The 72,089-nt window shown below is 41.6% G+C and overlaps 1 protein-coding gene, 1 long non-coding RNA gene, 2 other non-coding genes and 1 pseudogene across 4 annotated transcripts; 3 read left to right on the forward strand and 2 right to left on the reverse strand.

The window, feature by feature from the left end:
• Positions 1–1,463: 1,463 nt before the first annotated feature.
• On the reverse strand, positions 1,464–1,627 carry LOC126944208 (U1 spliceosomal RNA). Its single transcript, XR_007721976.1, has one exon. It is a non-coding gene; the product is annotated as a U1 spliceosomal RNA (small nuclear RNA).
• Positions 1,628–7,552: 5,925 nt separating this feature from the next.
• Positions 7,553–8,800, forward strand: LOC126932862 (uncharacterized). The gene is made up of 2 exons (XR_007718351.1): positions 7,553–7,776; positions 8,556–8,800. It is a non-coding gene; the product is annotated as an uncharacterized LOC126932862 (long non-coding RNA).
• TRNAN-GUU (transfer RNA asparagine (anticodon GUU)) lies at positions 7,573–7,646 on the reverse strand. Its single transcript has one exon. It is a non-coding gene; the product is annotated as a tRNA-Asn (tRNA).
• Positions 8,801–20,632: 11,832 nt separating the features above from the next.
• On the forward strand, positions 20,633–38,717 carry LOC126932394 (neuroblastoma breakpoint family member 6-like protein). Its single transcript, XM_050751167.1, has 9 exons — positions 20,633–20,780; positions 20,996–21,205; positions 23,455–23,557; positions 26,225–26,460; positions 30,435–30,486; positions 31,385–31,548; positions 33,705–33,812; positions 34,916–35,037; positions 38,277–38,717. The coding sequence occupies exons 2-8, from the start codon at positions 21,028–21,030 to the stop codon at positions 35,020–35,022; spliced, it is 948 nt and encodes a 315-aa protein (XP_050607124.1). The 5' UTR covers positions 20,633–20,780; positions 20,996–21,027; the 3' UTR covers positions 35,023–35,037; positions 38,277–38,717.
• A 27,770-nt stretch (positions 38,718–66,487) lies between these two features.
• On the forward strand, positions 66,488–67,446 carry LOC126932385 (olfactory receptor 6P1-like; annotated as a pseudogene).
• Positions 67,447–72,089: the final 4,643 nt, after the last annotated feature.

Raw genomic sequence — 72,089 nt, forward strand, 5'->3', positions numbered from 1 at the left:
ATGGCGCGATCTCGGCTCACTGCAACCTCCGCCTCCCTGGTTCAAGCGATTCTCCTGCCTCAGCTTCCCGAGTAGTTGGGATTACAGACACACACCGCCACGCTCGGCTCTTCTCTTTTCTTTCTCTTTCTCTCTCTCTCTCTTTCTTTCTTCTTTCTTTCTTTCTCTCCTTCTCTTTCTTTCCTTCCTTCCTTCCTTTTCTTTCTTTCTTTCGTTCTTTTTTTTTTTTTTTTGTATTTTGTATTTTTAGACAGGGTTTCGCCATGTTGGTCAGGCTGGTCTCGAACTCCTGACCTCAGTTGATCAGAAGTAGGTGAGGTCAGAAAACACATCCTGGGAGAGGCTGGCAAAATGTCCAGAACCGCCATTGCTAGGCCTGGGGTTTTCTTCTGTAGTGGATACTAGTATTCATGTAGTGCAGAGACAAAACCAATTAGATACTTCTGGGAGTTAAAAAGAGATGAACTTACAGTGCCATTTGAGAAGGGGTATTAAGGAATTTGCCAGGGTACTGACGCGTGTCAGGTGTAAACCGCAGGTTGAGAGAGAGCTAATATTTTCTGTCCATGAAGGTGATAAGCGAGGGCCTGAAGAAAGAGCGAAGGGGGAGGACGCTGGCGTCAGAAATAGGAAAGGGCTGCTTGGAGGCAGAAGGATGGGTGGGAGTGCTATCTAGAAAGTTGCCTGGCAATGGATGTAGGATGTGGAATCGAGACATCAAACAAGAAGCTGTCGCTTAAATAAAGTCTGAAGAAAGACTAGATATGTAAACGGCAGGAGACAGCAGGGAAACTGGACCGGCTCCTCATAAAATTTCCCGCCTTATATTTCAGGGCGGATCGCAGCGCATTTCCGCCAAGACAGTTGAGACTGCGGTTCTGACCTGGGGGCCTAGATGAATTGCGTTAGGGCACCTGGGCGCCGGCAGAGCCGTTCCCCTAAACAAAGTAAGCCTGTTATGTCTACAGCCAAAGGGGACACTAAGAGCCCCAAAGGCTCTGCTTTCACCCCAAAGAACAGCGCCCGTCTGCCTAGTTTATACCTGGCTCTATGAGGTGAGAACACATTCCCCGCTAGCACAGAAATCCCACAAACTCCTGTGGGGGCTGCGGTTAGAAGCAGAGTCTGTGTAAAAGGTGACTGGGGGATAGGGAAAAACACGAAGATTTTTACACAGCGTGAGGACCCAAGAGACTGGAAACCATGGACCAATCTCTTCAAGAAGCAGTCCCTCTTAGAAAGGGAAGAGCTGTACGGCCTTCGCGCGAGTTAGCTTGTATTAAAAAGGCTCACAAGGGATGTCGCTTCATATTTCTCTTGCGGGGGAAAGAATGGTGACTTGTTACTTACTACTCCCCAGCCTTCCGAGTACAAGAATTGCACTTAAGACGCCACCCAAGACCCAAACCAGTAGAAGAAAGTAACCTTTAGCGTATAACCTATTCTTTAATCTACAACAAACTCAGGGGAAAGCGCGAACGCAGTCCCCCACTACCACAAATTATGCAGTCGAGTTTCCCACATTTGGGGAAATCGCAGAGGTCAGCACATCCGGAGTGCAATGGATAAGCCTCGCCCTGGGAAAACCACCTTCGTGATCATGGTATCTCCCCTGCCAGGTAAGTATGAGCTCCCGCACCTCTGCCCAGCCACAGCCTCATACGCCTCACCCTTTACACACACGGTCACTTGCCCCGCGCACTCCCGAGCCCTTCTAGCCCTGACACACAGCTGGGACTCTCAGTTCCGACCAGCAGTCCTGAACTCGCTCTCATGGCAGGGGAACTCCTTCATGGCGAAGCAGCAGGTGGCGAAGCAGCAGCCCCTGCGCTGCCTCATCTACATAGAAGTCGCCCTATCCGTGATGTCACCGACAGTGCCTTTCCCAGTCCCCGTCTGCTTTTCTGTCACTTAGCCGACCAACCCGCTGCCGGAGCCGGCAAGAGGAAGTGACGTCTTCCTCTCCCTTTTTGCCTCCGCCACCGCATCTGTTCTCTCCCAAAGAAGCGGGTCCTTAGCCTGTGTTGTGAAGCAACCTTTGGGCGGCCAGCTGGACCCTGGGCACCCTTCTTCAAATAATGGCTTTTAATTCTCGGACTAGAACGTTTAAGATTACAAAAGAAACCGGTTCTCTTCACACCCTTAGCCATGTAATGTAGCATTACGCTTGAAATTGGAAGCCATTCAATATCAGCAAGAAACCATATTTATGAAAGTAAAGAGGCCGCTCAGATGACTGTAAACCAGCCTTCCTTACTGATTTTATCACTGGTAATGTTATAAAGACAGTTGTCCAGTTTCATGAATCTCGTAGTTTTTTTTTTCTTTCCAAATTCAGTATTGTAGAAAATTATGCTGCCCCAGAAGAGATGATTGAACACTCTCAAGCGTGGTGTTGGACTTTGTCATCTCTTGCACAGCCATCTCCAGACCTTAGTGCTTACCTCATGTTAGTATTTTATATTCTGCGAAGACAAAAACCAAAATAATCCAAATTTGACACAAATACCTGGGATCCATCTTATTTGAGATGTTTAACACATGTCTGGATCATCTTTTCTTATATTGGATTATAACACAGGAAACACTGTGAAGTAAGCAAAGTTGGAATGCCCAAGTCAAAAACCATTTGAATATTTACAAGCAGATTTGAGACAGGAATAATACAGGGTGGTCACAGAATAACAAATTTTAGGCAGCAGATTTACATGACTTGAGGCTACGGGCTGAGAAGATGCTGAAAAACCAGGGTGTGGACCAAGCTGGCTAAGACTGACTAAACCCAATGTGGTGCTGGATTTGACACAGGTTTTACCTAGGCCCTCATTATATGCTCATTAACATACTAAATCACACACCCACCAGTGCCATGACAGTTCTGAGACCAATATTTGATGTAAAAATGAATGGCACCACAGTTCTGAGACATCTCCACCTTTACCCAGGAATTTTCATGAATATTCCACTCTTTGGTTAAAGAAACCCATCAAGATGAAACCCCGGAACCCATTGTTCTCTCTCGGATATGCCCGAACTCACCTTTCTTGAGTGTGTACTTTTTGCTTTGCAATAAATCTCTTCTTTCACTATTTGCTGACTCATCCTTGACTTCATTCTCAAGATGGTGTCAAGAGCCTGGACACCACAGCTATGATCAAGGTCAAACCAGGTCGAGGAACCTCCCCCAGCCCACCAGTATCAGATTCTATTCCATTGCTCAAATCACAAAACATCGAGTGGAGAGTTCTCCTTGGAGACCATAAAGTAAAGATTCTGTGGCATGGCAGCCAGTTAGGCCACTGGAAGGCATGGCAAAATATTGAAAATGAGGGATTAGGTGACAGTGTAGCAACTGCTGAATACTAAATACTTGATCCAGGCCCCATTCCCTGGATACTGACAGGGAGACACATTGTCCAGGTAGTAGTGGAGAAATACTTTCTGGGTGTCTGACCAGCCTTTGTGGAAAGAACTGGCACCATCCTGCAGATGTAACCGCCTGATGGGTTCTTCCTGCCCACTGTACACACAAAATCAATTCGTGGAGACCATGGCATTGCAGTAAAGAGTTTCATTGACACAGGCCAGCCACAACCTGTGGGAGACAGAGTTACTACTCAAATCAATCTCACTGAAGGCTTGGAGGTAAGGGATTTTTCAAAGATAGTTTGGTGGGGAGAGCGCTAAGGTTTGGGCAGTGCGGATCGTTAGGGATGAAATCACAGGGAAGTGGAAATGGCCCTCCTGCATTGAGTCAGCTTCTGGGTGGGGTCAAAGGGACTGGTTGATTTTCGGGCCAAATGGTGCCATCCAGTAGTCAGAAATGCAAAAGCCTGAAAAGACATCTCAAGAGGCCAATCTTAGGTTCTACAATAGTGATGTTCTTCACAGCAGTAATTGGGGAAGCTGCAAATCTTGTGACCTCTGGAATAATGACTGGTAATTATTTAATGAGGCATACATCTTAGTAGAATTCATGCCCCTTTCATCCTCCTAACTTGGTGGCCTTTCATTAGTTTTACAGGGGTAACTTAGTTTTGGGGAAGGTTATCATTTAAACAAATCTTTTTGGCTGTTCCCAACCTTTTTGGCACCAGGGACTGGTTTCATGGAAGACAATTTTTCCATGGAAGGGGGTGGTGGATGGTTTCTGGATGAAACTGTTCCTGCTCAGGTCATCAGGCATTAGTTAGAGTCTCATAAGGAGTGTGCAGTCTGGATCCCTCACATGCTCAGTTCCCAATAGAGTCTGAGCTCCCATGAGAATCTAATGCCGATGCTGATCTGACAAGAGGCGGAGCTCAGGGGGTAATGCTTGAAAGCCTGCAGCTCACCTCCTGCTGTTCAGCTGGGTTCCTAACAGGCCATGAACCAGTACCTGTCTTGTGACCCTGGGGGTTGGGGACCTCTTATTTAAACTATAAACTCAATTTTTCCCAAAGAGAGCTTGGGAGAAATTGCACAGGAATGAGCAAAGACAGCCAGCCTGTGAGGCTAGAACCAAGATGGAGTCAGCCATGTCAGCTTTCTCTTATTGTCAGAATTTTGCAAAAGTAGTTTCAGAGGGACTACCCTGGACACTTGTTAAAAACCTGAGATGGATTTTATGTACTACAGTAGGCAAGACAGACCAGCAGAGAACTGAGCTCAACCTCAAATACAACAGGAAGAGTTGAAGATTATAGCCAATTGCAAGATAAGAAAGTCAGTGGATGGAAAATTACTAAGAGGAACTTGATTAGCTATCAAAGGTGGTTGGGAGGACTTTTGCTAAGCTAGACTCAACAGTATTATTTTCTGAAACTGGACTTTCAGAAACCAATAGAGAAAAGGGCTCAAAGGAAAGCACTGAAGTTTGGTAAAAGATGGAGTCCTTGTCAACTCTACATTGAAGCTTCTGCAAATAAACGAAGACCAACCAAATGAAAAAAAGCAAAAGCTATTTATTCTGAGTTTGCTATAGCAGGGAGTCAGCCACTGTTACTTGTGTTTTGGTAGAGACTTGAAGGCAGTCAGAAGGGTGGGAAAGCTTTTTAAAAAGAAAGGCTTCAGGTATGCTTGGACTGGACGCTGTCAGCATGGTGAAGCTGTAGATAATGAAAAAATCAAAATATTTTACTCCAGAATATATTTCTTTGGCATATTTTAAGACGACTGTCAGAGAGCCAGCAAACAGAAGTAACTCTGCAAAACTATCTTTTGTAGGGGAAATTTACACCTGGAGAGAATCTGCATTAATCCAGCCTTCCCTTGTCAGGATTGAGAAATAAAAATAAGCCCTAGGCCCTACAACGAACTGAATGGACTCCCTCTTGGCTGACAGGACCTCAGAGAAGCCTTGAAAGCTGTTTCTGGCTGTGACAGGATAGGATGTCGGACATGCCCCCTTAAAACCCCTCCCTCACTAACTGCCATTATAGGCAGAACAGCAGAGGGAATTGGAAGTTGGATAAAAGGCAGAATTAGTAAAAGCAGAAACAGAAGCAAGGTGATGGGGTGGGAGAGCAAGAAGGAAAATAAAAGGCAGAAGTTGAGTAGCCAAAACAAAAAGTAAGATTAAAAAAAGCAAGCAAGCCTGGGTGCGGTGGCTCACGCCTGTAATCCCAGCATTTCGGGAGGCCAAGGCGGGCAGATCGCCTGAGGTCAGAAGTTTGAGACCAGCCTGACCGACATGGAGATACCTGGTCTCTACCAAAAATACAGAAAGTTAGCTGGGCGTGGTGGTGCACTCCTGTACTCCCAGCTACTCAGGAGGCTGAGACAGGAGCATTGCTTGAACCTGGGAGGCGGAGGTTGCAGCGAGCCGAGATTGCACTACTGCACTCCAGACTCTGTCTCAAAAAAAAAAACCAAAAAAACAAACAAACAAAAAAAACAAAAAAACCCAGCAAGGATCCCCATTGCTGGCAAGATCCAAAGCAGTAAAGGGGCAGCTCCTCAGAGATAGACATGTGCATTCAAGAAAAAAAGTATCCTTAACCTGACTCCATATGATAATGAGCTCATTAAAACTCATGTATTTGGACTACATATCATGCATGTACTTAAAATTATGGGATGGAGGCAATGTGCAAGCACACAAGGGCCAAAGTAACTAAGCAACCCACCTATCAATCTAAAGGCAAACACTGGCTAAAGAGTAGGCATCCTTGTGAAGAGAAGAATAAAAACCACACATGAAAAGACCCAAAGTACACCAAACTAATACTGATCTCATCTCCCAGAGGTCAGCCCACTCTCCCCACTCTGAGAGTGTTACTGTACTTAATAAACTTTTGCTTTGCTTTGCTGCTTTGTGTGTGTCATGCACAGTTCTTTGTTTGGGACACCAAGAGCCTGGAACTGCATGGCACCATCTGGTAAGAATTAGGATTTTTTTCCCTAAGGGTTAACAAACCAACCCTTTTGAAAGACTTGCTTCACTACTGTTATCAACCAGCAGCCTGACACTTTCCCTTCCTTTTGTGGTTTTGACAAAGCAAGCAAGCAGCATTCCCTCCTGATAAGAGACCACCGACCTAGGAATGATTCTGGCCAGACTACAGAGGATGTGCAGTGAGGGTTTTCATGTCCTCTGCTTCAGCTTTTGACGTCAGAGGGCTGCAAACTCCACTCTCAGATAGCTAATGCCACCATTTTATGAACATGGGCCCCATGGAGAGGCACGAAGCTCAGTTGCACATCTGCACATTTTTCCTCTTGTAAATATTCATATTGGAATATTATTAGGTATTGCTCCCGTGAAAGATACATTTGCAGAATGTACTCAAATTAGAAGCGTTATATAAACACTATAATGTAGCAATGGCGCATCCAGTTCTCTACACTATAGAAATATCTGCGGTGTAGACATTTCCACAATGACCAAAGATATGTGTACAAGAATGGTGGCTGCAGCATTCTTTGTAATCCTAAAACCATGAAACCAACCTCATCTCAAAAACATTTTTTTTTGTTTTGTTTTGAGATGGAGTCACACTCTGTTGCTCAGGCTGGTGTGTAGCGATCTCAGCTCACTGCAGCCTCCACCTTCCAAGTTCAAACAATTCTCCTGCCTCAGCCTCCCGAGTAGCTGAGATTACAGGTGCATGCCACCATGCCTGGCTAACAAAAACATTTTGAAAAGGGTTAAATAAATCATGCACAAACTGAGGAAAAATACTGTTTTCAAAAATGGAGAGGATCACTATGATGATGACTGATTCCACTGGTCACATTATTGATAGAACAATCAGTAAATCCAGTCACATCCTGGGGATACTACTGGACTCCTATTACTAAAATATGAAAAAATGGAGGCACGTAAATTACTTGTTTAAGCGTATAACGGACTGAATTAGAATTTTATCACACCACAAGTGGGTTCCTAGGTCTCTGTTTCAGGATTCTTGAGTTACGCAGGTGTAAACCTGCCATTTCAGGAGATACCCTGTTAAGAATCTGGTCCGGGAGGTGGGCTGGTCCTTGACATGGATCAGTCATAAATTAGTGGTTTGTTACTCCGGGAAGATAAAATCGTCCCCGTTTGCCTAGTGATTGACAATGAGCGCATGCTTTAAAAGTTGCAGTAAGCGTCCCTGGGTGGGCTCGAACCACCAACCTTTCGGTTAACAGCCGAACGCGCTAACCGATTGCGCCACAGAGACAAGTGCTTTCGAACCTACTAGGCGATACAGGAAGAGCGCACTCACTAAACTTCCTCCTTTCCTTCTATTCTCAGGGCCCGCCCGGCAGGACAACTGAGCAAGGCCTTGGAAAACCAGAGAGATTAGAGCGGTGAGTCGCGCTGGTCACGTTGGACACCTGCGCGTTAGGAGATTTTGGAGCCAGAGGGAGAGCCGAATGGCCTTCGCCCGCCTTGCCCCTCTCCTTCTTCAGAAGCCCCCAGAAACTCCCCGGTCGGCGACCCAGCCCGAGCCGCCTGGGGTCCCAAGGGAAGCTGAACGCACGGTGGGCTCCCAGGATGGCTCTTCCCGTTCTCTGCGCCGCCTTCACCCAGTGAGGGAGCCTGTGCCCACCCTGCCCAGTTGCTTTCGGGGCCGCTGCGGAGCTGCCGCTGCCATCTTCGGATCCTGTGTCCCGCACGGGGGCTCCACCAGGGCAGGGATGGTGGCGAGGGTCGTTCGTGGGTCCCCTTGCGGGGAGCAGGGTCTGGCACTCACCAGGGCGCCCGACTAGGACTTGCCGAATGAATCCATCGTCGCCTTTAGCTTTTAGTACTTTGAAGAACCCTGAGAGTGGAAATCAAGAGATATTTTCCGTGAGGAAGTTCTGTTTACAAATCGTTGATTTCTCGGCACCCCCGCGGGGCGGGCAACTGGCAGGGCCTCCAGTGCACCTTCTGCGCGGTGGAGCCGCGGGAACTCAGCTGGGCCGTGGTCTGGTCCTGGGGCCGTAGAGCGGGAGCGGGGGAGGGGAAAAGCAAAAGCTGGGAAAGTCGCCGGGGAGCGGCGGACCAGACCTCCAGACCTCCAGACCTCCTGAAAGGCTCATGCAGAGGCACAGGCGGGATCTTCTGGAAGTGAGAATTGTTTTTGTTTGTTTATTTATTGTAGCAGAATGGGGAAATGGAGAGAGAACCTGAAAGAGCCCCAAACTCGAGGACCTGTTGCTCCCCAAGAATAACATCTTCCAGAACTAAACAGAAAACTAGGCGTCTGGGAACCCTGAAATCCTTGGAGGAGTAGCATCATCATGACCCTCTGTGTTCCTTTTGGCAAAGGACTTGCTTCCATTGTTTGTTTGTTCAATTGTCTGTTTGCTAAATAAATAAAACTCTTTTCATGTATCTTTAAAATTATGTTGGTTCCATTATTTTATGATTACAAATAGTGCTGCAGGCATCATTCTTGTACACTTCTCATTGCCCACTGGTATATTTCTATAGGGTGGAGGCCTGGAGAGCAGTTGTTCCGGGATAGTGTTTACATAGCTTTTACTTCATTCCGTTTTCTTTCTTTTGTTGCTTTATTAGCTATAACCCTTTTCTTATTTCAGTGGCTGCTTTAGTGTTTCTGGGATACATCTTTAATTTATCACAGTCTGCTTTCAAGTGTCATTATACCTCCTTTTCTGGCCTTTATCCCAGTGTTATATATTTTTACTTTATGCATTATAAGCTTTGGGATTCATTATTATTACTTTTATTTATTATGTCAAATATTTTTAAAACATTTAAATTATAAGAAAATGTGTAGTACATGCTTTCTAAATGCCATTTCCAATATTGGTTTCTTTGTATGGGCCCACATTTTATTTGGTATCCTTTTGCTTCTGCCTGGAGGACTCTTAAGATTTCTTGTAGTGTGGGTTGGTGAATTCTTTTAGCTTTTGTATGTTTTTCACTGTCCTTATTTCACAGTTTTGAAATTTTATTTTTGCATAGAATTCTAGGTTAACTTTTTTTCTCAAGGTACTTTAAAAATGTTGCCATTAATGAAGCATTGTCATTATAGTATCTTTCTTTCCTGTGTTTGTAAAAATGGCATAAAGCCGGTTTCTTGTGCTGGTTATATAATTTTCAGATTGTGTATTTAAATTAAAATATTAAATTTTACTAAAAAAACTAAAAATAATAATCATGAATGTCGTTAATTCATCTTAAGTTCCACCAACAGTGCACTTAAAATGTGCCCAACCTGAGAGTCAAACCTACCTGCTGACGTGTAATTTGTGTTTGTGAGACATTCTCAACAGCATTTGCTTTCCCCAGCCGAGTGATTTTCCTCACATCTGAATGTCTTCAGTGCAAAAGGAAACATTTTTCTTTGCAAAAATACTTGAAATTATTCTTACTTCAAGTAAGTGCATTAAATACAAACTTCTCAGTTGCATCCCTGGAATCCATCAAAAGCCCGAGAGAGACAATCAAGTCCTTCAGGATCAAGAGCGAAACAGGGGAGGACAAAATGTGGCTTCTTCACTAGGAGTCAAGCCAAAGTCAACTGATTTGGTCTCCAACGGAGACTGGAACTCGGTTCACCAGCGACGTGAGGACCCGGCCCAGAGGAGGCGGCCTTTCTCTTCGTGGTGCCTTCAGATAGGAAATCTCCAGGATTTCTTTCTTTCCCTTTGATCTACTCCCAACTCTCCCGTTCTATTTCTTCAAGACCTTTTTCAGATCCCTACTGCAAAGGACCTAAGGGGCTGGTGCCATTCCCTACTGGTCCTTCCCTGGCTGGGTATCTTCACCCACGCTCACCCGGAACGTTACTGCCCACCAGAGACAGCGAGAGGACCAAGGAGGGCGGCGGGTGCGGTGGGAACCACAGAGTCACCTCGCACCTGTGCCTCCTGGGTTCCTAGCAAATTGAATAAATGTCCCCTGGAGCTTCTCTGCAGGTCACAGGGAAGGGGAGGGTGGCTGCCAACCTGGCAGGAGAAGCTTCAAGAAGCATCAGGAGGACCTGGCCCTGCCCCTGCGCCTTGAAGACAGGCCTGGCCAGGTTGATTTTGACGGGTAGGCCCAAAGGAAAGGTTCAAGGGCAGCCCAAACCCTACCCAGAGATTAAGGCTCTTAAATGTCTGACGGTTTTGAGACTCCTCATTAGAATCGATCCCGCCTGTATCAGGAGACTCCTTTGCCAAAATTCAGAGACCAAGAAAGAGAAAGATTAGGCAGATCAAAGTCTGTAATTAACCAACCAGGAAACAATTTTTCTGACAAATTGTATGTGTGCAGTGAGAAACAGACTAGCCTCAAGGAGAATCTGTTTTTTTGGCTTGAGTGTAGGGAAGAATGGAGTTGCCACCAACAGTGGTGTGTTGAAATGGCAGGTGCATCAGGATGTAGACGTCAAGGAATTAAAAATATTTTACCCCAAAATACATTTCTTTGACATATTTTGAGATGTCTGTTCAGAGAGCCAGCTGCAGAAGTAGCCCTGCAATGTTGTCTTTTGTTGGGGAGATTTGCATCTGTAGAGAGTCTGCATTGATGCAGCCAAGTCTTTCTTTGCCCAGATCTAGGAGAGATGAACTGAAATCCTGATACCTGTAAAGGTCTGAAAGAAACTTTTAGGGTTTATTCTCTCTGAGAGCTGCTACCTGTAAGGTTTCATTTACATATTAAGACCAACTTTGCTAGCCAAGCCTCCTCTTCTCTCCCTCCCATAACCTGTCTTTCCCACAATAAATGGATATACCTCTGACTCTGATGGTACCTGGTTTTGGCCATGCTTTGAGCTCTCATTCATTCTGTTACCTTGAGATGGTATATAAGCTTCTGCATCCCATTGTGGGTAGGGTAGGGTAATCACTCTGTGACTCTCCCCATGTACATGTTAGTACATTTTATGCCTTTTCTCCAATTAATCTGCCTTTTGTGACTTGATTTTGGAGTGAAACTTCAGAGGGTTAAGAGGGGATTTCCGTTGACCTCTACAGTTTTGGAGCTGTAAGCAGGATAGCAAAGCTTTGCTCTTCTGGAAGCTGCAGTGAAGAACCCAGGATCTGATCAGCTGTCATAAGGGTAAGAATTTTTTTTACCAGCCAGGCTCCCGGCCTCCTTCTCTGTGTGGAATCTGTTCAAGTGGATAGTAAAAATCACTGTTTCTTTCTTTTCCCTCTCCAAAATCTTGATTAATAGGAGAAAAGGATTTGTGTGACTAGTCTTGGGTGTAGTGACTCTGGTGTGCTTTTTGGTACTTTGTGGTACCAATTCATATTGTTTAATCCCTTTCTTCCCAGAAATTGTCTGTTCCTTTGTCTTTGTCTCTATGTGTTATACAGTCATAAAAGGGGGTACTGGTTGAGGTTCCTTCTCATCTTATTTGATGTCCTTGAGAGCTTGACTTGTGACCAAGTGGGAGCACTTTCTCTTGGTTTTCGGTATCTGGAAAGAGGTGGTAATTTTCAGGTCATAGTAGGTGGCCTGTCTGAAAATGGCTGGGAATGTGAGCACACTGTTTGCTCTGACTATGTCAAGCTCTTGGGATTTGTCTTAAGAAATCCCATCCCTTCAAGGCTTTTGTCGTCTCAACTTTTGTTGCCTGGTTAGTCCTAGGAAAGCTCAATCCCAAGAGGACCTACCTGGTATAACAGATTCACAGGTCTGTGACTGGAAGCCCCCACAAATGTGTGGGTTACTGGAGGCAAACATCATCCTTAACCATCTGTGGCCTACTCCTTGCATTGAACTTTTTTCTTGGAGGGCAATCATTGGGATTGCCTCTTGTATGACCTTCCCAGGAAGTTAACCTGGAAAATGACATCCTGGGCTTTCCACAAAGAGGCTATTTGGTTGAATTGCTTTTGGAATAATTACACCATTCTAAATTCTAGTTGACAGTGGACTGAAGATGGATCCCTTAGACACCTGAATTAAAAAAAAAAAAAGATTTTAGAGATCTCTTATTTTAAACAGTTGATAGGAAGATCAAATTTAAAGAAAGGCACATACAAGTGCCATGGCTACCCTTAAAAATTCTCTTGACAATATTATCTGTGTTGTGTAGGGAAAAAAATTCCCTTGACTAAATGAAAGAACAAAATTTGACCCAAAACAAAGTTAAAATTCTTCATAAGCTTAAACTGCCTGCTCTGGATCCCTTCCAGGATTCACAGTAAAGTCTGCTCTACCTTGCAATTCAGTACTTAAAGTTCTGTGCTTTTGCTGCCATAGCCTGGGTTCAATTTGCAGTCAGGGAACCAGTTTATTTTGGCTTGATATTTGTGTGACTTTTGACTTTTTGGAATACCCATTTATTGATCCTTTTCCTTTTCATGGGCAGCTTTTGTTTGTTTGTTTGTTTATTATGATGGAGTCTCACTCTATCACCCAGGCTGGAGTGCACTGGTGCAATCTTGGCTCACTGCAACCTCTGCCTCCCAGGTTCAAGTGATTCTCCTACCTCAGTCTCTCAAGTAGCTGGGCCATGCCTGGCTAATTTTTGGATTTTTAGTAGCGACAGGGTTTTGCCATGTTGGCCAGGCTGGTCTTGAGCTCCTGACCTCAAGTGATCCACCCGCCTCAGCCTCCCAAAGTGTTGGGATTATAGATGTGAGCCACCGCTCCTGGCTGTTGGCAGCTTTTGATTTCCTGTCCTTCCAGCTTCCAAAGTTTCTGATGAGAAACCTGTTGATAATCTTATTAAATATTTATGGCATATGACCAGTTGCTTTTCTCTTATCGATTTAAAGATTCTCTTTTTTTGACTTTTGAAAGTTTGATTATACTGTGTTTTGGTGTAGGTCTCTTTATCTTACTTGGGGTTTGTTAGGCTATTGTGTTTGTATTCATCTCTTTCATCAAATTTGGAAACTTTTCAGCCATTATTTCTTCAACTATTCTCTCTTGACCTTCTCTCCCTCTTCTTTAGAAATTCCACAATGCAAGGCTGAGTGCGGTGGCTCATGCCTGTAATCCCAGTATTTTGGGAGGTCGAGGCGGGAGGATCACCTGAGGTCAGGAGTTTGAGACCAGCCTGACCAACATGGAGAAACTCCGCCTCTACTAAAAATACAAAATTAGCCAGGCATGGTGGTGCACGCCTACAATCCCAGCTTCTCGAGAGGCTGAGGTGGGAGAACCGCTTGAACCCAGGAGGCAGAGGTTGTGGTGAGCTGAGATCGTGCCATTGCATTCCAGTCTGGGCAGCAAGAGCGAAACTCCATCTCCTCACCACCCCCCAAAAAACAACAACAACAAAAAAGAAATTCCACAATGCATATGTTGTCCACTTGATGGTCACTTAGGCTCTACTCACTTTTCTTCAATCTTTTTTAATTTCTGTTCCTCAAACTGGATGATTTCCATTGCCTTATCATCGGGTTCACTGATTGTTTCTTCTGCCTGCTCAGCTTTCTTCAAATTTGACTTTGAATCTCTCTAGTAAATTTTTTGTTTCACTTATTTTACTTTTCACATCCAGCACTTCTTTTTTCTTTCTTTTTTGGTTTTCTATCCTTATTTATATTTTCATTTTGTTCATGCGTCATTTTCTTGTCTTCTGCTACATCTTCCTTTAGTTAGTTCTTTGGGCACCTTTAAGACAGCTGTTTTAAAGTCTGTCTAGTAGAACTTCCAGATTTTTTTTTTTAATTTTTATTTTTTCTCTTTAATTATTTATTATTTTTCTTTTCATTTATTCCCCCATGACCTAATCTTAACTTGACTATCAGGTATTTTTCAGTAAGAGTTTCTGTTGGTTCATTTTTTATTTTTATTGTTGTTGTTGTTAAAAACTGGACATTTGAATCTACTAATATGGTTGACTCTGGAAATTAGATTCTCCTCCTTCCTCAGGGTTTGCTGTTTCTTTGTTTTTTTTTGTTTTGTTTTTTGATTATTGTAGGTTGTCTCTATGCCAAGGATCAGCCTGAAGTATAAAGTTGTGGTCTTCACATATGTTTTCTGAGCCTGAACCTTTCCCTGGTGTGTGGTCACTCCCTCATTTTACCTGTATATGCAGCTATTCTTGATTATTTTATCCTTTAACGTCTGGCTCCCAAAAGGGGAAAAAGAGGAAAATTGAGGGAGGGTGAAAAAAGGGAACCATCCCTTTAAACTTCCTGGAAGTTGCTTCAGCTTAGGGTGAAGAGCTTGCTACAATGGGGGGAGGTACAACAGTAGCTTCCAGCCTCTTTGTCTCTGTGCTGCAGTCAGCCATTAGAGAACAGAGCCCCAATGTGTGTGTGTGTGTGTGTGTGTGTGTGTGTTTTGAGATGGAGTCTTGCTCTGTCGCCCAGGCTGGAGTGCAGTGGTGTGATCTCAACTCACTGCAGCCTCTGCCTCTTGCGTCAAGTGATTCTTGTACCCCAACCTCCTAAGTAGCTGGGATTACAGGTGCCTGCAACCACACCTTACTAATTTTAGTAGAAACAGAGTTTTACCATGTTGGCCAGGCTGGTCTTCAACTCCTGACCTCAGGTAATCCACCCACCTCGTTCTCCCAAAGTGCTAGGATTACAGTCATGAGCCACTGCACTCGGCCCAGACCCCCAATATTTGGAGACAGCATCCTTTTTTGCCAATTCTGGATCCTGAAAGATGTGTGCAGCTTACCGTAGGAACACAAGTTGCCTACCTTGGAGGTAGTGTTGGGTAACTGCTATTGTGCTAAGGGCTGAAATTGGCTGAAATTACCTACAGTTTACCATCTGGGCCTTCCTCTGGAAGTTGCAAGCCTTCAGTAGGCTCCAGAGTTCTGAAATATTTACATCAGACAGATCCTGCTAGTGCAGTTATTGTCTAGATTCCAGGTGCTTCTCATTCCACCATCTTCCCAGGATACCCTCTGACCTTCTGGATTTTGAATTCGGTCAAGCTGTTCTGTAACAGCTGGGGTGAAAGCCAACAAAGTTCCTGCTAAGAAAGCTCCCTGGAAAAAAATGTTCAAAAGTAACACAAATATCAAACTGGAAAAAATTGATTTAGGAACCGAACCCAGATTGTCATAGTGAAAAAAGGGGCAGACCCTTAGCTACTGAACTGCAGCCTGGGTGTGAGGTGACAACCATTGCTCTTTTAGTTTGGTTTGGCCAGCAAAGGTGGCCTTGTTGTATAAATAAAGCCCCTCAGGTAGTCAAAACCTTTCTTTTTTCTTCTTCTTTTTGAGAAGGAGTCTCGCTCTGTCACCCAGGCTGGAGTGCAGTGTCGCGATCCTGGCTCACTGCAAGCTCCACCTCCCAGGTTCACGCCATCCTCCTGCCTAAGCCTCCCCGGTAGCTGGGACTACAGGCGCCCACCACCACGCCTGGTTAATTTTTGTGTATTTTTAGTAGACATGGGGTTTCACCATGTTAGCCAGGATGGTCTCGATTTCCTGATGTGATCCGCCCTTTTTGCTTCCCAAAGTCCTGGGATTACAGGCATGAGCCATTGCGCCTGGCCAAAACCTTTATTTTCTTGATGGCTGGATTTGTTTTTGTTTTTTTTTTCCCTTTCGCTCTCCCTCTTTTTACATTTTATTTATTTATTTATTTTTCTGCAGGGATTTATCCAATTCAGAGGCCTTGTCCCCATAATTTGGAACTTTCCTTTGGATTTGATCAAGTCAGATAGAATGGGTCAAACCCAATGGGGAAAAGAAGGAAACAACAACAAAAACTGAAACAAACAAACAAAACAGTTAAGAAAAGTAATGATCACACAATTTATATGATTGCTGAGCACTGTAATGGTAAGAAGAAATTATGACCAGTTGGTTGTTAATCTTAACTTTAGTCATTTAGGAGAATTTCCAAGACAAAACACAGATTCAGTTACTTATAGGAATGGGGCCCAGGCTGAAGACTGCTCTGTACCATCCTAGAAGCAGGAAAAAATCAAACTCTCCTTCCCTGTCAGAAGTGAACTGAAACTCCAGAAAGGAATTGCCTGCTGTCCATCATCATGGAAGCAGGAAAACTTGCCTTCATTGTTGGAAGCAAGTAAAACTCCAGAAAATGAGTTGTACAGCAAAATAAACCTTAGATCTCAACCAAATTTTGGGAAATCAGGGATTCTCTGGAGGGGGTGGATCTCTGAGGCCTCAGCAAATTGTCCTATTGGTTTGAGCAATAAAGATAGCTCAAGCTGGTTCCAAGCACCTATAAGAATTTTGCCAAAGGTCAGGGCATCACCACTCAGAATTCCTTCATGGTTATCAATTGTAAACTAAAAAGTATGTGAGACAGGTCTGAATTGATTTAGAAAGCTTATTTTGGACTCTTACTCATAGGTATTTCTAGTCTTCATAGAGGCATAGCAGCCAGGTGCAAATTGTGGGGACCTGGCAATAATTTTGGTATAACAGAGATTAAATAATTTGTCTAAGCAATAGCTTGGCAATTTTTGGAGCCAAGTTGTAATCCTGGAAAGATTAATGCTTGGCCTGAGATGTAACAGCCACTCTTCCAACTTGTCTTTTAACGTGGGAAGTAAGTTCTAGTGTGTTTCTGTAGTGTGGAACTTTTAGAAATGATATTCTTGTCACATTTGACAATACCTATGGCTGATCTAGACAAAATATCATCCAGTCACTGTTTAGCCCTGATTTGCATATGAGGCTTTGGGCTGGTCATCTGGTAAGTTTTCACTTGGCAGTGGGGATGAAGTAACTGAAACTCCAGAAAGAAGACTTACTAGATACCTCAAACATGATGAAGATATTAGAAGTCCTGGCCTTAGGGGTCCAAGGAAGAGCAAGGTTTGTGGGTAATAATCTGTATAAATCTGATAGGAAGCTTTAAGGAAGACTCTTAGGACTTTGAGGTGAGTGAAGGTTAGAGCCTGGATTAATCAAGGGCCTATGGCTTCTAACACCATCAGTTGCCTGTACTCAGCCACCTTCAGCAGTGCTATTTGGCTCTAGAGAGCCATAGCATTCCAGGAGAGGAGAGAAGGCTGCACAAAGACCTGGTGTTTGTGTCCCCCCATCTAGACAGACAGACATAGCATGCAGGGACAAAGCGAAAGAGAAGGGTAGTCAGAGACAATGTGAATCTGTTCACCACATATTGTAAATGCATTTAAAAGTATTGTTAACTCATATTTGCAGGTAGCACTAATTATGAAGTTGTTGGACTGAGGACTTTATTTATTTGTGACTCTCACCATCTTCAAAGTCAGCAATGAAGAGTTTCTTCCTCATTGAATCACTAGCATGTTTTGGATCTCTCTGACTTGCTAGATTGCTGACCTCTGACCTCTAGACCCAGACTTTAAAGGCCCATGTGATTATATTAGTCAACCTGGATTATCTCCCCATTTTAAGGTTAATGTAATTATATCTGCAAAATCCCTTTACCATACAATGTAACATAATTATGTAATTAGCAACCATAAGAAAGCTGAAGTGACTTTTAACCCAACCCAATGGTCCCATGGAACTGATGTTTACGGTTTCTTTTGAATAAACATAGAAATTGACCCTCTCAGTCTTGAAATCTGAGAAAGTTACATTTGTATTAACTGAGTTCCTTTCTCAGGAAACCAACCATGGGCCTTCCAGATAGTAGCAAAGAACTGAAATTTACCAGAGTACCACATCTGCACAGCAAGATGTCAGACCCCTCACCCCATCATAAATGCCTAAGTGGTCACCTGCTTCCTGTTGACCAATTCCTCTTTCTTACCTCTCCCTAATTCCTGTTTTTCTGCATGTAGTTACATTTCTTCCCTGCTATCTAAACCCCGACTTTTCATTGGTCAGGAAGATGGATTTGAGACTGATCTCCCATCTCCTAAGTTGCAGTACCTGACGAAAGCCTTCTTCCCTGGCAATACTAGTTGGATTCAGTGATTGGCTTTCTGTGCAGTGAGCAGCAAGACTTAAATCAAACCTCTGGCGTTTCAGTAACAACTATCCTAATACCAGAAAAAATAAACAAGAGACTTTAAGACAAAAAAGTTATCAAAGACAATGAGGATATTTTGTAATGATACAAGGGTTAATCAATCAGGAAGAGAGTGCAATAAATACATATACATCTAATAGAGCCTCAAAACACAGGAAGCAAAAACTGAGATAATTGAATGGAGAAATAGACAATTTAACAATAGTAGATGGAGACTTTAATACCACAACTTTCAATAATGGATAGAGTAACTACGAAGAAGACCAATAAAGAAATAAAAGATTTAAACAACATAACCTACCAGACATCTGTAGAATACTCCACTCAACAAAAACAGAATACACTTCCTCTCAAGTATACATGGGACGTTCTATAGAATAGAGCATATGCTAGCCCTTAAAATAAATCTTAATAAATTTAAAAGGACCAAAATCATATAGTTTCTGATATATCTCACAAACTAATACTGTTATGCACTATAGTTTCAGGTTAGCATGTAGGGTATGCAGTTTGTTGGTCCTGCTTCCTTCTGTTTGTCATGAATGTGGAGGTGATCATGGTTACACATGTGTAGGCCAGGAGCCCAGGAAAGTCAGGCAGCTGAAGGGAAAGGACAGATATTCCATAAGAGTCTCCCTATCTCAGTCTCACAAAGCCAAGGAGGAATTGATACATAGGAAATGAAGAGGTACATCAGGGGATCACTTCTCTTCTGTCTATATATGCCTGTCTTTAAAACCTCAGTTTCTATCCCACTAAACCCCATTGCACAGGAATGCTGTTGATCACCACCAACCACCACAGACTCATGACCTTGATTTTTACCATGATCTGTCTGAGAATATATCCTCAGGCCAATGGCTTTGGCTCAATGCAGATCTTTAGTGTTCCATAAAAAATGCTTCAAACATATACTAACAGTTTATAAGTCATTCCAAATTAGGTGGCCACTACATGTATTTAAAGAGATATACATAAATTATTTCAGTGATTACGACAAATTGGAAAGAAAACCTGTAGAGTTAGAATGAAAATCATAAGTGACAAGCACAAAATATGTATATAGAGATCATAACACAAAGCAACCCACACATACGGGAGTGGGGTTAGGAGTTACGAATATAAAACTTGTCCTCAAGTTAAGTGAAAATCCAACATGGACCAGGTGTGGTGGCTTACACCTGTAATTCCAATACTTTGGGAGGCCAAGGTGTGAGAATAACTTGGGCCCAGGAGTTTGAGACCAGCCTGGGCAACATAGTGAGACCCCATACACACACATACACACACACACACACACACACACACACACACACACACAAAATAGCTGAGGGTGGTGACATGTGCCTGTAGTCCCGGCTATTCAGGAGGCTGAGGCAGGAGGATCCCTTGAGCCTGGGAGTTTGAGGCTGCAGTGAGCTGTGATCACACCATCGCACTCCAGGTTGAGCAGCAGAGCTAGACCCTGTCTATAAACAAACAAACAAACAAACAAACAAACAAAAAACTAACATGCTTCCCCAGTGGGAGAAAAGATGCCAGTATAACATTGGTTTGCAGCAAGAAGTATATTAAGACATTGACCAAAATCCTTTTATTATTTATTTTGTTTTTATTCTTTGAGACAGGGTCTCACTTTGTCATCCAGCATGGAGTACAGTAGCGTGATCTTGGTTCACTGCAGCAGCAAACTCCTGGACCCAAGTGATCCTCCCACCTCAGTCTCCTGAATAGCTGGTACTATAGGCATGTGCCACTATGCCTGGTTAATTTTTAATGATTTTTTGTAGAGGCAGGGTTTCACCATGCTGCCCAGGTTGGTCTCAAACTCCTGAGCTCAAGTGATCCAACCACCTTGGTCTTCCAAAGTGCTGGGATTACAGGTGTGAGCCACTGCACCTGGCCTCTAAATCCATATACATCAATTATTCACACACTGAGAAGAATATTCAGAAATTTTTTCTTATAATATTAAAATGATGTGGAAAATGGGAGCACCAAAGAAGAACGTCAAGACTATCTAGAAGTTTTAAAGTTTTCATTAGGAAGAAAATGACTTCATGTCAGTCCTCAGGAGAATGATAGAACTTAGGGAACTATGTATTTCTTGATGTTTTCTATGCATTAGCAATAATAAACAATGAAAATATGGTTAAATTTTAGAATGAGGCCTGTGGTATTGTCACAAAGGTATACAAATGCTGAGAATGACTGCTGAGGGAGAGTTGTCTCCATTGGTGGTGTCCTTCAGAAGAGACCTTGTGTTTCCATATGGCCTAGACCTGGAAGGCAGATATCCTAACATTCCATGACACCCCCACCTTCTAATTCTGTTATTGTGACTCTAGACTGTTACCTGGCACTAGGTCTTACCTTTGGCATTCCTATCAGAGCCTGAACCACAGACAGTACCTTAGACTCTAAGCTCGGGCACCTTGTGCCTTGTTTTTGTGGCTGAGGATTCTTAGAGTTGTGGGATGCTGATAAAGTTTATCCCAAAAGTAAGTAATGAATCAGATCTGCTTTCTTTTGACTCATTTAAATCTTTGTTTAATGTAAAGAAACTTTATTGAGGTGTAATTTACATACTATGAAATTTACTCATCATAATTGTACAGTTCAATAAGTTTTAGTAATTTACCCAAGTAGTGCAACCATTACCATAATCCATGCATTTGTTTTTAATGTATTATTTGTTTGGGTTTATTCTCCCTAGGCTCCGATTCCACTTCCTCCACAAGCTTCAGCATGGCCGTATCTCCCACCACTTGTTCTGGTCCAAGGGCAGAAACAAGCATCCTAGAAACCAATCAGTACTTGCGCTCTGAACTGGAAAAATGCAAACAGAACTTCCGAGACCTCACAGAGAAATTCCTGACATCCAAAGCTACTGCCTACTCCCTGGCCAATCACCTGCAGAAATACAGTAGGTCCCACAGGGGCAAGGTCACCAAAGTGATAAATGATTGTCCATTTTCCTCTGTGAAATGAAACACTGCAGACTTTATTCTCTATCACAATTAATTTTATCCTAACTACCCTCCCAAAAAGGTAGAAGTGGGCATTTTACTCTCAATTTGCCAAGGACAGAACAACTGAGGCACAAAGGTGTAAAGTTTACAGAGCAAGTGTAGTGAGGAATAGAGACTAAAACCTTGGTTTAGGCATGAAACTGTCTTTCCCTTCTCAGCAATGAGTATCAGCTTCTACAAACATGTAATATCACTGTTGGTTAAAACAGCTCAGGATTCAATTTAAACTTTTTAAAGAACACCCATTTGCAAAGCACTGTGCCAGGGGTGAAAGAGGTAATAGTATATACCCTATCTTCCTTGAAGGAACTTAAAACTACTTACTCTCAACTGAGTCATAGATATGTGGAGATGCGAACTTCAGTAGCAGACATGGAGAAAAGTCTTTATGATACCTGGATCAAGATTCTCTTCCCACAGAAGTTCAAATAAGCCATTCCTCATGCTCTGGTTAGATTGAGGGTATTTCCAGAAAATCAGAGACTTTGTAACACCCTTTCTGTCTCTCTCTGAGTATCAGCTTTACAGACAGCAAACAACTGCAGGTGGACGTCCAGGATCAGAGCTATGAGACATATGGCCAAAATGAGAACAAGGCCAAGTGGAGCAGACCGCCGTTCTCAGTAGAAGGCCAGGCCAGGTTAGGGGCTGACCCTTTCCTCTCCACAGTCAGCTCTCACATTTGTAAATCCGCTGTAAAATCCCAAACCTGTTACTAATATTCGGGGAAGAGAGAAGCTGTAATGACAAGGAAACATGGGAACGAGGGCATGAGAGGAACAGGGATATTAGAAGAGGATTCTGGTTAACATTGAAATTGAGTTTGCTTTCCAATTTCCACAATTATTTTAAAATAAATCATTGCGTGGGGGTGGGGGGTGGCTAAAAGTTGCTGTCTAACTTACTGTCATAGAAAAGTAAAGCCAAAAGCCCACTTACTAAAGAAGGGAAAAGATGAGCTTTGGTGTGTGGAAAAACTAGTTTAAAAAAAAAAACAAAACAACAACTTCATGTCCTATAATTGTAGGACAAAATTTTCTCAAGCTAGAGAAGAAGAAAGACATTACCTAAGACATTAGTATAAAGGTATTATTGCGCAGTGATTAAAGAGCATATTCCCTAGGGCCAAATTTCCTGGGTTCAAATCTAACTTATCATCACTGTGCCTCAGTTTCCTCATCTGTAATGGTAATAGGGTACTAACTCCTCTTTGGATAGTGGTGATGATCACATGATGATAATTCTTAAAAACCTACTGCAACAGTACCATGACAAACACTATGTGTTGGTTCTCCCTTTAAAACACCACCTACCACCTATTAGCATTTGGGCATATATCATTTGGATCGTTCTCCTCCATATGCAGTTTTACACAGTTGTATACAGATAAATGTTTAAATCTTTGAAATATTTTGGGATTATTGAAACTCTTGAAACAGGAGAATCATCAGTCCTATAGTTCTTAGTATCCTCCCAAACACACAGGAAGTCATTATTTCATGCCCTCATGTTCATGTTTTACTTAAGAGGCTGTAAGGCTTGGTAAATTGGCCTTAAGATTTGAAGTCATGGCCGGGCGCATTGGCACACTTACTGTAATCCCAGCAATTTGGGAAGCCAAGGTGGGTGGATCATTTGAGGTCAGGAGTTTGAGACCAGCCTGGGCAGCATGGTGAAGCTCTGCCTCTACTGAAAATACAAAAACTAGCTGGGTGTGGTGGTGCACACTTGTAATCACAGGTACTTGGGAGGCTCACTTACTTGCAGTGAGCCGAGATTGTGCCATTACACTCCAGCCTGGACAACAAAGTGAGATTCCATCTAAAAGAGAAAAATAAAATAAAATAAAATAAAATAAAAAGAGAGATTTGGAGTCAAACCTCAGGGAATGTTAATTCTAACTGTCTCTTTTCAGTTGAATCATCTTGTCATGTTACTTTATCGGCCTGTGGGCTTTTCTTCCTCATCTCTAAAATGGGGAGTAGTTGAGAGACTGAGGAATAAAGATATGGAAATCCCAGTATAAAGCCTGGTACTGGGGATACTTTTATCCTTGAGATAGACCCTGCCTCCTGCCCTGCAGGCAGTGACCACAGCAGCACGTCCAGCCTTCCATGATGCAGGCATGTCTGTCTTTTCTCAGACTGTGAAGAATGCAAAGACCTTATAAAATCTGTGCTGGAGGAGGAGCTGCAGTTTCAGGAGAGGGAGCTGGCCGAATTGCCGAGGCCAGCTGCAAGGCTCCGGTAAGGAGGTACCTCTGTGGGAAGTGTACAAATACTGTTTGAAGTGGGGCAGCCCAGGCTGGTAGAACAAAGAGAAAATTTGTGCATGGAGAAGGGCAGAAATGTATGAGGCAGGCACAGAACTAGACTAAGACACAGTGAGGCTATGGTCCAGTTAGGTGTCTAGGGTTTTCTGTTAAATAGCATATTAGTAAAATGGAGACAGCTGCCTGTGTTGGCATAATAGCAATGTGGCTTCTATCTGTGTGTCCTTGGTCAAATTTACTTCACTTTTCTGCATGTCATCAACCTAGGCTACCTCATTTATAAAATGGAAATACTGACAGTATCTACCTTAGAGGGTTATGAAGATTAAATGCACAATTGCAAGTAGTTAGAACCATCTCTAACACATATAAAACTCTGAACAACTATTTTCTGTAATTATTATATTTGTTCCCATTTATAGATGTGGTGATTGTCATTAACATTTTCTGTAAGAGATATTTTCAAACTTTCCAAAGTGCCTTTCATGATAAGAATGTTTCTCCTCCAAACTTTTTTTAAAAGTGTTATACTAGGTGGAGTATTAACTGCTAGGGCTATTGGATAGATAGATGATTGAGCAGCTGTTATGCGGAAAATGAATTATTTGCTCAGGACCAGCATTGACTATCCTTAGAGGGTTTCAGACATAAGGTAGATTGTAGCATTCGACACTTCTTTTAATGCTTTGTTGAAATGAAATCATAGAAGCTCAAATGTGTAAAACTCACCAAAGCAGAGAGATTTGATTGAAGGGGGGACAGGTCTGGAGCCCCTGCTTCACCCCAGTATGCGTCTTTACTTCCCCTGACACTTTCTAGTAATTCTAAGGAATAGAGTTTGAAAGAGGACCTGCGGATAACTACTTAGAAGAATAACAGGGAGAAAACTCGAGCATTAGATGGGGTAGATGACTGTAAATGTTCAGTCCAGCTCTGGGACTACATGGTTCTAAACATTAACTGAATAACTACTCGTATGTGTACATACTACCGGGTGCCGTAAGTTGGGTCATAGGTGGCACTGTCCTTAGACTCAAAGAGCTCACACTCCACATTTGAACCCACGTGTATTAGTCCATTCTCACACTGCTATAAACATGTATCTGAGACTGGGTGATTTATAAAGGAAAGAGGTTTAATCGGCTCAGGGTTCTGTGGACTGTACAGGCTTCTGCTTCTGGGCAGGCCTCAGAAAACTTACAATCATTGTGGAAGTCAAAGGAGAAGCAGGCCTGCTTCACATGGCCAGAACGGGAGAGAGAGAGAGAGAGAGAGAGAAGAGCGAGGTGCTGCACTTTCAAACCACCAGACCTCATGAGAACTCATTCACTATCACGAGAACAGCAAGGGGGAAATCCGCCCTCATGATCCAGTTACCTTCCAGCAGGTCTCTCCCCCATCACAGGGGATTACAATCCAACATAAGACTTGGGTGGGGACACAGAGCCAAACCATATCACCATGAGAAATATTTAAACAATAATTAGAAAACAATGAAATCCAACATAGAATAATGAAATTACTACTCAGAACTTTACTTTTTTTCTTTTTTTTAGATGGAGTCTTACCTTGTTGCCCAGGCTAGAGTGCAGTGGTATGATCTTAGCTCCCTGCAACCTCCACCTCCCAGGTTCAAGCGATCCTCCTACGTCAGCCTCCCAAGGAGCTGAGAGTACAGGCGCACACCACCAGGCCGGCTAATTTTTGTATTTTTAGTAGAGATGGGGTTTCACCATGTTGACCAGGCTGGTCTCAAAACTCCTGACCTCAGGTGAACTGCCGCCTTGGTCTCCCAGTGTGCTGGTATTACAGGCATGAGGCACTGCACCTGGCCAGAACTTTAGTTTTAACAGCCTTCTTACTGATTATGGCCTATCTTCATGTCATTCAAAAGAATACTGCCCTTCTTGACTTTTTCACTGATTTTTCTTTTTAATTTTCAATTCATACCAGAGATACCTGCCCAACACTTTTGATCCTGGCTTGCTTTTTTTCTGGTTCTTTTTTTTTTTTTTTTTTTTTTTTTTTTTGCCAGCTACTGCATAATGCTTGATGTATGTCATATGAAAATGTACTTGGACTGAAGTGGGGAACCCATGGGGCATCTTTTTAATGCAAAGTTAGTAAAATAACAGACAAACCCAGAACCCAAGGCTGTTTCTTCATTCCTTCTGCCACAGGCAAGTCACACAACTTGTATAAGAATTGATCTTGGGCCGGGTGCGGTGGCTCATGCCTGTAGTCCCAGCACTTTGGGAGGCCAAGGTGCATGGATCACTTGAGGTCAGGAGTTCGAGATGAGCTTGGCCAACATGACAAAACCCCATCACTACAAAAAATATATAAATTTTCCTGACGTAGCGATGGACACCTGTAGTCCCAGCTTCTTGGAAGGCTGAGCCAAGAGAATTGCTCTAACTTGGGAGGTGGAGGCAGAGGCAGAGGTTGCAGTGAGTCAAGATTGCGTCACAGCACTCCAGCCTGGGCGACAGAGTGAGATTGTCTCAAAAAATAAAAATAAAAAAAAGAATTCAACTTGGGAGTTCCTTACAGGGATTCTAAGAGATCTCTCCTCTGAAACTTCTATAACCTATTATTCACTACATTCCCTCTTACATTTTACTCCTCTCTCCCACCTTAGGATACATGATCCCTTAATTCAGGCTCAGGCTAAAGAACTGACCCACTTACAACAGAAGATACAGGAAGGGAGAGGTGTCTGCTACCTTTTCACCCAGCATGTGAAGAACACAGTCAAGTCTTTTGAGGGCCTTCTCAGGAACACTGGCATTGCCTACTACCAGAGACAGAGATTCTGTGAGCAAATGGTACAAGGAAGCCAGCTGACAGAGATCCTTGTCAGAAAACTGGCCACAGGTAAGTTGGCTACAGGCTCTGAAGACCCTTAGCTCCTCCCAAGTGCCCCAAAGTGAGGAGAAAAAATGCAAAGTTATTTCCATTGTATATTTTATTCTAGTTTTGACTATGGTCCTTAATCTGCATTCTATTGTTTTCTCTTTAGAGCACTCAGGTAATCACTTTTAATGTTCTTTCAAGAGTTCTTAGTTTTGTTTTTTATTTTGAGACAGAGTCTTGCTCTCTTACTCAAGCTGGAGTTCAGTGACACGATCTTGGCTGACTGTGATCTGTGCCTCCTGGGCTCAAGCAGTCCTCCCACCTCAGCCTCACAAGTAGCTGGGACTACAAGTGTGTACCACCACGCCTGGCTAATTTTTGTATATTTTGTAGAGGCAGTGTTTCTCCATGTTGCCCAGGCTGGTCTTGAACTACTGAGCTCAAGTGATCCACCTGCTTTGGCCTTCTAAAGTGCTGGGATTACAGGTGTGAGCCACTGTGCCTGACCTGAGAGTTCTTAGTTTCAATCAGTAAGAGAGAGAGAGTATAGTGGATTATTTCATCTTAATGAGCATAAGAACTCACCTTCATTTCTGGAAGATATTTTCACTGGGCGTAGGATTCTAGTTGACAGTTTTTGTTTTTAAAAAGTGTTTGAAAAGTGATATTCCACTGTCTTCTGGCTTACATTGTTCCCAACAAGAAGTCTACCATAATTCTTATTTTTGCTCCTCTGTACATAATATGTCATTTTTCACTGGCTACTCTTGAGATTTTCTATTTATCACTGGTGTTAAGCAGTTTGATTATGATAAGACCTTGTATAGTTTTATCTTTTATGTATTGTTTTACTTTATTTAGTTTTTTGCATCTGCATGTTTATAGTTCTGATCAAATTTGAATAATAATGACGTATATGTCTTATATATGGCATATACAATATATATAGCATATATATATCAAATATATATAATATATATTCTTTCTCTCTATTCTCTCCTTCAAAGACTCCAGTTATATTTGTATTAGCTGCTTTGAAATTTTACCACAGTTGACTAATAGTCTGTTCATTTTTTGTTGTATCTTTTTTTTCTCTATTTCTTCTATTTCCATGTCTTGGAATTGATTAATCTTTCCTCAGCAGCATCTAATCTGCCATTAATCCTGTCCAGTGTATTTTCATCTCAGACTTTATTTTTCATCTAAATTTTATTTATGTCTTTTTTAAACTCTTCTATGTAACTCCTCATCATTTCATATTTTCCTCTGTCTTCTTTATTTTATTTTATTCTATTTTTTGAGACAGAGTCTCGCTCTGTTGCCCAGGCTGAAGTGCAGTGGTGAGATTTTGGCTCAAGTGATTCCTATGCCTCAGCCTCCTGAGTAGCTGGGATTATAGGCACTTGCCTTCATGGCCAGCTAATTTTTGTAATTTTTATAGACATGTGGTTTTACCACATTGGCCAGGCTGGTCTCAAACTCCTGACCTCAGGTGGCACACCCACCTTGACCTCACAAAGTGCTGGTATTACAAGCATGAGTCACCACACCTGGCCTAGCTTCTTTAATACAAGGAATATAGTTATATTTGTTTCAATGTCCTTGTCTACAGATTCTGTCATCTGTGTCCTTTCTATTGTTTCTTAATTCTCACCTGATGTGTCCTTTCTAAGTCAATTTAAGTAGACTGATTTTTTTTCCCTTCTCATCATGGATTATGGTTTTCTGTCTCTCTGCATTCCTAACACTATTTGATTTGGTGTTAGACATTGCAAATTGTAACCTATTGAATGCTGGATTTTTTGCATTTTGTGTTAAAATTCTTTTGACTTTGTTTTAGTATACAATAAAGTTACTTAAAAACAATTTGCGTCTTTTCAAGCCGGCTGTTTAAATTTTTTAGGCAGGATAAGCACAGCTATTAGTCAACGGCTACTTTTTTCCCACTATGGAGGCAATATGCCTTTAAAAAAAATAGACCTTATTTTTTAGAGTAGTTTCAGATTCACAGCAAAATTGAGCGGGAAGTACAAAAAGTTCCCATATACCCCCTGCCTCCACACATGCATGGCTTCTTAGGCTATCAACATCTCTCCCCAGAATGGTACATTTGTTACAGTTGATGAACTTACATTAATGTGTCATTATCACACAAAGTCCACAGTTTACATTGGGGGCAACACTCTTTTGAAGGTTCTAAGCCAGTGATTTCCCACAGATTTGGCACCAGGGACTGGTTGCATGAAAGACAATTTTTCCACAGACAAGGTGGGGGTGGGATGGTAGGGGTTGGGAGTTGGGTGGTTTCAGTAGGAAACTGTTCCACCTCAGATCATCAGGCACTAGTTAGAGTCTCATAAGGAGCGTGCAACCTAGATCCCTGGCATGTACAGTTCACAATAGGGCTTGTGCTCCAATGCTAATCTAATGCCAGCGCTGATCTGACAGGAGGTAGAACTCAGGCTGTAATGCTTTCTGGCTGGCTGCTCACCTTCTGCTGTGTGGTCCCATTCCTAACAGGCCATGAACCAGTGCTGGGGGTTGGGGACACCTATTCTAACCAATGCCCCCTCTATTAAAAGGGATTTTCACTGTAGTTGATGGAAACACCAAGTGTTGCAAGCTCTGTGTGAGCTACAGAGATTATTCCTTTTGAGAAGTTCTTTTCCCTGCTTTGCATAATTTCCTCAAATACATGTACTAATCAGTACTTAGCTGAAGATTGAAGACAGATATCCAAGGCATTCTGTCCGTGCAGCAATCTATTCTCTAGTCTGTCCTGTGATGTCTACCCACCCTGACTTCTTCAAACTTACTACCAGGCTCTGCCTGGGTCCTCCCTCCCTGCTCTGCAGTTGACAATCTCAGGCAGGAAACTGGAGCAGTCATAGGGCTCACCTCTTTTATTTTCTCTCTCTCAGGGATCACTGTCCTGTACTGCACTATATCCAGTGTTGAAGCTAGAGTTTAAAATACCTTTTCCAGTTTCTTAGTTGTTTAAGGTGGAGGACAAATCTGGTCCCTATTACTCCAACTTGGCCAGAAGCTGAAGTCTCCGTTCAATCTTTGTGGTCAGAAAGAACAGTATGACAGAAGGCAGCCTGTTAGAATGGGAAGACCCCTGAGCTAAGAATCAGAATTACCTAGGCTCTAGCCTCAGCGCTGTATTTACTAACTTTGTGCAAGTGATTGATCCTTCTTGAATTTCTGTTTCCTCATTTGTAAAGTGGGTCAAATCATAATTCCACGGCTGCTGTACAGATCGGTTGAAGTAGTGTCTTAATGTTCATGAGTGTATTTCTCTTTCAGGGTTATTTATTTATTCATTTATTTTCAGGTCCCAATAAATTGGCCAAATCTTTTGGGGTTAGTTTAGGCACTGGATATAGTAGAAGCTGATGTTAGAAAACTTGATTTATACTGGAATATTTTTCATAGAATCACCCCCAATTCTCACTAACAAACTGAGAAGAAAAAAAAAAACAAACAAGAATTACCCCCAAGAACATCTGAGGAAGCACAACAGGGACAGACTTCAAGGCACCTGGGCAGTCCTCTGGTTTTGGAGTAGAAGTAGGAGAGGGCTATTTGTCCTCTCCGAGACTGGAGCAGGTTCTGTGTGTGAGTAGCAATGGGACAGTCATGGTCTGGCAACCAGCCTGTGGCAGGAAGGAAGGTTACAACTGGAGAAGTCCAAAGGGCAGCCAGGCAAGTATTCTTTGAGCTGGGAAACAAAAGACTTTTGCTCTGCTTCAGGCAGCTGATGTCATGGTGATGATTCACCACATCAGGAACACCCTGTCCAGTGGGCCCAGGCAAGCCCGCCAGGCCACTTCTCTAAAGACACAACCTGAGACCTCCTGCAAAAATTCTCGCAGAGCATTCTGAACACACATGTCAAGTGTTACGTCCCTGATCATACAGGCCCCATGTGTGCAATGTGTGAATTGAGACCTGCTTAATTTCTCACCAGCTCTTTTAATTTTGGTTTGCAGAAAATCACAATGGTAAGAAAAATGAAGACAGGCAAAAGCTACTGGCTCCCAGGTAACTCCGAATGATGAAGGGGCTGATAATAGACTGACCAAATCTAGAGAGGATTCCAGAAGCAAGGACTCAAATCAAGAGAGGATTCCAGAAGCAAGGACTCAAATCTAGAGAGGGTTCCAGAAGCAAGGGCTCAAGAGGTTAAAGGTCCCAGATCTGGAAAAAGCAGACACTGCTGAGTGTTCCTTTTTTTGTTGACTGATTATACAATGTGTCCTTTTAAAAACGGTTCTCTGCTCTCTTTGCAGTTCTTGTATTGGTTCCTATTTCCTAGTAATTTCTCACACTTAGTTAACTAGTCAGTCTTACCAAAAAGTAAACTAACCAGGGATCCCTGGTTTCTGTATCTTTAAATCCTATATGGTTGCAAACCAAAGGGAGATGCCTATCTGGTTTCTGCACAGTTGTCCTGAATTATGTTGGCAGATATTTTATAGCCAGAAAATTACCTTGAAAAATAAATTGAAACCATAGCAAGTATTTAGAGCTAGGGGTCTAAAATATGCAAAAGCCCTGGGATGTTACGTTGTCTCAAGAGCCAGTATTCAATGGATCACTCCACATCATATTAAATAAAATCTGAACACAGCATTTTGAAGCCAATAGTATGGCTCTCTGTGTCCTGTGTGCCCTGAGTGTATTTTAGAGTAGTTGTTGAGTCTGCTGCCTTATCTGTGTGTTATGAGGTCAATGCACTGATCACTTGCTGTTTTCACTTCTATACTAACTCTCGACTCACTATACTCCCAGTCAAAAGTGGATTGTATACTTCCTCTTTGATATGATGGACCAAGAGGTCCTCTTGGTGCCTCTTCCATGAGCTTCAGATCAGAACTAGCTATGAAGCTGTGGTTCCAGGCTGCCTTGGTTTAATCCCTTGTCTTGCCTACTCCACCAGGCTCAGGAGGGAGGCCCAGGAGGAAGAAATGGATGAAGTCCTGGAGGACTCACTAGATGAACAGTATTTGACTCATTCCAGCCGCCATGACTCCCACCAGCTTCCCAGCAGCAATGCCTTCCTCTCTGATGCACAGGAAAACCCCTCTTCTCTGGATATAGCCAGTGAGTGCTCCTTTGATAAGAAAAATAAAGCTCTGTTAATCTCTCAGTAGCTCCTACATTCTACATGCTCAACAGCTCTGTCTAAACTGAGAGATGTTCTTCTCTGCAGGCAGGCCCTGAAGATTCACTTTAAAAAAGTGATTAGGCTGAACACAGCTCTGGTTTCAAGTCTCAAGTACAGGTCCCTAGTGTGGGCCAGGTAATTTGTTCTGTTCCTGTCCTCACCTCAGTCCCTCTGGCCCGGACTGGCATCTGCAAGCTGGTATACTCAAAGCAGGCCAGAATGGAGAGAGTGAAGAGATTATGGCAGACTCTCTGCCACTACTGCAGCACATGTACAAATCCGTTTAACAGATCTCCTTCTTTAAAACGGGACATCTTATCTTTCCTGAAATATATAAATTTTTTGAGACAGGGTCCCTTGTTCTGTCACCCAGGCTAGAGTGCAGTGGCATGATCTCAGCTCACCACAACCTACAGCCCAGGGTCAAATGACCCTCCCACCTCAGCCTCCTGAGTAGCTGAGACCACAGATGATGCCACTACTCCCGGCTATATTTTTGCCTATTTGGTAGAGACAGGGTCTTGCCTTGTGGCCCAGGCTGGCCTCAAACTCCTGAGCTCAAGCAATTCAGCCACCCCTGCCTCCCAAAGTGCTGGGATTATAGACGTGAGCCACCGTGCCCAGGCTTCCTGAAATATTCTTGATGATTATAGTTCCTGAACAGTTTTCCCAAGCTGTTCTAGCCATCCCAAGAATGTTGGCAGGCTCGCCCATATGTTTGGAGGTACAATTATAATTTCAAGCTCCAGTCTCCATCTCCCCTCAGGTGCTTGCTTTCCCCTAAGGTTCCATCTGACTAGTAAAATATCAGGGTATTTCCATAAAGACAAGACTTTGATCTTGGCAACCCTTTGGTAAACAGCCCGGATTCTCAATCTTTGTGCAGCACCAAGGTATTTTTACGATCTCTGTTAGTTTAGTCTCAATGTTGTAATTCAATCTAAATAAACAACGAGGCTATCTGCTGGAGAAAAGGCTGAATCTAACAGCAATGCCACCAGCATGCCCTCTTCCCAGAATGACTCCACGCTAGCCATTGGAACTTCTCTAGGTATATAAGAGCCCTTTGGGTTGGTGCCTCACTGGTGTGTGTATAGATTAAAACCTTGACCTATGTCTCCTCTCCCTTACTTGAATGTTTGACTTTACTTTGGGGGCAAAAGTTTGGATTGTTAGGGGACTATAATATACTCTTCTACACAATAGAAAGAGACCATATTAATTCACTCACTGAGCTTTCATAGTAATATAAACCATATTAGGCTTGTCATTTTGTCAGGGATGGGTATAAGTATGTGGCTTTTATTACTCATACCATCCTCTGACAAAGGTATCCTTATTTCTCTTTACAATTTCACAATAAGGTGCAGAGGAGGGTCATTACCATCTGTTAAAGATATTCAGGGCCGGGCACGGTGGCTCACACCTATAATCCCAGCACTTTGGGAGGCCTAGGTGGGTGGATCACTTGAGGTCAGGAGTTCGAGACCAGCCTGGCCAACATGGTGAAACCCTGTCTCTACTAAAAATGCAAAACTTAGCCAAGCATAGTGGTGCATGCCTGTAGTCTCAGCCACTCGGGAGGCTGAGGCATGAGGATCCTTTGAACCTGGGAGACAGAGGTTGCAGTGAGCCAAGATGGTGACTCTGCACTCCAGCCTGGGTGACAGAATGAGACTCTGTCAAAAAACAACAACAAAATAAAGATGTTCAGGAGAGATATTTTGTAGAGAGGAAGATGTTCCCTAGTACCTATAAGTCATCTCAAGGAGGTGGTCACACCTTTCCTAGTGCTAGAAAAGCCCTGCTCAGAGACCTTCAGTGTTTTCCCACCTCCTGTCAACCTGCCTTATACTTCCCATATCTCCCTGTGGGAGGCATCCCTGTGGAGTCTGCTTAGCACTTGGCCATGCTTTGTTTGAAACCTTAAAAGCTCTTAAAGAAAGTTGCCTTATGTTCCCTGATGAGAAGATGAAGTTGGCAAAAGCATGGTGAAGGCCAGGGATCTTGATGAGAGGCCCCTGACTACCCCTTCAGTGATCGGCATTCTTCATTTCCCATCTCATTCCATGTCCCGGTGGAACGGCTGCAGAAGATGAGATCCAGAGCCAGCGGCAGCACCTGAAGGAAACCCTTTTCATCAACAACTGCCTGCGAGAGAAGCTGGAACGTTATCTCAGCAGCTTTGATGAAGAAAATGGTAGGAGAGGCCCAAGTGATCTGCTTCTGGCAATATGTATTGTTCTTTTTTTTTTTTTTTTTTTTTTTGAGACGGAGTCTCGCTCTGTGGCCCAGGCTGGAGTGCAGTGGCCGGATCTCAGCTCACTGCAAGCTCCGCCTCCCGGGTTTACGCCATTCTCCTGCCTCAGCCTCCCGAGTAGCTGGGACTACAGGCGCCTGCCACCTCGCCCGGCTAGTTTTTTGTATTTTTAGTAGAGACGGGGTTTCACCATGTTAGCCAGGATGGTCTCGATCTCCTGACCTTGTGATCCGCCCGTCTCGGCCTCCCAAAGTGCTGGGATTACAGGCATGAGCCACCGCGCCCGGCCAATATGTATTGTTCTAAAGGCCTGTGACTGGGGCAGAGTTTTGTAGATTTCAAGCACTTTGACATACTTTACTTCACTTATTCATTACAAATGTCCCAGCTAGAGAGGTAGGGCAGCTACTATCATTCCTATTTATAGGTGAATAAATAGGCTTAAAGAATTGCCTCCATCTTAGAGGTGTCTACCTCTAAAATCATTCTTGTGATTCCCAGGCTGTCTGCTGTCTTCTCTCTGCTTCTGTACACCGCCTGCTGTCTCTCTGCTTCTTACGTGATTGGCATTCAGTAGAACCCAGGTTTCTGAGCACCTCATGTAGCAGAATGAGAGTCTCCTCTGCTGCCATCCTCATCAGCTTCCCTTATGTCTTGGTTACTCTTCATTCTACCACCCCAAGGTGGTTCTCTCCAACCCCCTCCTCTTCGATTGCTCTCACACAGAGGCCATCATTTCACAACATCATGCTGGGCCAGAAGAACAGTAACCAGGTCCCTTCCCATACCAAAGCAGCAACTATTTCAGGAAAGCCTCCTTCATATTTCAGCCATTGGACATGATAATACATGTGATGTGCTGGCATTTGTTCAGAATCATGTGAAAATTTAGCTTCTGCCCCATCACACTAAAGTTCCAGCCCTGAGTCCCCACGGTTTTCTCCCTAGGCTAAGATAGAGAGGAAGAACATGAAATGTGCAGAAAGCATTCTCTTAAGCAAACGTGTATAACTTGCCTAAACTGTAATTATTTCCTGGAACAGGATGCAACTCTAACCTCTACAGGCAGATCATAGATTCCGTTGTCCAGCTGTATAATGAAAATAGAGTTCTCAGAGAAGAATACCGGAGACTCCCCCGGCTTGCCTGAATCAAATTTCCAGAGGTAAGTGGTGAAAGGCCACAATATGAAGTCACTCTCAGATGGGTCCCTTCTCTTGTCACACCCCACTTAGAAACAAAAGAGGACGGGGAGGCCATAGCTGCTCAAAGCCTTATAACCCACGATTCTCATAGTTATTCTCAACTTAGAGACGGCTGCTTTCTAGATGCACCCCCTCCAGGCCCCCAGACTGCCAGCCTCCAGGAATAAGTAGCTCTAAGAAATACACTATTTAGGTACAAGCCACACTCCACTATTGCAAATTGGAGAAGAGAAGGACAAACTTAAAAGGTGAAAATATTTAAGAGAACAACATGGTGAAATCCGGTCTCTACTAAAAATACAAAAATTAGCTGGGCATGGTGGCACGCGCCTGTAGTCCCAACTACTTGGGAGGCTGAGGCAGGAGAATCATTTGAACCCAGGGCGGAGGTTGCAGTGAGCCAAGATTGTGCCACCGCACTCTAGCCTGGGTGACAAAGCAAGACTCCATCTCAAAAAAAGAAAAAAAAAAAGAAAAAAATGTAAGAGAACAATTATTTTAACTGAATACATTTTGTCAAGATTAAATCAACTTTCCCTTAGAGTACTGAAACAATAAGCAATCATAATTTAGATTCTAAGTTACTGGTCTTTGAGAAAGTGTGAAAACCAAAAAGATGTCATAAGCCAAAAAAGGAGCAAAAGTCCTAATTTTCAAACTGATGAAAATAAAGTACTAAAAAATTGAAATAGTCATAGTTCATCTTGGTCCTTGGCAAAATACAAATTTATTGATTTAAATCATAATATCCTAGCTACCTTTCTGTGCCTAGCTCTTACCACTGAGGAGAAAAACCAAACGTAAACAAAAGTATGTTCAAATTGGCAAAAATGTTTACAAACCTGCAAAATCTCTTCAGCCTATCCCTTAAACTCCAGACTTGGTATTTACTAAGCTCTGCTGTGTACAATACCCACCTTAGTATCCATTCTTGCACAAGTTCTGTTAGGTATAAGCCAAGACCAGATGGGATTTCTTTTTTTGTTTTTCAACCTCTCATGCCTATGTTTGCTTTTGCTTCCAAAGACCCTTCTAAGGACTGTCCTCAGACTACTGGAGTCACTTAGTCACAAGCTTGCCTGAGGCTCACAGCTGGCAATATCTGGGAGTTTATGTCAATCCCACAGCACCCAGCAACCCCGCCTGCAAAGTATTTACCCATGATTGACAGGTGCAGGTGTATGAAAGCCCAGCTCCTTGACTTGATCAGTGCCTTTGTGGTGAATTAGCTTTGAGAAAAGGGAATCCAGAGGACAACTTAGTAAAAATTCAGATAGATAAATGGAAAGAAATCTTTGCCTTGGAAGGCCAATTGAGAAAAGATAGCGATTTACTTGAGACTGTGAAAAGACAGACTGACGTCTTCACTTTCTCATGGGAAAGAAGCCTATGGTGAAAGAGAAACAGAATGGTGGGAAATAGGTGGGTCTACTCAGTAGCTTTAAACCATTCTGTCATATTATAAAGCCTGGTGAGGTTTTAACTAACACAAGTGCCTGGACTCTACACAGAGATTCTGATTTAAATGCTTCCAGGTGGGTAGAAACCACTAGTAGTACTGAAAAGTTCCCAAGTAATTTTAACATGTGGCTAGAGATGAAAAGGACCATCTATCTACTAGAATCTCAAGTCACCAGCATAGAGGTGTCCCAAATGTACAACTACCTCATAGAAAAGGCTTAACACCACCCATTGATGGAATTTGCCTTCCTCTCTCCATGGTCTTGTTTGCATAGCATGGAAAAAAGAGAAGGGAAAAAGAGGTAGACAGATAGATTGAACCTATAATTTGCCTATGTAGAGCAGTTTCTCAAACTTTTCTGACCACAAGATGCAGCGAGAAATACACAATTCTTTGTGATCAGTTTTTTGAAAATCTTTTACTATGTGTAATCCACCCTACCTAGTATTTAAATAAAGCCTGTAGTAGTATGCCGTCCACTATATTGATTTCACAACTCATAAGTGGTTCAGAATTGCAATTAGAAAATTTTTACTTTTGGCCGGGTGTGGTGGCTTGCGCCTGTAATCCCAGCACTTTGGGAGGATCACCTGAGGTCGGGAGTTTGAGGCCAGCCTGACCAACATGGAGGAACCCCGTCTCTACTAAAAATGCAAAAAAAAAAAAAAAAAAAAAAAAAAATTAGCTGGGCATGCTTGTGCATGCCTGTAATCATAGCTACTTGGTAGGCTGAGGCAGGAGAATCGCTTGAACCTGGGGAGTGGAGGTTGTGGTGAGCTGAGATTGCACCGTTACACTCCAACCTGAGCAACAAGAGTGAAACTGCCTCAAAAAAAAAAAAAAAAAGAAACAAACAAACAAACAAAAGTTGTTTACTTTTGCTCAGCCTTTTTATCAAGCAAAATCCCAAAATAAGATTTACTGTAAAAGAACATTTACTATAAACATCTTTCTGTGAATCCTTATTTCTGTCCCAGCCACCATGAACCAATAATCTCTAGAGCCTGTTAGTGTTCTCCAGATTGAAGACTTCCTTCTAACTGCTCCTAAACTCTGTGATGGAGTGGAAGAGGTTTGAAGCCTCGATTGTCATCCCAGGTTTTTCACCCACAGATCACATGGCCTGAGCCTCTTGACACCATTGTCTCCTTATGGTCAAAGATGGAACTGTACTTGGGTGGTATCTGAGCACCCTGCTGGCTTTCACATTCTAGGGCTCTTCCCTTGGCACCACTCTCTTATTTAAAAGGAATAGAATGTGGACTTAGGAGGGTTATTTCTCTGCAAACTGTCCTCTCTTTCTGATGACAAGCTATTTCTGAATGTGCACATTTGAGGCTAAGCAAATCCCTTCCTGGTAGGTGTGAAAGAACTTTATTTCTCTCCACAGGAGTATTATGGAGAGTCAATTATTACTGAGGAGGTGGTAGAGACCTAGCTAACTCATCTGCAGTGGCTTTGAGCAAGGCTTTTAGAATCATAAGGTGGCTGGGGTCCTGTGTCCTACACCACAGGCCAGCTAGTTCATTTCAGGAGACTTTCTTTTCAATCTATTATTACTATCTTCTTCTAGGAGAGAGATTATCTTCACTACCAGAGATTATCCACTTAGCCGCACTCAGTTTGCACCTGGCCTGTATCACCACTTAGCTCTCACTCCAGTCTCAGTTAGGTATCAGCAAACCTCACCAAACACTATCGTTTAGTTGTGTGTCTGTGTGTTTTTGTTTATTTCAGGTAACAACTAATGTTGGAACTATGAAAAGCTCTTCTCTACTTTTAACAAAGCTTAGTCACAAACAGTTCCCTAGTTGATGAGAAAAACTGAAAGAACAGAACAATTGAAAGTCCAAATCTGAAAGCTCCATCTCTGAGAACCAAATTTTACAGCCACTCCAGATTTGTACTCCAAATGGATAGTTTGATTGTAGAAATCACATCCCTTCAGCCTGCAAATGTGATAACTGCCCAGGAGACAGTGATACCTAGATTCATAGATAATCCCCTTTCCCCCAACCTATATGTAACTGGAGTCAACAGCAGCTGGAGGAAAATGGCAAGGACTTGGAATCAGATTTAGAATAACACTGCTGTAGACTGTTTATCAACTCTTCAGCGTATGTCCGTTTTCCTTGAAGGATGAGCGTTTAGAAACCTCTGACAATAAAGTTTATTTTACACACATTCTCTTGCCTATGATTTTTTTTGTACAAATCACAATTATAAAACTTTCTTGCTCCAGCTAAAAGCAGGAAACTCAGTCACGAATGTGTTCACTACATGTATACCACAAAATGATAGCAACCAGTCTGAATGCATCACTTGATTCCAAAATTAAATGTTAGCACTCAGTAGTGAAACTGCATGTATCTTCAACTCCAGAAGCTGCAGGCAAGATATTCCTGTTTCCTTGCAAGGAAACAGATCTATAAGCAGGGCAGCAGTGTCACACATGTACATTCCTGGGAAACCCAAGGAAACAGTGGTAGTGACGCAGGGCAGGCGAGCCCCAAAACTGGTTCATAACCTGGGAAAATTCTTCCAGACTGCAGTTTCCGTGGCTTTGCCAAGGAAAGAACTCAAGGGCAAGTCGCTGGCGAGAGAAAGCAACTTTTATTGAACTGGTGCTGCTTCTTGCAGAGCAGGGCTAATCCACAGGCAATGTGTCCAGAGTTGGTGCCTGTGGGCTGCTAGTTAGTTGTATTTAGACCCACTTTTAATTACATGCCAATGAAGAGGTAGGTTATTCAGAACTTTCTGGAAAAGGGGCAGGGAGTTTCCAGAACCATATAAAGTAACTTTCAGGTCATTGCCAAGGTGTGTTGCTATGACATTTGTAAACTGGCCATGTCCCAGTGGTAGTGTCTTTATGCTCATAAGCAGTGAGGGCAACTAGAGGTCACTTTCATCATCATCTGCTGGTTCCAGAGGTTTCTTCACTGCGCCCTGTTTTGACCAGATCCTGCTCTGTTCAATGGGGTTGTGACTGGATAATAAGTCCTACTGGTCTCCCACCTCATTTCCCCATCAGAGATTCTATACTCCTCCTTAGTCTTAAGGGGCTTGCAGAAGGGTGGAGATTCATCTTCTGTAACTGCTTCCTGCTGATGTTATGGGCATAGACCCTGCCTAGCATTGGAGAAGTAAAATCTCTGGATACCTGTTCTAAAAGGCCCAAAGGCAGGATGTCTTTATTTTCTGGGTCAGAATACGGGATGGGTTGGAAGCCTTGTGCCAGCATCATCTTTACATGGAATTATTGTAATCTAGAAGACACAAACTTTACAAGGAGGGTAAACAAGCAAGGACCAAAGATTAGTAATAACAAGATATCTGTTAAAGGTCCTAGGAAGGGTAAAAACCAAGTGCCTGCTGGTAGAGATTCATTTATTGAATTCCATCAGCAGGGCAAAGTGGTAAGATAGAAAACATCGTAATTAGGAGTAAGAGAAAAACTTTCATGCTCATCCACAGCATCATGTTATTAATACTTATCTGTGCATTTGCAAAACAATAGCTTTAAGTCTTCTGGGAGTTTGCAAGTGTAGGTCATGGCATCTTCCTCTGGCATCTGTGAGACTCATAAGAATCCTTGAGACTGGGCACGGTGGCGCATGCCTGTAATCCCAGCACTTTGGGAGGCCGAGGCAGGCAGATCACGCGGTCAGGAGTTTAAGACCAGCCTGGCCAACATGGTGAAACCTCGTCTCTACTAAAAATACAAAAAAAACAAACAAACAAACAAACAAAAAAACAACCGGGCATGGTGGTGCATGCCTGTAATCCCAGCTACTCGGGAGGCTGAGGCAGGAGGATTGCTTGAACCCAGAAGGCAGAGGTTGCAGTGAGCTGAGATAGAGCCATTACACTCCAGCCTGGGTGACAGAGCAAGACAACATCCCAAAAAAAAAAAAAAAAAAAGAAAAATTTAACTTTGAAGTTTGACTAATTCTCCAGGTCAAATGGGGGAGTTAATCCTTATCCTTGTGGGAGGAGGTTACATTTCATTTCCATATGGTTGAAGGGCCTTTTGAATCTGGCCTAAGTGATAATCTATGTGTCTCTTCATCAAACAGAAGTTCTAAAGTTAAAAAGGGCCTTCCATAAGTCATTTCAAATGGACTAAGCTTTAAAGTTCCCTTTGGAGCCATCCTCACATGCAAAAGGGCTATAAGTAGCAGAGAAACTCAGGCCTCTGAGGTCCCCTGAAAGAGTTTTGCTAATGTCATGATTGGCTTTCTATGTTATCTGAAGATTGAGATCTCCGTGAGGAGTGAAGATAGGAGGGTCACCTTAGCTGTGAAGGGAGGTCAGTTATCACCTTTCAAAGCTTTTGGCAATCCAAATCTTGGGATGATTTCTTTAAGTAAGAATTTAGACACTTCCAATACTTTTCCTGTCCTTGTGGGGAAAGCTTCTATCCACCCGGTGAAAGTGTCTATAAATACTAGCAAATATTGTCGTCCCCTGTAAGGTGGCATCTGGGTTAAATCTGTCTGCCAGTCTTCACCATGGTATGTTCCTTGGTGTTGTACAGGTTTAAGCAGGAATCAGGGTATGGGGTGGCTTCCTGAGTGGTAACCCTTTTTATAGTTTGGAACAGTCCCTCCCCTAAGAATATTTAGGAAACTAATTTGAATGGAGAATCCTGTCCCAAATGTGAGGAATCATGAAAACGTTTAATTATTTCCCATTTCTCAGCCTCAGGAATAGAGTTTGTTATATTCTAGCAACCATCCAGAGAGGTCTCACTGGAAGCCTTTTACTCAGTTCCTTTAATGTCCTTAGGGGTATAGTATGGTGCCACTGACATGGATGGAGTACCTGGTAGTAGCGCAGCAGCCTGAAATACCAGGGTTTCCTTAGCTGTGGCCTTAGCTGCTCTTTCCACCAGGAACTTTCCTCTAATCATAAAAGTGTCTCCCTTCTGGTGTCCCCTGCTGTGAATACTTGCTATTTCTTTGGGAGTTGGACGGCATCTAAAAGTTCCAAGATCTGAGTAAAGTTGTATGGGGGATCCCTTGGCTCTTGATAGTGCCCTTTCCTTCCGTATGGCTGCAAGAGCATGAAGCACCGGAAACCCATATTTAGAGTCAGTAAACACACTGATTCTTGATTTTTTTTTTCTTTTTTTTGGAATAATCTTGCTCTGTCTCCCAGGCTGGAGTGCAGTGGCATGATCTCAGCTCACTGCAAACTCTGCCTCTCAGGTTCAAGCAATTCTTATGCCCCAGCCACCTGAGTAGTTGGGATTACAGGTGCCCACCACCACAACCGGCTAATTTTTGTATTTTTAGTAGTGATGGGGTTTTGCCATGTTGGCCAGGCTGATCTCGAACTCCTGACCTCAGGTGATCCACCCACCTTGGCCTCCCAATGTACTGAGATTACAGGCCACCACACCCAGCCTTAAGTCTTTTCATAGTTGGAAGGCCCTAATTAGAGCAGTTAATTCTGCTTTTTGAGCAGAAGTCTGAGAAGGTAAACACTTGGCCTCAATGACTTCTTGTTGGCTAACCTTCCTCTCTTACTTCTTCATGAATAAAGCTATTTCCATCTAAATCTCTCAACATTGGGGTTAGACAAGGGCTTGTCTTCAAGGTTGGGCCTTCTAGAGTAGATCTCTTCCATGGTTTCCACACAGGTGTCGATGAGTTGAGGATCTGTTTCTTGGGACATGAGGTCCAGCAACAGAGTAGCAGGGTTTAAAAATCAGCATACTTTAAGGGTAACATCTGGGGTGTCAAGCAGAAGGGCCTGACATTTCAGTAACTGGCCCCCTGGTAGCCATGGTGTACTTTTGCTTCTAAGACCCTCTGTACTGTACTTCATGGGGTGGTGTGGGGCGGGGGTTGGTACGGCATCTAATTGTCCCAAGTTAAACTTACTGGCTTCCTCTACCAACAGAGTGATGGTAGCCACAGATCTCAAGCTTCCTGGTCACCCAGGTGCCACCTAGTCTAGCTGTTTAGAGAAATAAGCCACTAGTCCAAGGTAATTCCTGAGTCTTCGAGTTAGAACATCCAAAGCAGTCCCTTGTTTTCCATCCACACAGAGGGTGAAAGGTTTTTCTAAGTGTGAGAGTCCCAAAGCAGGGACTGTCCCTAGCTTTTCTTTTAAGATTAAGAATGCCTGTTGAGGCCGGGCGTGGTGGCTCACGCCTGTAATCCCAGCACTTTGGGACCCTGAGATGGGCGGATCACGAGGTCAGGAGATCCAGACCATCCTGGTTAACACGGTGAAACCCCGTCTCTACTAAAAATGCAAAAAAATTAGCCAGGTGTGGTGGCGGTCTCCTGTAGTCCCAGCTGCAGGAGAGACTGAGGCAGGAGAACGGTGTGAACCCAGGAGGCGGAGCTTACAGTGAGCCGAGATCGCGCCACTGCACTCCTGCCTGGGAAACAGAGAGAGACTCCGTCTCAAAAAAAAAAAAAAAAAAAGCCAGTTGACAGGTTCCACTCCAATTCAAAGGCTTGTGACCACTCCCTTTTGGAGGTTCATAGAATGGCTTTGCTATGAGCCCAAACCTGGGAATCCAAACCCAGCAGAATCCAGCTGTTCTCAAAAAGGCTTCTTAATTTGAGGGACCTGGAATGCCAACAAGGTCTCTTTTCATCCCTGGGCCAAGATCCTGGTCCCAGGAGTGAGCATGTGTCCCAAATATGTGACCATTTGGACAGAAATTGGGCCTTTGGGGGGGACACCTGATACCCTTGTTTTGCTTCAAAATTAAGGACTTGAATTGTACTTTTATCAGAGTCTTCCCCTAGTAGGGCTGGAAATTAATAGGTCATAAACATACTGTAAGGGGGATCCATTAATTAACTGCAGTTCCCTTACCTCTTTTGCCAATGCATTGCCAAACAGATGGGGACTGTCCTAAAACCTTGGGGACAGGACAGTCCAGGTAAGATGAGATGCAGCATGAGTGTCTGGATTAGTCCATTCAAATGCAAAAATGTATTGGGAGTCTAGGTGTAAAGGTATGTAAAAGAAAACATCTCTTAAAATGAATACTATGAACCAATGAGCATCTTCAGGGACTTGAGTTATTATTGGGTAAGGATTAGGAACTATGGGGTGACTGGAACTACTGCCTCATTAACTGCTCTAAGATCCTGAACAAATCTGTATTCCCCATTTGGCTTATTAAACGGAAAACAGGGGTGTTACATTGGGACTAACAGGATCATAATAATCCATACTTCATTATCAGGGGATGGACGCCCCTTGGAGCCTAAGATCTAAAAGGATACTGGATTTTTTTGTTTTTTGCCTTTTCTTTTTTCTTTTTTTTTTTTTTTTGAGACAGAATTTTGAGACAGAGTCTTGCTCTGCCATGCAGGCTGGAGTGCAGTGACGCGAGGCTCACTGCAACCTCTGCCTTCCAGGTTCAAGCAATTCTCCTGCCACAGCCTTCTGAGTAGCTGGGATTACAGATGTGTGCCACCACACCTAGCTAATTTTTGTGTTTTTAGTAGAGGTGGGGTTTTGCCTTGTTGGCCAGGCTGGTCTCAAACTCCTGGCTTCAAGTGATATGCCCGCCTTGGCCTCCCAAAGTGCTGAGATTACAGGCATGAGCCACCACACCTAAAAAGATACTGTCTTTCCCATAGATAATTAACATTGGGTTTCAAAATATCCTGGACTGGGAGTACACTTACAGTTCTTCCAGGAACTTCCATGTCACAAGCAGACGGGTCTACTTCAGAAGTAGTATGTGGTGGAAGGAACGTCTTTTCTTTATCTGTGTTAAGACGTGAACTTAGAGCTAGGAGAAGTGTCCCTTCCAGCCTGTGGCCTTCTCTTGAGGTGCTCCAAATTGAACTGCAGCCTGTTATTGGGAAAGTGAGTCTCTTCCCAGTAAAGGAATAAGGCACTCAAGAATAAGCAAAACTCTGTGGGAAAACATATGGTTCCCCACAGTGGAACTAAAGGAATGAGTGAATATCCTAGCTTTTAGATGGTCATCAGTCCTCACTACAGTACAGCAGTGGGAATACAGTGGCCCCAAGGACTAGATTAGAACTGAGAAGGTGGCTCCCATGTCCAATAACTCAATGTTTTTACCCGCCATGTCAAGAGTTACCTGAGGCTTTTCTGTAGAGATAGTAAGGTGTCTGGTGGAAGCTGCAGGGAACCCTGGACCCTGTCAGTCCTCTGTTCTCTCAGCCATTAGGGGTCCGGGGAGCTCAGACTCCCTTTGGAGACTGAGGCACTCTTTCCTCCAGTGGCCCTCTTGCTTACAGAAAGCATGCTGATTCCGGCCCAGGGGCTGACAAGCTGGCTTTTTTCTGGGCATCCCAAAGCCACTCTTGCAACACTTTCCCAGGATGGGCAGTTCAAAAGCAGTAGGAAACTAAAAGCAGCTGCTAAAAATTGCACTTTTTGGCAATTTATTTTGGTTTTCTCCTCTTCCTCTGCCCTGTCCCTATTGTTGTAAAATCCAAAGGCCATGTTTAAGAGTTGGCTCATGGAGTTTGGTGTCCCATTCCTGCCTTTTGTAACTTCCTCCTAATGTCAAGGGTAGACTGAGTAAAAAAATGCATGCCCGGAAGAGCCTGCCCTTCCTGGGTGCCTGGGTCTACATTAGTATATTTCCTGAGTGCCTCAACCAAGCAGCCCTAAAACTGAATGGGATTTTCATCCTTCCACTGAGTTACTTCTCTCTCCTTGTCATAATTAACTGGCTTAATCACACACCTTTTCATACCGTCTACTAAACAAGTTAGCATGTGATTTCTATGTTCAAATTCTTGGGAACCCTTCTGGTAATCCCATTGAGGGTCTCTATGTGGAGCTCCATCTCCTCCTACATAAATGACATGGCCTTGGATATGAGCAACTACTGTCTCTGTATATTCACCAGATAGTACCCAGAATCCTTTGCTTCTCCTCTATAGTACAGCAAGTGGATAATAATATTCGCAAATGGTGCCAAGTTAAATCAAAGGACACAATCAACCTAACAAACTCCTCTATAAACTTCCCTGGATCCTTCAAAAACCAGCCAAATTTCTTCTTCAATGAAGTCAATTTGGACACAGGAAATGGCACATATATTCTGATTGTTCCTCTATCTCTGCTAGCTACCTCCTGCAATGGACACTCTATCAGGGGCTGATATAGAGCTCCACTCCTGGTGGTACTGGTTGGGCTTACTTCCTTGGGCAGTGGAGTATATAGGCTGGAGCTAGCTGAATAAAAGGGAGGGGTTCCTGATGACATTGGGGTGGAACCCCACAGTGGAGAACTGGCAGGACCCCTCTCAGAACTGGGGGACTGAGAAGACCCTGGGGAGGGCATGGGCCTTCCAGGGGGTGCCACTAGGAAGGGAGCATCGAGGATATCCCACGCAGTTTCTTGGTTCCTGGAAGTAACATGAGCCAGACACATCCTGCAGTTGGCTCTTAAGTCAGAATCCTGGTAGGGGGCCATAAAAGCCTGTACATAAGGAACTTCTTCCCATTTTCTTTCCTTTTTACTGAATAAGTCCAATTGTAAAATAGTATTATCATGTAAAGAACCAGTTTCAGGCCAAATTTCTTGTTCTCCCAAGAAAATGTGTTTCTTTTTCTTTGAGCCATCTGATTTGAATTTGCTCCAATTGCCTTAAAGACACACTAGTGGGGAGTCCTTTGGGATGTTCGCCCATGTCTAACAAGGATCTCTACTACACCCAGAAGTTTTTCTAAGTCTAGCAAAACCTCAATTACTTTTCCCCTCAAATTCCCACCTCCTGCAGAGAAGATGTAAGTACAGGTAGCAAAGCAGTATGAAAGTAGATTATGAAATATGAATGGGAAGTAAAATGATGGGTCTGAATTCCCCAGAGAGTGAAGAAAGCGTTTTAGTTTGGGCAAAGAGGGGTTAAAAGAAACAAGGTGATCTTGGAAGGGAGGAAGGGAAGGCATGAACAATGTTGTCTGCTGAGTTGCCAGAGAATCTATCCAGCAGCCACAGACACTGAAGAAAAATATTTGGGCAAAATGTTTGAGTGGCTGCTGCTTGTCTGCCACTATGGGTAGTTGTCACTTGGGTCAGGGGTCCAGGAACCCCTGGTCCCTGTGACCAAGAGTTCAATATGACCTTGAGCAAGGTCACACAGGAAGCCACAACTGGCTGTTATGGAAAATTGTAATCTTTTAATTTAAGGGCAGAGAAGATGACATCAACACTTCCCCAGGGGAGGGGCTCTAATCCACAATCCTATAGGGAATGTCAATGCCGAAAACCCCAGAGCACCCAGGGGGAGGCCAACAGTGACAGTGGAACTCTCACCCACAACAAAATGCCAAAAACCCAGAGTACCCAAGTATCAGCCAATGAGGGTCCCCACACCAAATGCTGAAACTCCAGGGGGTAGTCAATGGTGAATCCCAAAGGCTATGTTGGGGGCACCAAACAATGTCACTCTGGCATCTCAGGGTCAACACGTAAGGGACTTTTCACAACCAAGTGTCCTGCCTTAAACAGTTCTTGACTCTGTCCTGTCCTGTCCTGTGTCATGTCATGTCCCATCCCATCTTGTCTTATCTTGTCTTGTCTTGGTGGTCACCAGATGATGCAAGACAGGACAACTTCAAAATTGGGGCTTAGCCCAGGAGAGTTCTTGGCTTTGCCCAGGTAAGAATTCAAGGGCAACCCCACAGTGAAAGAAAGCAACTTTTGTTAAACTGGTACTGCTTCTTGTGGAGCAGGGCTAACTCATGGGCAGTGTGTGGGCTGCTAGCTAGCTGTATTTATACCCACTTTTAATTAGATGCTAATTAGAAGGTGGGTTATTCAGAACTTTGTGGAAAAGGAATGAGGAGTTTCCAGATCCATACAAGGTAACTTCCTGGCCATTGCCATGGCATGTTGACATGGCATTTATAAACTGTCATGGCACTGATGAGAGTTTTTATGCTAATAAGCAGTGAGGGCAACTGGAGGTAGCTTTTGTCTCCATCTGCTGGTTTTGGTCAGGTTCTTCACTGCATCCTATTTGGACGAGATCCTGCTCTGATCAAACGGCCACAACTGGAAAATAAGTCCTGCCACTTTCCTACCTCAGTAGAATCTCTGCCAAAGAAAGATCTTGAAAGTTTGCTGTTTACTCATGATCTGGAAAAATCTTCCTGCATAGGCCAAATTCCCACTCTTGAGATTTCTGAACGACCAACAGGTAAAAACAATATACCCCAATGGGACTGTTAGGTTTCAAATAACTTACTGTCCTTTGGATTTCTTTTTCTGTAAATAAATTCTTCATACACATTGACTTGTCTTTTGCATTCCAATGTAAAAGTGGGACATCTTCTTCAGAAGCTTTAAAACATACAAATTAGCCTCAAACTTATCTACCAGACTTCGAGGCTAGAAGGCTGATTCATGTAAGAAGGACTAAGAAGACATTTCACCCATATCCTGGGTAACAGGAGGGCATGCTTTAGATAGGTTTGTCCACCAGACGGGTAACCTATACTTTCTTCTAGCAGTGAGAGGTACTGAGATCTGTCACTCCCTCCTGCAACGCAAAGACCCACAGAGAGCCAAAGTTTAGCCTAGAACTCAGCCAGCTCTTCACAGTCTCCCATGTTTTACATTTTCCTCCACAATTGTTTACTTTGAAAGATTTCAAGCCTACAGAAAAGTTGAAAAATAAAAAAAAGAACACCTCTACACTGTTCACCCAAGTTCAACAATTAACATTCCTTTACCTTTTTGCTCTGTCTACATACACCTACATACACATTCATATTTCATAGTAAATGCAGACCAAAAAAACTCCACTTCATCCCTAAATAGTTCAGCATCTATTTCATGAAATTAAGGATGTTATCCTATATAATTATAATACAATTCAATTATCAAACCTAAGGATATTAACATTAATTCAATAATATTCTAATATATAGTCCAGGTAAAAATTTTGTAATTGTTTAGAAAATGTCACACCTATACACATATGTATGCATGTATATAGATATTTATGCATATATAGTGTGTGCATGTGTGTATGTATGTGTATATATAACACACATGCACATTACATATGCATAATTGTCCTAATTTAATGATACTTATATGTATAAATATCTTAAAGATATATACATATCATTATCTGGAAGCTGCCTCTATCCATATTTTAAAGGTTTCTCCATATGTGGTGAACTGTAACCTAACTGGATGTATTCTGTAACCTACTCTTGTGCCAATGACTGAGTTTTAGCCAATTAAAGATGGTCAACTGTTCAAACTGGGTTCAAATAAGACAAACTCAGAGCTGTAGCCAATCCAATTCTTTTTGCACCTCACTTCTGTTTTCCGTAAGTCACTTTCCCTTTTCTATCCATAAATCTTCTACCACATGGTAGCACTGGAGCCTCTGAACCTATTCTGGTTCTGGAGCTTTCTGATTCAGGAATTCTTCTTTGATTAAGTTCTGTGTGTGTGTGTGTGTGTGCATGTGTGTGTGTGTATTATATATATTATATATATATGTAATATATATATGTGTATATGTATATATAGTATTTATTTAAGAGAGAGAGAGAGACAAGTGACTTGTGGTACTGATGTTGCTTCCCCAGGTTCCAAGTAAAGTTCAATTGCACTTTAGTTACCTAGAACTGTCCCTCCATTTCTTTGTTTTTGCTGCTAAGTTTTTGAAGTGGATAAGCTAGTTATCTTGTTCAATATCCTGCATTCTGATCAAACTAAACATTTTTGGAAAGAACGGGAATAGGAGTTTGTGCTTCTTACCACTCAACCTGTCAGAAAGTAAGTGATGCAAGAACAAAATATTGTGAATATTTTTACATTGAAAGTATTAAAGAAAACTCAGCATCTGCCAGCAAGTTCATGGTGTGCATTGGTGGTATAGTGATTGACACTTGGCGTTGTGAATGAGAACCTCGGTTCCAATCCAAAATGGCAGTGTCCGGCATTTTTTTGGGTAGAAACTGAGCTGTCTTTTGGTTTGCTTTCAATCTCCGCACTGACTGAGTCCTTTAGCAGGGTTTACCACTGACTCCTGCAATGCAGTGCAGTCAGGCAAAAAGAAGGAGACTCCACATTGCACACACCTAGGGCCTGGGACATGTCCTATGTCTCACCATTGAGCAGAAAATATCCCAAAGGGTAAAATGCCACCTTTCAATCTGCCAGGTTGGTAGCTTCCACTGATGCAGTGGTGTGGTCATAACTGGTTTTTACTGTTCCTCACAATGGCTGCAAGCCTTATTGGTGACTAGAGAACAAGGCTTACCACTAATTTGCCAGCGTGATACAGCCAGGACCATCAAAAACACTCCTGGACAATGTCATTGGGAACTTTGGAGGTGCCTCACGTCTGGGCATGTGTTGAACCACCCCACAAGGTGAAATGCTCTTCTCAAGGAGACCTGTCTGTAGTTTCCACTAATGAAATTGTGTAGTCATGGCTGTTCCTCTGGTTGAGATATTAGCAGGGATTTTTGGTGAGGTGGGGGGAATGAAAATGAGCTTTTAGTGAGTTTAAAATAAAATCCAAACTCCTTTCCCTGGTCTACACTGGCTTGTCTCCATCTTCCATACTCCACCCCCCATGTTTACGCTAAAGAGCTAACTTTTGAAATGTAATTCACATAGTGTAAAATTCAAACATATTAACTAGACCGGTTATTAAATATTGACAAATGAAATCATCACACAGATCAAGTTATAAAAAATTTCCATCATCCCAAAAAGGTCTGTAGACGCCAGGCGCGGTAACTCATGCTTGTAATCCCAGCACTTGGCAGGCTGAGGTGGAAAGATTAACTGAGCCCAGGAGTTTGAGACCAGCCTGGGCAACACGGCAAGACCCCATCTCTATAAAAGAAAAAATTTTCAAATTAAAAAAATAAAAAAATTTAAAAGTTCCATAGAGTGCCTTTCCAGGCAATCCTACTCTTCTCCATTTAGTTAATCACCATTCTGATGTTTATCACCATAGATTATGTTGCTCTATTCTTGAAATTCACATAAATTCACTTTTTGTGTTATGGGTTCTTATTCATGTCTTTGAAATGTATCCATATTATTATATGTATCTAGTTTATTTGGGTGTTACTGGTGAGTGTTATTCCAACATGTGAATACGCCACAGTTGATGGACAATTTGCTTATTTCTAGTTTAGACTATTAAGAAGGCTACTGTGCATGAATATTCTTGAACAAATCTATTTATCAACAAATATTCTATATTTTCTTAGATTTTGTATTTGTCTCTATTTGGCATCTATTCATCACAGGACAGTTATAATAACTATATTTTCTTTAATTTAGTGATGTATGCTTCATATACTAAAAGCTGTACATATGTAATGAACACAATTTGCTGAGTTTGGAAATAAGTATAGACCCATTAAATCATCACCACAATGTATGCAATAAAACTATTCAGCTGGGCACAGTGGCTCACACCTATAATCCCAGCACTTTGGGAGGACCAAGCTGGCAAATCACTTGAGGTCAGGAGTTTGATACCAGCCTTCCCAACATGGTGACACACCATCCTACCAAAAATACAAAAATTGGTCAGCATGGTGGTGCACACATGTAATTTCAACTACTCGGGAGGCTGAGACACAAGAATCACTTGAACCTGGAAGATGGAGTTTGCAGTGAGCCAAGATTGCACTCCAGCCTGGGCAGCAAAGGAAGACTCCATCTCAAAACAAAACAAAACAAAACACAAACAAACAAAGCTATTCACCACCTCTAAAAGTTCTCTCCTGCCCTCTTTGCTTATTATTATTTTGTTTTATATTCTAACTGATACAAAATAATTATTCATGTTTGTGGGAGTACATATGATATATTGATACATGCCTACAACATGTAATCATCAAATCAGGATGTTTAGGATATCCATCATATCAAACATTTTATCATTTTTTTGTGTTGGGAACATTTCAAATTCTCTCTTCTTAGCTCCTTTGAAATGTACAATATACTGCTGTTAGCTGTAGTCACCCTACTATGCTGTTTCTTTTCTGAGATTCCACCTAACCCTTGTTGTTCCAGCTGCTGTGGTTGTCTAAAACTTTCTCCTCTGTTCCTTTAATCTATCAAGACAGTTTGGTTTTGTATTCTAATTTAGCTAACCCAAGTAAGGTGGAGCAAAGTTTGTTCTATAAACTAAAAATAAAACCCTAAGTCCCCCAACTGACTAAATGGACCCCTGTTGGCCAACGGGACCCTAGGCAAACCTTCAAAACTGACTCCCAGGCCAAGAAGGAACAGGAGGCCAGACGAGCCTCATTATATTCCCAGCCTTTTGCAGTTTAGACAAAACTGACTAATATTAATGTTATCACAGAGATCATAACGCTGACAGAACGGACTCTTTATGGCAATAAGACACCAAATGATAAATAAGACACCATGCCAGGCAAGGCTTAACTCACACACCCCCTACATGCAAAGAATAGACTATGTTCTAACTGCCACAAGGTTTTTCTCTAGCAGCTAAACAAGCACTGGCCTTCAGAATAGGGAGTGTTGAAGCACTTGCGGCTCACCCTTCACCGGATACTGAACCCCGCGGTTCCACAAGCCATAACTACAGCCTTGACTGACAAGAGACTGATTTCAGTAACTTTCTTCTGATGAGAACCAGTCACCATGGACTGGTTCTGTCAGTTTTACAGTATCTGTGCATTTGAGTGCCTTTGTGTCCTGAAAAGACCTTTGTGTATAGGGCCTAACCGTAATGCATTAAAATGCTAAGTATCCGTAACAAGGTGAACAAGGTTGTATATTACGTGAATGTTTGTTGAATAAGCATGCATCAGGATCCCCTTCATAAATATTCATGAATCCTCCTATAACTTGTTGAATATGTATGTTAGGCCAACCCATTCAACTTAAATCCTGTCTTGCCCCTCCCTGCCTCCAAGTGCCTGCTTCTGGGCTTCCTGCATTTCCCAACCTGTCAGGACGACCACCTTACATGCTATAACCCTTTATAAGAAATAAATTCTCCTCTGTAACCTCACAAATTGTACAGTTTTTCAGTTAACAGCTGTCTGCTAAAAGTTTGCAAAATGGAAAACTCACTACATGCTGTTCTTCCATATGTCTGCCTGCTTTTGTTCAGTCTTCCAGCACATTCACTTTTTTTTTTTTTTGGAAATACATTTTTCTACTTTATAGTCCTTATCTGTAGGAGAATTACTCTGAAAGCAGCAAGCAGTCATTACCAGAAGCAGAACTCATTCTGTCAGTAATGGCAGCCCAGCAAATGGGGCAGGAGCCCCACCCAGCTGTGGATCAATGCATGGCTGTATAACCTTGAGCAAACTGCTTAGTTAACCTCTGAAGTCAGTACTGATGTGTGAGAGATGGAGATATGAAAAGAACAGGAGTGCTTGGGTGCCCAAGGGAGAAAAGAGTAGGTAACAAGGTTTTTGGTCGTGAGCATGAGAAACAGGCAGAGGGTCGCCATTAACTCCCCTTCTTCACCAGAGTTTTCTAGCACAAAAGGCTACAGAAACTCTCCTGCTCTGGGCCTTGGGGCACATTGCAAGTTCCAGTAACAAGGGGGAAGATCTCCTGCTTTTGGAGATCTTCCAAAAGCAGGGAACATATGTTCCTGGACCGGGAATCAAACCCACACCGTGGAAGTGAAAGAGTGGAATCCCAGTCACTAGACCATCGGGGAACCACCAGCAAGCATTTTTCATTCCTCTTGTCTTCCAAAGTTTTCCCCAAAAGGTGAACCTGCACGCGATACTCACGAAGGTTGCCAGATGCACAAGTCTAAACTGATCTAGAGGCTCTGAAGTCTACCGTGCTCCCTGAGGAGTGCGGAGCCACTGGAACCGCAGCTAAGAGGCCAATGTAAACCCGAAAGCCTATCCCCTGGAAGATGTCCACCACCTCACTGCCAAACCATTGGACCTCCTTCAGCAGTCATGTAACTACAAGCTGCTTCAGACAGGGGCCAATGAGGCCATCAAAACCCTCAACAGGGCTATCTGTGAGTTCACTGTGGTGGCTGCAGACACTGAGCCGCTAGAGAGCATTCTGCACCTCCCACTGCTGTGTGAAGACAAGAATGTGCTGGACCTGCCTGGAATGTTTGTGCACTCCAGGTAGACCCTGGGGCAGGCCTGTGGGGTCTCCAGGTCTGTCATCACCTGTTCTGTCACCATGAAAGAAGGCTCACAGCTGATCCAGTCAATTCAGCAGCCCATTGAGGAAAACAAAAACACACAAGATATATTTTCTTCTCTCAAAAAACTTACATTCTACCAGTGGGGAGGCTAAGAAATTATGATGTAACATGAGTTAAGGTTTATGTAGATTTATGGGAGCACTCAGGAGATACAGTACCCACATAAGATCACTATAGAATTTACCCATATTGTTGGCCAACATCCCCAGAATAGACTGTTCTACCTGAATATCATTTAATATGTCCTCTCTACAGGAAAAAGAAAGAGCCAGGAGGAACCCTCTTTGGGTAATAACAAATCACAAACACTGACCTCAGTAATTATTCCTTCAAAGAAGTCTGAATTTTATTGAATTACTCAGTAGAGAAATTTATGTTCTAGGGCATTTTGGAAACAATGGAGCAATTAGCAGGTAATTATTAGATTAAAAGCTGGATGTAGTCAGGAAAGGGGACACCATAAGCTCTGCCAAAATTATTGTCACCCCAAGGTGACTAGGCATATGTGTGTCCTCTGAAAAGCAACATCAAAGACTTAACAGCAGAAGTATAGGGGAGGATAGAATTTACAAAAATAATCCAGCCAGTCACTGAGCAAGTAAATAAGCAAATAATGAAAACAAGACCTAGTGGGGAGAGAGGGGAGAAAGACCAGTAACCAGAGTTTCTATAATATACTATACAAAATTCCAGTTTCCAATATAAACTATAAACTACACAAAGAAAGAGAAAAATATGACCCATACCAAAAAAAAAAAAAAAAAAAAAAAAAAAATCAGACAACAAAAACCGCTGGTGAAAATGTGACTAGATGCCATATCTAAAAGATGGATTTCAAAGTAACCATTGTAAATACATTTAAAGATCTAAAGAAAATCATGATTAAAGAAGTAAAGGAAGATAACATGACAATATCACATCAAATACAGAATACCAACAGTGAGATAGAAATTATAAATAAAAACCAAATTAAAACCCTGGAATTGAAAGTATAACCACTGAAAAGTTTACAAGAGCACTCAACAAATCAATGTGAACTAACAGGAAAAGAAAATAATGAAGTTAAAGTGATAAAGATTATGCAGTTCAAAGGAAAATTTTAAAAAACATGAAAAAAATAGAGCCTTAGAGAAATCTGGGACACAATTAAACACACCAAAACTGGTGTAATGGGAGTACCAAGAAGAAAGAGCAAAGAGAAAGGAGAAGGAAAAAATATTTGAGGAAATACTGGCAGAATACTTTCCAAATTTATTGAAAAACATAGACCTACACATCTAGGAAGCTCAACAAATTTCACATAGAATAAATGCAAAGACGTACACAAAAAGACACATCATAGTAAAAATGCTGAAAGTCAAAGACAATGAGGAAATTTTGAAAAGTATCAAACGAAAATGGCTTATTATTTACAAGTCAGCCCCAATAAGTTTTACAGCTGACTTTTCAGCAGAAACAGTGAAGACTAAAAAGCAATGGGATAACATACTCAGTGTTCAAAAAACAAAACAAAACTTGTCAACTAGGAATTCAATCCAAGGATTTTAAAATTGTCTTCAGTTAAAATAATCAAAAATTGGAGGCTAGGCGTGGTGGCTCAAGCCTGTAATCCCGGCACTTTGGGAGGCCTATGCGGGCAGATCACCTGAGGTCGGCCATTTGAGACCAGCATGACTAACATGGTGAAATACTGTCTCTACTAAAAATACAAAATTAGCCAGGCATGGTGGCACACACCTGTAATCCCAGCTACTCGGGAGGCTGAGGTAGGAGAATCACTTGAACCCAGGAGGCATAGGTTGCAGTGATCCAGGATCACACCATTGCACACCAGCCTGGGCAACAAGAGTGAAACTGCATCAAAAAAAAAAAAACCACCATTAATCCATTAACCCATTAATTCTTAAATCTATGAATAGATTAATCCATTCATAAGGGCAGACCTCCCATGACCCCGTAACCTCTTAAAGGCCCCACCTCTCAGTACTGTCACATTGGGGATTAAGTTTGAACATGAGTTTTGGAGGGAACAAAAAAATATTCAAACCACAGCAATTGCTTAAAGGAAGCTGACTCAGTTGGGACAAAGGCCTGTTTTGGTCTTCTTTTTATTATTGTTATTATTATACTTTAAGTTCTAGGGTACATGTGCACAACGTGCAGGTTTGTTACATATGTATACATGTGCCATGTTGGTGTGCTGCACCCATTAACTCATCATTTACGTTAGGTATTCCTCCTAATGCTCTCTCTCCCTGCTCCCCTCAACCCACGACAGGACCCGGTGTGCGATGTTCCCTTTCCTGTGTCCGAGGGTTTTCATTGTTCAATTCCCACTTATGAGTGAGGATGTATGGTGTTTGGTTTTCTGTCCTTGTGATAGTTTGCTCAGAATGATGGTTTCCATCTTCATCCATGTCACTACAAAGGACATGAACTCATCCTTTTTTATGACTGCATAGTATTCCATCGTGTATATGTGCCATGTTTTCTTAATCCACTCTATCATTGATGGACATTTGGGTTGGTTCCAAGTCTTTGCTATTGTGAATAGTGCCACAATAAACATATGTGTGCATGTGTCTTTATACTGGGACTGGTGACTTTATAAGAAGAGGAAGAAAAACCTGAGCTAGCATACCCAGTTCTGTCACCATGTGATGCCATGTGCCACCTCAGGACCCTTCAGAGAGTCCCTACCAGCAAGAAGACCCTCACCAGATGTGGCCCCTTGACCTTGGACTTCTCAGCTTCTATAACTGTAAGAAATAAATTCCTTCTCTCTGTAAATCAAAAAAAGAAAAAAAAAAGAAAAAGGAGAAGGAGAAATTTGCTAAGTCCTAAATCTTAAATGTCCTCACCATATGCACACACATACACAAAAGGGTAACTATGTGTGGTGATGAATGTGTTGTTTAATTCAACTGTGGTAATTGTTAAACAATAGCTATATATATTAAGTATTCACGTTGTATACTTTGAATATATACAATTTTTATTTATCAGTTATACCTCAATAAAGCTGCAAGAAATTTTTAAAAAATTGGAAACCACCAAAATTTTCTTCGAGAAGAAACTACTTAAACTGTAGTGTATCTATATTTTGACTGAACAATGAAAAGGGACAAACTGTTGATAGAAACACACAATCTGGCCGGGCCCGGTGGCTCACGCCTGTAATCCCAGCACTTTGGGAGGCCGAGACGGGCGGATCACGAGGTCAGGAGATCGAGACCATCCTGGCTAACACGGTGAAACCCCGTCTCTACTAAAAAATACAAAAAACTAGCCGGGCGAGGTGGCAGGCGCCTGTAGTCCCAGCTACTCGGGAGGCTGAGGCAGGAGAATGGCGTGAACCCAGGAGGCGGAGCTTGCAGTGAGCTGAGATCCGGCCACCGCACTCCAGCCTGGGTGACAGAGCGAGACTCCGTCTCAAAAAAAAAAAAAAAAAAAAAAAAGAAACACACAATCTAAATCAATCTCTAGACAATTATGCCAAATGAAAAATAATACATACTATATTTATACATACTTATATATACTATACTATAAATACATACTATATTTATAAATATATAAATATTTACATTTCAGTTTAATTTCTGTCTTTGTCACATACTAGGTTTGTGATTCCATCATATATATACACACACAGAGATATGTGTGTGTGTGTGTGTATAGCATCCTTCAAATAAAGCAATTATTAAAATTGAAAATAGATTAGTGATTGCCAAGCTGCTAAGGGTTAAGAATGGAATGTGGGTGAGAGAAAAGTGAATGTCCCTATAAAAAAGCAACAGGAGGGATTCATGTGGTGACTGACATGTTCTGTACCTTCACTGTAATAATGTCAACATCCTAGCTGTCACAGCATAGTATAGTTTTGAAAGATATTACTCTTGAGGATAATTGGGTAAAGGATACATGAGATCTTTCTGTATTACTTCTCATAATTGCATAAGAATCTACGGTCATCTAAAAATAAACTTGGAATCAATATGATCTGAGTTTAATTTCTGTCTTTGCCACATACTAAGTGTGTGATTCTGTGATAATCACTTACCTTTTTTTTTTTTTTTTTTTTTTTTTTTTTTTTTTGAGACGGAGTCTTGCTCTGTCACCCAGGCTGGAGTGCAGTGGCCGGATCTCAGCTCACTGCAAGCTCCGCCTCCCGGGTTTACGCCGTTCTCCTGCCTCAGCCTCCCGAGTAGCTGGGACTACAGGCGCCTGCCACCTCGCCTGGCTAGTTTTTTTGTATTTTTTAGTAGAGACGGGGTTTCACCGTGTTAGCCGGGATCGTCTCTCGATCTCCTGGCCTCGTGATCCGCCCGTCTCGGCCTCCCAAAGTGCTGGGATTACAGGCTTGAGCCACCGCGCCCGGCCCACTTACCTTTTTTAAGCATCATTTTTACCTCTTTAACGGGATCATAATTTCTTGTATCTGAAACTGCCAGTGGTAATATATATTCTCACTATGAGTTTAGTAATAGAACCCTCTGGAATTTTAGCTGAGTACACAGATGGCAGTTAGTTACTACATTTATTAGCTTTCTTTGTGGCCAGATTTGACTATTAAGTGACCAAGTTTTTATCAATGAGATATAAGTGGAAATGATGGGTGAAACTTCTGTATCGCTCTCTGAAGATCAGTTTCTCTCTTTCTGCTTTCCTGATGGCGAGGATATAGAAAAATAGAACAGTGCCTTGGACTTCCAATAGAAACTTTCTATTGAGTCTGGGAGGACCACCTATCTGCCTGTGCTTTATACACTCTTGTGAAGTCAAGCTGTTCCACCGGCCCTGCCAACTGTGAACCACTCATCACTGTAGGGCTATATGAAAGAGAAATAAATTCTATCTTATTTAAGCAGATGTGTTTTTGTACCAATCTAAACTTGGTAGTTTAGATTATAGCTACATTGTATTGCTAAGATATTAAATAAAATATATATAAAGTTTTTAGCAAAATGCCCAGTATATAGTGATTGTTCAGTAAATAGCAATTGTGTATTTTTTGCAGCAATAGGAAAAAGTATAAAAACAGTTTCCTCTTTTTTATTTTAATACTTTTTTCTTGTTTTTTCACCACCCTCACCTTCCTGAAATTGTATAGTCTCTTAACCTCCAGAAACCACTGTACTCTTACAATTCCTTTCTTGGACAACTTGTGGTCTTTTTCCTTCTTTGGTCTACACTTCTCAAGCATTTCCGTTCCATCTTTCTCTTTCTTTTTGTTCTCAACTCTCTTCCTCTGGTTACATTTATCAAGTGTGATTCTACATATTTATTAATGCTGACTCCCAAGTTTATAAACTGAAGACAGACTTAAGATCCAAGCCAATATTTCTGATTTATTGCTGCATATATCTGCCTTTCCCTTGAGCTTCATATGTCAAGACTGAACTCACCCCCGGCTTTCTCATGTTGTTCTGCCTTCTGTGTTTTCTGAAAGTTACCATCTCCTTACCACTTTGAGCTAAAATCTCAGCAATAACTGCATTTCTCCAACTCCTTATAGCATCATTTAATCTTTTGCAAAGTACTTACTTATAATCCTTTTATTCTGTAGTAACAACAAATTGTCATTATTGCCAAGAGGAGAGAGCCATCATTTTTACTGCAGGCACTTCCTCTCCAATACTGTATCCTAAACCGGTCACCTGGGCTCTGCTTGAACACTTTCAGTGATAGGCTACTTAGCACATGCCCCACGAGGTACCCTACTCCATTCGTGACAGTTCAGTAGACCAAGAAGCAAAGAAGCAACCTTGGTATGAATGACAGTCAGGAATACCCGAGTGGTAAGAGAAAGAAAACCCCATTGTTTTCCGAAACAGACTCAGATCTGAGGCAGGAATCAGGAATTCACAAGCACTCCTGTACATATCTTCCCACCAATTATCCTGAGATCTTCCCTGTGCATCAAGTCTTATTTACAAAGGGTTGTAAAGAAGGGCAAGCAGCAAACAGGCTTCCTTCATGGAGCTTGTAGACTTACGGAAGAGAGATAAAACATCTCTCCCTCATACATAAACACAAACAAGTGATAAGAGGCAACTGGTGAACAGAGTTTAACAAATAAACATCGTTTATTTCATTTTATTTTCATTGGGTCACCTATGCCCTAGAACAAATGGTCCCTGAGGCGACTTGGACACAATCTTGTTGGGGAGAGCTAGGTCACCATGACAATGCGTACTACGGGGCTATGTCCCTCATGAGAATGTAATAAGGGAAATGTAATAAGGGCTGGCTACTGCTGCCTCTGTTTGCTTCAGGACCCCATCTGCAAAACCTCAGCCCTGCCATGCCACAAACGACTTAGAGACCAGCATTAAGTATCAACTTTATTGAAGAGTTTCTAGGGCAAGCCATACCTGCTCAGAGGTAAAAGTTAAACAGCCTATTGACAAATATCAAAAGGCAGGGTATGTGTGTGAATGTGGAGGACAGTCAAGCAAAGAAGTAGGTGAACTTATGTGACAAATTTTGTCCTTATTCAGGTTAGACACCCTCAAATCCTTCATCCATTCCCTACAATTTTCAGTTCCTTATAATCCTGAAAATCACCTGAATTTCTCGAGATATACAATGGGCTAAAAATTTGAAAAAACTTAAGCATTCGAACATCTCAGGGTGAGTACCCTGTCATTTTAATCTTTTATTCATATGTTTATGATTCTAGAGATAGCACCTGAGAAATGCATTTGAAATGTTCACAAGAGTGAGGGATTTTTTTTTTTTTAAGTGGCAATGTGGTAAAAAGTTAGAGATTTGTAAAGACATTCATTGGTCAGGGCAGGAAAATATGTGTGGGAAAGGGGAAATCAGAAAGCAGAAAGCCATGATAAGAGAGGCAGAAGCCAATCTTGGTGTATTTAGGGTGTGGCACTTCTCTTGCCCTAAGGCAAGACCCAAAGAAATACCTATCATATTAAGTCTATATCTATGAATTCGAACGAGATTAAAAAAAAAAAAACAAACCTATTGAATGAATTTGACTGCCATACACAGAGAAGACAAACAAACAAAAACCTTTTATTCTTACATAAATGAGTCCATCTGGCTACACCCATGGGCATTTAACTTATTTCTGTGGAAGATGTAAAGGATAGAGGTTAAACTTCCCACCATAACTTCACAGAGAGATTATCTAGGTTTATTCCACTTCTACAATTTTCTAGATGTATGATCTTGAGAAAAAAAACACTCATCTTTCTGTGTCATTTACAAATAGAAATAATGGTGCTTAAACTCACTGGGCTGTTGTGAGAATTAAGTTAGCATATGAAAAATACTACCCTACACAGAGTAATCAATTATTATTATATCTTCTTTATATGCCTTGTAGATACAGACGAAGACAGTAATTATAATAACTTCAGACAGTCCTCAGTTGTTAATTCACCAGTTTTTTTGGTAGGCGCATTAAGATTGTTCAATTTGCGATGATACAATGAGGAATTCAAGGGAAACAAAGAGAAACAAAACAGGCAGTTTTCTCTGGAAGTGGGATATGCCTATGCACAGGGCTCTGCTCAATGTGTCTCCAGAAGAAGGCTTGTGTTGATTTCCATAAAGCACTACTGAACACCAGGCAATCTGCTACTAACCTTCACTTATGTAACATCTAGAAGGTAGAGTTTAAACATGAATCCAGGTAAATATGCTGGTGTGAATAGCTGGTTTGGATGATCCAAGTGATGTCTACATGGTTTCAGGCCCACAGAGCTATGGCATCACCAGTGTGCTTTACGATAATAAATTGTTTCATATTATGGGCAAATAATTATCAGCTAATTATCTCTTTTAATGTGATATAATCTAATGAAGTAGGAATGACATATATTACCAGCAGCTGCAGCAGCAGAACTATTTCACAAATAATAAAACAGTTTTGACATTCTACCCTTGAAACGACATTCTACCTTTTAAATTTCCAGGTTCTTAAAGTATTACCTTATTTATTTCTTAACTAATTTGATAAATATGCATTGGTTATGTATTATGGCCAAAGCAATGAACTTAACTAGAATAGAGCAATGAGTGAGATCTCTGCTACCAAGGAGGAAAAATCCAGGTAGATACGTAGCTACCCCACAGGAGTCATGGTCATAATAGCAGCTGTGATTGTGAAGGACCTTTTGGACAAAGCCCTCACAGAGGCACTGTTGTTTACTAGGTTTATTCACGTGCAAAAGACCAGACGTAAAAATAACAGAGTGGTGTCTTGAAGAACTCTGATATGACTAGAGGAATAAATAAGAGGAATGGAAAACAGGAGTAAAGGGGAGGGTAATATTGAAGGGGAGCATTCAAAGGCAAATAAAAAATAAATTATGCAATAGCATCAATATCATCTAGTCCTGAGAAGACCAACCCATAAACAGCTCTTCTTGGTTCTGAGGGAAAATGCAGTGGGAGAAGTCTTCAAGGTGTTCCCCATTAATTATTACTTGGAATCTAGGTTGCCAAATGAGAAGGATATGTTTAAATAGATCATCACTGTATGACTGTTAACATTGCAGGCTAAGCTGTACTCTGCTGCCCTGATGGTAGAATTCTCCCCTAATATAAAAATTTTGTAGCACTAATAGAGGAGGAAGGGCTCCCAACTGATGATGGAGAAAAGACACACCTAAAAGTTAAAGCAAATAAGATACAAACAAAAGAACAAATACAATAAGAGATCAGTGGGCACAGTGCCGTGATACACTCAGAGCTACAGAAGGGATCTGAGTACTATGATTCAGAAGTAGTCTATTGAGGAGGGCCTCTTCAAAAAGGGAGGGCAGACTGGGAGTAGGAAAAGAATAAAATAACAGATCATTTCTGGTGGACAATAGGGGCTGAAGTTGCCTTGGTCAGAGAAGAAAGTTCTTGGCAGTAGCAGGCCAGGTGGAATAGCAAAAAGGGTTCAGTTTTCAGCAACTGAGCTTGCTTGAAACTTATGAAGATGATGATATAATATCACTGAGAGTGGGCAGGAGGTAGGGGTATGGGCACCTCTGGGCACAAGGGGACCAACTTGCAGGCTTGTCTTTGAATCACCAGACAATCAAGCCACGATAGGCTACAGAGCAAGATTGGCTTCCAACAAACTTGTGAACGGTCAGTAAATTTCTAAGGCTGCTTCCCACCCTTCACTTCATTTTCCAACAACTTCTCTTCCACATCCCTCAGGACTGACCTGGTAAGTTGGAATTTCAACCAATTTTTTGCAGTGCAATAACTGGAAAAGAACGCTAGTTTTCCTTTAGTTCAATTATCTATATTTTCAAAGTATAATATGAAGCTGAATGATGTGAATTCAAGCTATACAAATCAAGACTGAAACTCATTCCAGTAATATTTATTGAGTGTCTACTATGTTTTGCTACTGCTCTATTACACTGATAATAGAGGGTTGAGGACAAGTCCCTCTTCAGATGTTCTGTCATTTTTCAGTCGGCCTTAGCATTTCAATTCCCTTACCTTGTCTCTTGAGAGTTTCCAGCCATCATTTTCAAGTTTTTCCCATCCTCTGTTATTACCTACTCCTGAGTCATGGTGGGCTTCCTTCCTACCCTGTCCCTAACCTTACCACACATACTTTCTCTTTAAACTCTCACTCAGAAAAGTATCTGATACATTAAAGTCACTGTTTCCAAACTGGACTTTTTTGGACACTTGAGGGTACAAAAATAAAAGAAAAAATCTTCTAATGTCCAGGCAGGAATAGCTCCAAAGGACCGATTCTCTCATCTTCAACTCCCTTAAGAGCTCTTAAAATTGATCTGCTAAAGAAAGTGTCTTTTCCTTTCCCACTTCTGCTTTCAATTTTTTTTAACAAGGAAAGACATAGCAAAATATTGCCATATGGAAGTGTCCAAGAGTGTAAGTTAGTGCCAATGCCAATGTCAGTGTTGAGAAAGTAAAGGGTTAATAACTGGGTATCAAATCCTTTTGCAGGTCAGTGATTTACAATCTATTCCTTTCAACGCAATTGAAATAGAAGCTAATCAAGTTGTCAGTTAATAGATGAATGAAAATAATTTTGATGATATGTTACTGGATATTTTCTGGCACACAACTAATAAAAAGTTTAAATAATCTAGTGTTATTTCTATAACAAAACTAACTTCCATTCATGGAGCTATGGTACATCAATATCACTTATATGTGAATTAGTTTTCTTAGGGTTTACACCTCCAAAATGAAAATTCAGAATAGAATTGATGCTAAAATCTTTCTCATTGTGGTAATAAGTCTTACAATGCACACAAACATTGGACAAAAGCATAATATACATTATTATGAGATAGTTTTCCAGTAAATTAAAAAATTTTTGTCCAATATATTTTTAAATGTTTTATTTATATGTAATTGCTTTAGGTAAATGTATTCTAATTATATAACAGCTAGAGAAAATCTTTTATAAATCACTCATAGTCTTTTTTTTTTAATTTCCAACTTTTATTTTAAGTTCAGGGGTAGGCTTGTTACATAGGTAAACGTGTGCCATAGTGGTTTGCTGCACAGATCATCCCATAATCCAGGTATTACGCCCAGCATCCACTAGCTATTCTTCCCGATATTCTCCCTCTTCCCACCCCCCGCAACCTCCAACAGGCCCCGGTGTATGTTGTTGTCCCACCCGCCCATGTGTCCAAGTGTTCTCATAATTTAGCTCCCACTGATAAGTGAGAATATGCAGTATTTGGTTTTCTGTTCCTGTGTTAGTTTGCTAAGGATAATCCATCCATGTCCCTGCAAAGGATATGATCTTGTTCCTTTTTAAGGCTGCATAGTATTCCATGGTGTATGTGTACCACATTTTCTTTATTATTATTATTATTATACTTAATGTTCTAGGGTACATGTGCACAACGTGCAGGTTTGTTACATATGTATACATGAAGCACTCATAGTCTTAAAAGTACAGGAACAAAAAACATGTAGGTAGATACAGAGAAATCAATAAAAGACTTGCAATTATAAATATATTACAATACCATGAATTGTGACTTTGGTGAAATAAACGATGTTAAATTTCCAGTTTTACAAAGATATGCTCATTTGTGTACTTGTTTAAACAAGTATCAATGGATATCATTACCATAGCACTGATATTTAGATTTCATTGAATACATAAAGAAGTAATACAATAGTTTCATTTAAAAGTTCGATTATCATAATGCAGTAAAAAATTAGATTCCCTGTGGCCACATAAATGTCTGATAAAAAATAGATGTTGTGTCTGTAGTCCTAGCTACATAGGAGGCTGAAGTGAAAGGATTCCTTGAGCCCAGGAGTTTGAGTCCACCCTGAACAACACAGCAAGGACTCATCCTTACAAAAAAATTGATGTCAAGTTAAAACTATGCAAATTAGTATATCATTTTTTAAGTGTCTTAGAGGAAAATAATGTTTAAAGACAGGTACTTAGATCACACCAAAAATGAAAATGCTTAATGACATGTGACCCAATCCCAAGTCAGACTTGTAATTTTACCAGGGTCTCCCTGGAAATGTCAGGTCACTGGCAATGTTAATAGAAGACTGGAAAAGCACAGAAGAATGGTTGGGAAAATGACTTCCTCTTTCATTTTCCTGCCTCACCAGCTGCATCAGTTTCCTATGGCTGCTGTAACAAACTGCCACAAATGTGGTGGGTTATAACAACAGAGAGTTATTGTCTCACAGTTCTGGAGGCCAGAAATCCAAAATCAGTATCACTTGTCTCAATTCAGGGCACTCTTCCTTACCTCTTTTAGCTTCTGATGGCTGTGGGCATTCATTCAAGATAAAGATCTTGTGGCCAAAGCATTGCAGTCTTCAAGGCCGGCATCCTTAAATCTCTCTCTGCTTTATCTTTACATTGCCTTCTCCTCTGTCCATCTGTTTCAAATTTCACTCTGTCTCTGTCTTGTAAAGACCTTTTTGATTGTATTTAAGGCCCACCTAGAAAATCCAGGATAAGCCCCCATCTCAAAGTCTTTAATTTAATCACATTTGCAAAATATTTGCTATATGGTGTAACATTTACAGATTCCAGGAATTAAGACATGTACAACTTTTAGAAGATCCATTTTTTAACCTATTATACCTCCTGGAAATGAGACTGTCTAATGCTAGCACTAAAAATGTATTCAAATATATATGTAAAGTGAATGGAAAAATAACTGTTCTCTGGAGCAGAGCTTCATTATCTCCAGATAATTTTCTTTGCATTGAATTGTCTCTCCATTTGGAAATGAATATTTTTCAAACCAACTTCATACTGCCATGTTGTCTTGCATTATAGTTCAAGAAATCTCCTTGAGTTATTTCCTCTTAGTATAATTTCCCTTGAGAAATAAGCTTGTAGGCTCCAGCTTGAGGTCACAGCTTCTTTTATTCACTCATTCAACAGATACTGAGTAAAGGTGCTGTAAGCTTAGGAGTTTGTGATTGTTTCTAAGGGATGTAAAGGAAGAGCATGTCCTAGACAAGAAAACAAGAATCAAAATGCCAAGGCAGTTCTGAAATCACTCAGAAAGTATTTATTAAATACCCACTGTAGTTAAGATTGCTAGGTAATTGAGTAACGTTAACGTTTCCTATAAGGTGAGAGACAAAACAGTAAAGTGAAGAGGAAAAATGATACAATAATTAATATACCACTAAGCATCTTCAGTGGTTATAAACTGTGAGGGTATGTTGGTGGTTTGTTGCAGCTGTCTTTCAAACCTCTTGTTCTTCCTGTGATTTATTTTAGGCACTTAAGTGGACAGAGACCATGAGAAATTTGAGTGGAGGCCATGGTGAGGAGTTTGTCTTGGGGGATTCCCTACCGCTCCACCCCTCCAGCTGCTCCTCTTTGTTCCTTTTTTGTGTGTGTGCAATTTACCTTCTGACATTGTTGGAGAATGCACTCATTGTCTTCACAATATGGCTCACTCAAAGCTTTCATTGCCCCTGTACTTTTTCCTTGGTCATCTCTCTTTCCTGGAGCTATGGTACATCAATGTTACCATTCCTCAGCTTTTGGCAGCCTTTCTTACCCAGGATGGTAGAGTCTCCTATGTAGGTTGCATGACCCAACTCTACTTCTTTATTGCCTTAGCCTGTACTGAATGTGTGCTGTTGGCAGTTACGGCCTATGACCGCTACCTGGCCATCTGTGGACCCCTCCATTACCCTAGTCTCATGCCTTCCAGTCTGGCCACTCGCCTTGCTGCTGCCTCTTGGGGCAGTGGCTTCTTCAGCTCCATGATAAAGCGTCTCTTTATTTCCCAATTGTCCTACTTTGGACCCAACATTATCAACCACTTTGTCTGTGATATTTCCCCACTACTCAACCTCACCTGCTCTGACAAGGAGCAAACAGAGCTAGTAGACTTCCTTCTGGCCCTGGTGATGATTCTCCTCCCTCTATTGGCTGTGGTTTCATCATATGCTGCCATCATTGCAGCCATCCTGAGGGTCCCTACTTCCAGGGGACGCCGCAAAGCCTTTTCCACTTGTGCCACTCATCTGGCAGTAGTTGTTATCTACTATCCCTCCACTCTCTTCACCTATGCACGGCCCCAGGCCATGTACACCTTCAACCACAACACGATTATCTCTGTGCTCTACACTATCATTGTACCATCCCTCAACCCAGTCATATACTGCCTGAGGAACAAGGAGGTGAAGGATGCCTTCAGGAAGACAGTGATGGGCAGATGTCACTATCCTAGGGATGTTCCAGACTGATATACAACAGGTCCTGGGAGAGGCAAAAATTGCAGAATCTTAATAGGGCTTCCTTAAGGAATCAGAATGGGCTTAAAGGGAACACAAATATAATTTGCCAACATTTTCTTTAAATATTGTCTGGGACCTTCTGATAGAAATGAAAGTTTATGAATCATTTATTTTTTACAGGGGTTTTCAAACTGAGGTTGGACTAGCTACACAATAATCAACTGGAAATTTGTTAAAATAAAGATTCCCCCCCACCAAAAAAATATATGGAGAGTCTTACTGAGTATGTCTGGAATGTGACCCTGCTGTGAATAGTTTTCAGAACTTCCTGGGAATTCCTATTTCATAGACAGTTTGGGATTCCCTAGTCTAGACCAAGCCCATTATTTTATAAGTGTGAAAATATAATGTGAGGAAAAAAAGGGAACTTACTGGTGGACATGCCAAGAAAAAAAACTAGGTAGACTTCAATGTAACAATTTCAAAGATCCAGATTCTCAAATCCCACTTTCATAGGAAACTGCACAAGTATGTTATACCCCAAGAACTAAATTTCATATCATCTCATCAATACACTTTACCTCTACAAAACTCATATTCATTGAAAGTCAAAGCAGAGAGAGATGCAGTGCTGATATTCAGCTGTATATTCACAACTCAATATGACTAAATATCCTCTCCATCTCCCTTCTTTGAATCTCAGGGAGATATAAAGCTTGTTGACCTAACAAATATTGACCAGGTAGTAGGTAAAATGTTCTAGAAAGCTTGTATATAGATCTTCTCCTTCACTGTGGCCAGCACCCATTTTAACTAATTAGTGCCAGGGCCATACCAGTTGTCAAATATTTTAAATTGTGTTCCTAGTCAAAGAACTCTAAGAACAGAAAATGCCTTCATAAGAAAGAAGATTGAAGAGCCATAGATAGGATGCAGATATCTCTATGGCAATTGGGATGTCTCAGGTTCATAGCCTGAATCATAGGTATTCTAGCAAGTTCCTTTGATTTTTGGAAAGTTGCTTGAATTGCTTAGAGAAATTTTTCTTATCTTGAATCTAGGCTCATTTACGCAAATTTCTGCATCTTGAATCAAATTCAACGACTATTTAGATATGAGATATATGAAACAAAATAAATATGCAATTGAACAAATTCCAATAAACACAGATTGTTGGTCAGTGCACATTTCCCTATTCTGAGACAGGTTTTGAGGGAGAAAAAGACATGTGTCCATCAATGCATTGATTCTATTCAAATCAGGCTAAAACTTAAGATGATTTGTCCTTCCTGAGCTAATAATAATTGGGTCAGATAAGGAATTAATTTGAATGAAGTGTGTAAGATAACAGCAAGCCATAGAAGGAATTAAATTGAATGAACTGTATAAGACAATTGGGGATTAAAGCTTGCCAGGGACTAAAATGTAATCATTAATAAATTGCTACTCTGCCACTATGTAGTTGTTTAAACGTAGAGAAAATCACTTAAATCACTCTGGGATTTCCTTATCTGAGGAAAAAAAAGAAGTTTGAATTAAAATACCACTGATTTTAAAATGCTATTATTTCATGAGACAAATCCACAATGTGTGACTGACAGTTGGCTACAAGAAAAAGTGAGATGGTTTAACCTGCTGCTAGATAATATGTTTGAGATCCAGAGTACTGGAACCTTCAACTGGCTCTTGGCTCTCAGCCCAGCCCTTTGATTCTCCTTAAATTTTCATCACTTGCATAGAGAGCCATTAAAACTATTTTTAAAGGTACAATTTAATTCTCAGAATTAAAAAAAAAGCCTCACCCAATTCATAGATCATCCTCTACATACTCATACACAAAAGTCAGTGGATTATAAAAATTAAACTTGCTATTTAATTTCAATTCTGCCATCAAGCAACTTAGCTGTGTACCATTCAGCTAGACATTTAATATCTTTGGGTTAAGTCAGCACTGTGACATTGGTGCTAACTCCACGATGGTGAAGATCAGACAGAACGATGTGAATGTGCTTTCACATACACAAATGTGAGTTACCATCTGGCGGTAAAGATGCTTCCATATATTCAGCAGAGCCTCCTCAGAATCCAGTTCCTATGAAACCTCCACTGGAAGGCTGTTAACTCTGTGAGCCTTGCTCTCTTTCTCACAAGCCTGCCCAACAGACTGTCTAAACAGTCTTAGAAGGCACTAAGATGTGACTCAGACAATCTAGCCCTAGAAATTAGGAATCTAGACTCCTTACTACATCTACAATGTGTGTGCCTTTTTTCCCCCAGTAGTTGTTCATCTTCTATAAGAAGTTTATTCTAACAAATGTACAAATTAGCACTCTTCCAAAGATTTCAGGAGATCCCTTTGCAGCTATTAGACCTCCCTCTGTGGGTGCTAATCCCTTCTCTCTAGTTATCTGTCTTGAAATGGCCCCTTTGTCTTCTTTATACTCTAATCTTTATCTAATATAGTCTCCTTAATACTCTAATCTAGTCTTCTCTGCAATCTTTGTCTAATCTAATCCTTAATTCAGTAAGACTACTTGATATATTTTTGTGTCCTCTGCTGTCTATCTCTCTCTCTCTTTTTCTGTCTCTGTCCATATCTATCTATCTATCTATCTATCCATCCATCCACATACATATATATACATACACATGTATATACACATATAGAGCTTGTATTATTCCAACAGTTATGTCTCAGTATTATCTAGTATTATCTCAGTGTTGTTACATTTTTAAATATAAGAAGTATATAAATTTCTTATATTTAAAAGATTATAACATATTTTGTCTCACTCCATCATGGTCACACAGTGTCCAGGACTAAAGTCCTATGGAATTACTTATGTTCAACTGGATAATACTGAGACATAAGTGTTGGAATAATTCCAGCTGAAGTTAACCATGGGCTGTTTTTTCTCTTTCACTCTCTTAACTCCCATTTCTACCTTCAGTTTTTCTTTAGAGCTAAAATTAGGATTGTCAGGATCTGTTACTGGGGTCCACATTTCTTTGGTTTGTACTCTACAAATACTTTCTAAGTCATAACATGTGGAAATCATTTCTATCTCTTTTCTCAAGAATAACAGTCTTATTCTGTCTCTTGTCTAATGTTTACAAACTGTTATGTCACATATTTTTCTAACTTTTAGTTTTTTAGGGTAGAAAGTTAAGTACAATTTATATTAATCCATCTTGATAGGATTCTATATCTTACTGATATTCATTAACTTACTCAATGCCTTTTATATAACATACTTTTGAATATATTAATTGTAAAATAAGTAGAAAAGGAGGCAACAGAAAAAGAAAAAAGCATTACTTAAAATGTGTATAAATAGAACTTTCAACAGTTTTTACTTAATAAAAGAAACCAGCACACAGCCACAGACTGTATTAGAAGAACATCTAGGTTTCCTGATCCCTGCCCAGTGCAACGGTTTTTCCCTTCAGGATGCTTCTCAGGTGAGCACATCCTTTTTTTTGTTGGAAAAACACTGTTGAACAAATACTGCAGCTTAGAAGGTGCCACTTTAGAGCACATCCAGAAACCCTAGATTGTTTTTCTTTTAATGCTTACGGGATTCCCACCTATATACTGGCCTTACGCCCAAGAGAATGTATTTCGTATATTGTGTTACTACTGGCTCAGTAGGAATAATAATAGGGTATGCAGCCAAAAAGAAAAAAGAAAACTACTCTCTTACTGAGTGAGGATTTAGGGGAAGTAAGTAGTAGATTCAATATTTTGAAAGCAGAGAAAATGGATCTTTCATTATTGTAACTTCCATTGTCAAACTCAATATATAGTTGATGAAAGAGTAAATAATTGATAGACTCTTAAAGGCAGCTTTATTTATTAAATTACTATTGTAGTCAGTCCATTTCTCTCCTTTATTTTCCAATACCTATACTAAGGCTGCTTTTCCTACCTAAAAAAGCTTGACAAATCAAGGGATAGTAAGAATGCCTTCCTCTAGGAGTAATTGGTTGGCTTCCTTTGACTTGCTCCCACTTTCTGTTAGATCTATTACCGAAGGGTAAGTGTGGGTAGATAGAACCAGTCTGAAAGTATCCAACCTGAAAACAATTTATACACATTCTTTCTTTGTGTTTATTCACAGAATGTTAGATTCTTTTTTGTTTTTGTTTTTTTTTGAGACGGAGTCTCCCTCTGTCTCCCAGGCTGGGGTGCAGTGGCCGGATCTCAGCTCACTGCAAGCTCCGCCTCCCGGGTTTACGCCATTCTCCTGCCTCAGCCTCCCGAGTAGCTGGGACTACAGGCACCCGCCACCTCGCCCGGCTAGTTTTTTATATATTTTTTTAGTAGAGACGGGGTTTCACTGTGTTCGCCAGGATGGTCTCGATCTCCTGACCTCGTGATCCGCCTGTCTCGGCCTCCCAAAGTGCTGGGATTACAGGCTTGAGCCACCGCACCCGGCCAGAATGTTAGATTCTTAATTCCTGCTTTTCAAGACAGGAAAAAAAAAAAAAAAAAAAAAAAAAAAGCAGAGAAATATCATTGTATGTTTTGCTATTCATTTACTTTTTAGCATAGTGTATTTTTGTTAAAATGAAGAGAAAAGTAAATCTTGACCAACAAAACATGTAACAAAAGCATTAAGAATAGTTGTAAATGGCATAATTGTTTTAGA

This window comes from Macaca thibetana, chromosome 1, assembly GCF_024542745.1.
Source record: "Macaca thibetana thibetana isolate TM-01 chromosome 1, ASM2454274v1, whole genome shotgun sequence".
NCBI lineage: Eukaryota > Metazoa > Chordata > Mammalia > Primates > Cercopithecidae > Macaca > Macaca thibetana.

Coding starts and splice junctions, on each gene's coding strand:
- LOC126932394 (XM_050751167.1), top strand. CDS start 21,028: ATGGCCGTATCTCCCACCACTTGTTCTGGTCCAAGGGCAGAAACAAGC. Junction 23,558..26,224: donor AGGCCAGCTGCAAGGCTCCG/GTAAGGAGGTAC, acceptor CTCCCACCTTAG/GATACATGATCCCTTAATTC. Junction 31,549..33,704: donor CTCTTCTCTGGATATAGCCA/GTGAGTGCTCCT, acceptor GAACGGCTGCAG/AAGATGAGATCCAGAGCCAG.